The following is a 72,089-nucleotide window of genomic DNA, read 5'->3' on the forward strand; positions in this document are numbered from 1 at the left end:
TTTTTTTTTTTAATTTTAATACCTTTAACGCCACCCTTATGGCAGAAAGTGAAGAGGAACTCAAAAGTCTCTTGATGAAAGTGAAAGTGGAGAGTGAAAAAGTTGGTTTAAAGCTCAACATTCAGAAAATGAAGATCATGGCATCTGGTCCCATCACTTCATGGGAAATAGATGGGGAAACAGTGGAAACAGTGTCAGACTTTATTTTTTGGGCTCCAAAATCACTATAGATGGTGACTGCAGCCATGAAATTAAAAGACGCTTACTCCTTGGAAGGAAAGTTATGACCAACCTAGATAGCATATTCAAAAGCAGAGACATTACTTTGTCAACAAAGGTCCATCTAGTCAAGGCTATGGTTTTTCCAGTGGTCATGTATGGATGTGAGAGTTGGACTGTGAAGAAGGCTGAGCGCCGAAGAATTGATGCTTTTGAACTGGGGTGTTGGAGAAGACTCTTGAGAGTCCCTTGGACTGCAAGGAGATCCAACCAGTCCATTCTGAAGGAGATCAGCCCTGGGATTTCTTTGGAGGGAATGATGCTGAAGCTGAAACTCCAGTACTTTGGCCACCTCATGCAACGAGTTGACTCATTGGAAAAGACTCTGATGCTGGGAGGGATTGGGGGCAGAAGGAGAAGGGGACGACAGAGGATGAGATGGCTGGATGGCATCACTGACTTGATGGACATTGAGTCTGGGTGAACTCCGGGAGTTGGTGATGGACAGGGAGGCCTGGTGTGCTGCGATTCATGGGGTTGCAAAGAGTCAGACACGACTGATCAACTGAACTGAACTGAACTGAACAATTAGTTGACTAGTCGTGGCTCCTTATAAACTCTAAACAATGGCAAGCGTCTAATTTTCCTCATACAAATCTTGATTCCAGGTGATTCAAATTAATTTAGTATAGATTATCTTCCACATGATTCTCATATTACCAGAAGCTTAGGACTCTGAATTGAAAGAGTCCAAACCCTTGGCAACTTTTCTATTAAAATTATAAACACATATTTGTTCCAAGTTCATTCCTTTCCCTTGCTACAATCACTATCACAGACAATTGATCTCTTCCAAGGCTGGACCCTTTGCTTTGACATGGTTTGGAATTGTGTCACATCAGTAATCAGACTCCAATCATCCCAGCTCTTTGATGCTCTTGCTATTAGTGCATGTGCTCTTTGATCACAACATCAATCAGTTCTCTCAATTCATCAGCCAACTTCTGACCTTCCTTCCTTCTTCTCTAGAGTCAGGATTCTGTGATGCATTATCTAGTCCCGCGTACTCAAATGCTCTGTGGCCAGCAGCATGGGCATTTTCTGGGAGCTTGTTAGACATGCAGACTCTGAGGGCTCACCAGACTGGCATTTTAGAATCATCTTAACAAGATTCCTAATGATTTGTATGCAGATAAGGTGGGATTCCCTGGTGATTTAGATGGTAAAGAATGTGCCTGCAATGTAGGAGACCCAGGTTGGATCCCTGGATCTGGAGGGTCCCCTGGAGAAGAAAATGGCTACCTACTCCAGTATTCTTCCCTGGAGAATCCCATAGACAGAGGAGCCTGGCAGGCTGCAGTCCATGGGGTCACAAAGATTTAGCGACTAAAAATAACAACTCTCTGAATTCAGTACTCCTAGTACTGAACTCAGTTATCTACAAATACAGATAGAAACCATAGGTCATAGGAGAAACTTGGACACGCTTGAAATTTGTGGAATAAGGGAAAGACTAGTTGGAAGGTGAACAGGAATATTTAAAAATGTTTCCTTGTAATCAGTTGTCTCTTCCCCCATCTTCTTCACCAGACTGAGTTGTCAGGGTGGGGATGTGTGTCTCATGCACACAGAATCCTCCACCAGGCATCTTGCTTATAACATACATGCTTAATGAATTTGGGGAATAGAATGGTTTTAAAGCATTTCTCAGGTATGATTAAATAAAATGGCAGTCTGAAGCATATGAATTTTGCCAGCAGTTCAGATTATACCAGCAAGGGGGTGATGTTAATACCTGAATGCCAGATACTCAATCAAAATTAACCATCAACTTTCACCATGAGCTGTTATCAGTCTTTCTCTGGTTACAGATATCTTTCTTAATACCCCAGCTCCATTAGAGAAGAGAAATTATGCAACTACTTTATAAACTGACTTATCAAGAGTCCCGCTTTTCTTTGCATAATGACTAAGTGCCTTACAAATACTTTGCTGCTTACTTGTAGAGTGATAGAACATTAGCTGCAGATTTAATGTCACCATGGTTGTGATTTGCATGTGGATGAAAAGTTAACATAATGTAGAACTGTGAAATTAAACTGGTCGACTATGAGCAGCAGTCCTGCTAAGATCCATTCATCTATCCTCATTATTTCACCTCATGGCTTATTGTGTTTGCTGCTTTCTTCCATTACTCACAAAACTGTCAAATAAGTCCCAGAGGATTCACTGGCACATGGCTTCTTCTGGAAAACAGTGTTTGCAAAGCTTACATAATGGAACCAATGAAGCCAACATGTGAAAAAGACCAGTGTTCTCTTGCCTTGTTAACTGACCCTCGGCTTCAGAAGGAAGAGGGTGAATCTGGATAGGAAACAGAATGAGAAAGCAAATTATCAGGGGACTGACTTGTACTTTTTTCTTACTTTAAATGATGCCTGTAAGAGTCGAGAATACATGAGACTTTATGACACAGTCCACAGTGGGAACTATCTTGGGGAAAAAGAAATGACACAAAACTGATTATTCTATTCAGAGAGTATGGGAAGCAGGGGGTCAAAGGCTTTTTCGAATGCAAAGTGTAGGAAAAAATAAACCACTGTGCGTAAGTTGCAGGAGATGAATTACGTCTTCAAGTTCTGTTTGCTCATGAGATTACAACTGAGGTGCAACTGAAAGCACCTGTCATTGTTTTTCTTCTGAAGATGAGCCAGGAAATGGTAAACCAGAGAACAGAGCCAGCTGCCTTACCAACTGAAGTGTGATCCTGTGAAGAGGCAGGGGGAATGCTCCACACATCATTTTGGAGTCTCTGGGTGGCCTCTGCAAAGCACTGTCCTCTCCACAGCCCTGTACCCACATCTCAAGATGGGGTGCCCTCATCTCTACCTTCATTTGATCAAAGGAGCAAAATGAAAATAACTAAATTTAGCCTTAGTAATATAAGTCATTCAAACGATAGACAAGGGGAATGAAGGGCATTTTAATCAGAGGTACAGGGAACAAAATATAACTTGGGGATGGAAAAAAGTATTTTATAATTTGGCAAATTCTGGTGTGCTAAGTGACACTAAATGGCTGAGTCATGAAAGGAAGTAGTACAGTCATGCCAGGTGACTGAGCAGAACTCCTTTCCAACCTCTGTACACACATTTTATAATTACGCCTCATTTAATCTCCCCCTCTTTTCAAAGTACCCTTCAGAACTGGTCAGCACGGAAATCAATTTCTAGAATGAGACTTTTATTAACCACAGGGTGGATTCTCATACGTATGGGATCGTTAATATACTGCCCTGCTTGACGCCTAGTAGATTCTTCTTAATTCTATTAATGATCAGATTTTAAAATGTTTTCCTCTTTATATTTCCTCTTTATATTCATAAAGTACTTCAAATCTTGTTTGACTCAACAATGAAGGAAAAGTCAGCAGCAAGTCCTAGGGAATGAGTATAAAGAAAAAGCCATCATTTACCACTGAAAGAAAATATTTGTTAAGTTTAAACCAGAGTAAACAAGAAGCACATGACAATGTATGGTCATAATAAGATTTTATTGAGAAGCAGTACGATAAATCCTTTATAGAACATAGAAATACATACAATTCCAGCCCTTTCCAATAAATGGCAATGTAACATTGGCGTAGGATTCCTGAATATCCCAAACGCTTTGTTTTGTACCTGTAGGAGAGAAGCAGTTCTTCTACAGCTTAACAACACAGAAGTGGGGTGCTCTGACCTATTTAGGGTGGGCAGCACTGGAGACAGAACTCGGCATGAATAAAGGAGGACTACATATGAGTTCAAGTGGCTGAAAGAGTAGATAAATAAATGTTCACTTTCTCATCGTGTATTTCAAACTCAGTCAAGAGAAGGCAAGGCATTATAAAATCAGACACAAATTAACTTGAGGACATAAGAGCAAAGCATATCTCTCAATTAAGTTATACAGGGACGCTGTAATAAAAGATAGAAAATGGCCACTTTTACCTAAAACTCTACCTACCGTGAAGGCTTTTGATGCCAAGTAATTGGAACTGACATCAAAGATGAAAAGGGAGTCAAATGACTCTAAGGATTAAAGACTGACTTCTTGATGGGACCACAGATCAATAGGATTGATGTAAATAATTGATGTGACACTCACAGAAACACACGAGAGGATAAATGAATACTGCCTGACACAGTTTTAAGGTTTTACTACTTAGTTTTTACATAGAGATAAAAGATACTACTGAGTTTTCTGGAAAGCAATTTTCAGAAGTTTTTCATTTTGTTTTGCTTTTTTAACAAGGAGAAAAATATCTGAGGGAAAAATGATATAACAGAAACAGAATCGAAATGATGCCTCTTCCTTTCAAAACTAAGAAAACTAGTATAAAATTTCAGTTTCTTCCATGGTGTTAGGTTATTAGTCTGAGTTTGATACCCTTTGCCTGAGTTTAAAATCCTATCAAACTTTCTGCGCTCGTAAACATAAATGAAACAAACAATGGCACAAGTATAAAATCTTGCCTGTTTAATAACTGGTAACTTAATCATGTCAATATTGATAAATTTGCTAATGGATGACAGTAGCTAAACTGCAACCCAAATACACATAAGAATCTCATTCAAAACGTTCTACTCCCTGCCTCGATGTCTTCCTGGAGTTAAACTAATTAAGATGCTTGGTGAAGCACTGTGATCATGTCCTCTGGTTAGTAGAGAGAGTTTTTTGTTCTTTTTCCCTTGGTTAGTACATACAGTAGTTAAAAGGGCAGGTAGAGTATAGTAAGACATTTAACTAAACCATACGGGCTCTATTCTTTCAAGTTGGACACCCAGCCAAAGGCAAATCAGCTTTACGGTGAATGCTGACCCCTTTGATCTGAAATGCTCATGCTCACGAGAAAGGCAGAGCTGGCACACAGCTTACCAGCAGCACTTCAAAATCTGAGAAGCACAAGGTTGTCCTGACTAACACAAGTCACAGAATAAGCTAATCCTGGGAACTGAGCCAGTGGACTGTGTCTTAGATCCCACTGTCATTAGCCTTTAAAGTCAGGCAGTTTCCAACAGTATTAGCTATTTTGGTGCTACATGGAAAATAATAGGGGATTTCTACTCACAGGAATCAACATACACTCAGTGGGAATTTGGTTCAAAGTTCCAGTTAAAAACGGCATATTTTTGTGACTGAGAGAGCTGTGAAATAGGCACGTTTAAAATTCTTAGACCCTGTTTTTTAAAGTGGCGAAATGTTTCAAAATCAGTGGATATACATAGAAAAGATGAAACAAGCCTGGGAAAATCAGCAATGGAAGGAGGAGGAATGGGAGCTGATAAGTCAAAACACTGGTATGGAATTTAAAGCACCAGGAATTCTTCACCTACCATATAAATAACCAATCCTGAGGGCTCAGAAATTGATGAGTGTTAAAGCCTAGAGTATGCAAAGAGACAAAAGCTATTTGTTCTAAGAACGATCACTGGGTAATACTGTCTCAATAAACAGCATTTCTATCAAAAGCTTAGCGATTCTGCCATACAGCATCCCCTCCTCCCTCTTTAAACAAGTAGAATGCTCTACTATTTAGTGAAAAGACCAACATCTGGATAGATAGGAAGGAAAATATCTTATGGCTTGTACCAAGCAGGCAACACTTTACAAAGCATAGTCTTTGCAAGATAAGTAGAACACAAGTTAAAGTTCAGAAGGTCAGTCAGAAAGGGTGGACTCAAATCCTGGGTCATAATATATTCACACATAGAAATCTCATTTCCTGATCTTACTAATTCCAAAGAAGGAACACATTTATATTAAGTAATTCCAAAACATATTAGCTTATCTGGAAAAAAAAAACTTTTTGTTAGTTTATCTTGAAATAACCATCGAATCATAATTTTCATGTAACGACCATCCCATTTTAGAATTTTTTGATAAAGGCGTTGGATTATAGAGCCTGAATGCTCTCCTAAAAGGGGCAAATTTGAAAGTATGTTTAGGTAAAGATTGTGAATTTGACAAATGGTGCTTAGGTCCATAGCCCAGTTGACAACTTTTCCAAATTTTGTCCCCTTTCATAATCAACCACTTAGAGAAAAGCAAAGTCATAAAACTGTTATTAAAATACTAAAGAGAAGAGGTGGAGGGCAATATCAAACAAGAAGCATGTCTTTATCTACATTTAGTTTCTTTTAAATATTTTTAGAACAGTAACAGATGATTATATTCATAAGCTTAAGTAAGAATACAATTGCCCCTAAGTTCTGAAATATATACAAATATGCCCTCAAAATACTATACATATCACCTTCCCTTCCCTTTAGAAGAAACTGAAGTTACTTAAGATTTCCTTGGATATTTTAAAATAAAAGTAAATAACAAAAAGGAACTGAACTAAAGACATATTCTGAAAAAACAGTCAACTAAATTACATACAGAGCTTGACTCTACTGTTGCTTTAGCCAAGGTTTGATAACAGAGGTTCATGCAGTGAGGCGCAGAGGGGGAGCTTTCCTTTTACAGTTCAAATGCAGGGAACCTGGCTTTTGTGGGCACTAGGAGGTCAGCCAAGAAATATATTGTTCCAGCCATTCCTGAAGGAAAAGAAAGAGTCAAAAGTTATTACACCAAAAGATGATATTTTTTATAGAGTGGCTTCATTTTGTACCATAAACAACATGACGATATAATTTATATGATTTGAATGAAGTAGGTGTCTGTTTTTATATGTTGCAGCTCATTAGAGGGGATCACTAGTAAGGTGCCCAGCCTCTTTATGCAGGTAGAAGACAGGAGGGAGAGTGGAGCCAGACTGGTTTAAGGCACGGCCCTACCATCTACCATATGTGAGCTCCGTCATCATGGCCTGACTTCCCTGTTTGAGCCTCAGAGATCTCATCTCTGACATGAGGATAATAATACATATTTCTGATGAGATTATTTATGATGACATCTACAAAATGCCTAGCATGTGCCTGGCTCCATAAACAGCAGTCGTCATAATTACTACTATTGGATCCACAGTGGTCTGGGTGCTAATGGATTTTTAATACTGAGTTATCATATTAGGAAATAAAGAAGTAGTTTAAGAAATAACTATAAAATTAACTTGTTAAAATGCAACATATTACTAAGGAGAGAAGTGGATGCTGATATTATAAGTCAAATAAGTAATGTGTGGAAAATACCTTCAAAGAGGGAGAAGGGGGTGTCTGGTGTCCGGCATCCGTGTTCTCCATAATCTAAGCACCATTCAGCAAACTAAAAACGAGACCAAGTTATATTATTGAAATGACTTCTTCTAGAGACTCCTAAAAGTTGACAGAGGTTGTCTCTAAGATTTACTCTGAAAAGTCAAAAACTATTCTCAAGGCAGGGAAAGGGTTTAACCCAGAGAAATGGATGGTCTAAAAAGAAACTACAAAGCATGGGAGGAATTTAATGAGCTTCTGAGTCACGTCTCCAGGGCTATCAAAGAAGAAAGGAACAAAACTACCTTACAGCTCCCAGCAACACAACACCCCCCGCCAATGCTGTTGAGTAGAATTATATCCTTTAAAAAAAACAAAAACAAACACCTAATTCAATTGAATGGTTTTTCTTAAACTGTGTTTGTTCTATAGACTTATGGTTTAAAAAAATAAATGAATTAAATCAGATTAACCAGAGCCATTTCTATAACCTCCTGGGCAAAGGTGTGCTCTGTTTGGTGGTCCTGAATCCTACCTTACAGGCCCTGTACAGGTACTTCGCATCCTGCGTGAGGCTGTACAGCGACAGGAAGGCGTAGGCATTCCCTGCAGTGCCGTGGCACAGCCCATACCCCTTCTTCAGCAAGCCGTACTGCCAGATCACGTCTGCACACTGATAGGCATCATTGAGATACCGTTCTTCTTTGAACACCTGCAGAGTCAAGGGACAGAGTTTATTATAAGGGATATAAAAGACACTTCTATTGACCTTCCTTCCTGATAGGAGAGAAAAGGAGATGGGAAAAGGGAGGAAGAGAAAGGGAGGTGGCTTAGTAAGAAAGGGTAAAGAATTTAGAGACACAGAGATATGTTATATTGGTGGGGAAAAATTACAATAATTCATTACCATTTTTTTTTTGTTTCTAAATACATAACTGGACATGATCTTGTCCATACGATCTAAGTTTTATATGCATGTGTGTTTGTGTTGTTGCTGTTTTTTAGTTGCTAAGTCTTTTCAGACTCTATGTGACCCCATGGACTGCAGCCCACCAGGATCCTCTGTCCATGGGATTTCCCACATAAGAATGCTGGAGTGGGTTGCCATTTCCTTTTCCAGGGGATCTTCCCAACCCAGGGATCAAACCCATGTCTTCTGCATTGGCAGGTGGATTCTTTATCATGGAGCCATGGTGTTTGTATAAATGAATGTTACTAGTGAAGTAGCCTTATTTACTTGCAACTTGCTATTATCCTTAGTCACTCTGCAAAGGATAAACACTATTTTCTCTGTAACAATGATGCTCTTCACTATTAGAAAGTTTCTTTATACCCTGGAGAAGAAACTGTTTATAAAATTGATTATAAAACACTATACTTCGTCAGAAAAATAGAGATACATCTTTACAATCTTTGTGACCTCCTAACTCGTGATTAAAGATGTGAAAAATATATGTGTGTGTGTTTGTGTGTGTATTTTTTTCCCATGCCATGTAGCTTGTGGGATCTTAGTTTCCCAACCAGGGACTGAACCCATATCCTCTGCAATAGGACACAGTCCCAACCACTGGACTGCCAGGGAATTCCTGAGAAATATTTTCTGAGTAGATATTTTTAATATCTCATCACAGTATAAAAGTAGAGCAAGACTGTTTAAAAATTTTTTTGTATTATATTTGACTTTCTGAAGGCAAAATCTGAGGGCTTATTCAGACCATAAGATGCCAGAAACTATTTAGAGTCTATAAAACTGTAATTTGTAGAACACGTACCAATGAACATCAATATCTTGGTGTACTTCCATTTTTTCCCCCCCTCAAATGAAAACCTTTGCTTCTTTGATTATGGCTCTGTCATAAAATACTTTTTTAGAAGTGATACTTGCATTTTAAAAATTATGGTGAAATATATGTATGAAAGTTACCATTTTATAAAGTGGACAATTCAATGGCATTAATTACATCCCCTGTGTTGTTTCAAGATGGTTTAAGAATAGGATGGGCAGACCACTTTCTCCCCCACAAATTCATCAAAAGATCATTTGAATGCTGAGCAACTTCCACAAAACAACTTCTGAACACTGGCGGAGGACAACAGGCACCCAGAAAGGCAGCCCATTCTCTTCGAAAGGAGGTAGGACAAAATATAAAAGACAAAAGGAGAGACAAAAGAGCTAGGGATGGAGACCTGTCTTGGGGAGGGAGTCGTGAGGGAGAAGTTTCCATACAGTAGGAAATGCTCTCACAGGCGGGTCTGTGGGGAGTTTTGGAATCTCAGAAAGCAACATAACAGGGAGAAAAGAAAAAAACAAACAAATCACAGAAAACATGCCTAACTGCAACTGCGGAAAAGAACTATCCCATGAAAGGCTCCAAGTGAAAGTGAAAGTGAAGTCGCTCAGTTGTGTCCGACTGTTTGCGACCTCATGGACTGCAGCCCACCAGGCTCCTCCGTCCATGGGATTCTCCAGGCCAGAATACTGGAGTGGGTTGCCATTTCCCTCTCCAGGGGATCTTCCCGACCCAGGGTCAAACCCAGGTCTCCCACATTGCAGGCAGATGCTTTAACATCTGAGCCACCAGGGAAGCCCAACCTAACCCCTAATGCACAGTCTGGCCTGCTCACAGAACAAAGGATTGAGGGAATACCAAAGTACAGCTAGCCCCCTGCACACTGGCCCCTTCCTGCCCAGAGGCAGAGAGGCAGGCTTGAGCCAGAGGCAAGGGCCTGCTGCAACCTCAGCCACAGAGATGGCATCTTCCACCAAACTGTGAGCAGGCTCCCAGCTGCTAACCAAATCTTCCTGAGATTCTGGATGGTTGACACCTGCCAGGAGGGTCACAGCCTGAGATCAGGTCTACAGAGGAGACATACAGCACATCTGAGATGGTGTTCTTATGGCACACCTGGGAAACCAAGAGGCTGGGACCAGGGAGGTGATTAAGACGCATGGCCCACCTTGGACAGCGCACTCACCGAGAACCTGGTCATCTGAGCTGCCCAGATCTGGGAAAGGGCACAAAACGCATGCCCAACCCACAGAGACTGAGCCAGAACTGTGTCTGAGTGTCTCCTGAGGAGGTATGGGTCAGCAGCGGCCTGCTGCAGGGACAGGGGCTCTGGGTGCAGCAGACCTGGATATGGCAGAACTCTAGGAGGAGGCTGCCAGTAACCCCACCCATAGAACTACCAGAACTTACACAGGATTGGGGAAAGAGATTCTTGAAGGGCACAAATAAAATCTTGTGCACACCAGGACCCAGGAGAAAGGAGCAGTGACCCCGTAAGAAACTGACCCAGACATGCCCATGAGTGTCCAGGAGTCTCTGGCAGAGGCGGGGGTCGGTGGTGGCCTGTGGCAAGGTTGGGGGCACTGAGTGCAGCAGTGACTGCATCGGACCTTTTGAAGGAGATCACCATTATCTTCAAAAGCTCCACCATAGTTTGGTTTCAGGTCAAGCAACAGAGAGGGAACACAGCCCAGCCCACCAACAAAAACTGGATTAAAGATTTATTGAACATGGCCCCACACATCAGGACAAGACCCAGTTTCCCCCACAGCCAGTCTCTCCCATCAGGAAGCTTTCATAAGCCTCTTATCCTTATCCATCAGAGGACAGACAGAATGAAAACCACAGTCACAGTAAACTAACCAATCTGATCACACGGACCACAGCCTGGTCTAGCTCAATGAAACTATGAGCCAGCCTGTAGGGCCACCCAAGATGGACGGGTCATGGTGGAGAGTTCTGACAAAGTGTGGTCCACTGAAGAAGGGAATGCAAACCACTTCAGTATTCTTGCCTTGAGAACCCCATGAACAGTATGAAAAGGCAAAAAGATAGGACAGTGATAGATGAACTCCCCAGGGCGGTAGATGCCCGATATGCTACTGGAGAAGAATGGAGAAATAACTCCAGAAACAATGAAGAAATGGAGCCAAAACAAACACAACACCCAGTTGTGGATGTGAAGGGTGATGGAAGCAAGGTCCGATGCTGTAAAGAGCAATATTGCATAGGAACGTTGAATGTTAGGTCTATGAATCAAGGCAAATTGGAAGTGGTCAAACAGGAGATGGCAAGAGTGAACATCGACATTTTAGGAATCAATGAACTAAAATGAACTGGAATGGGTGATTAACTCAGATGACCATTATATCTACTACAGCGGGCAAGAATCCCTTAGAAGAAATGGAGTAGCCATCACAGTCAACAAAAAGAGTCCAGAATGCAGTACTTGCTTGTAATCTCAAAAACGAGAGAATGATCTCTGTTCGTTTCCAAGGCAAACCATGCAATATAACGGTAATCCAAGTCTACGCCCTGACCAATAATGCTGAAGAAGCTGAAGTTGAATGGTTCTATGAATACCTATTAGACCTTCTAGAACTAACACCAAAAAAAATGTCCTCTTCATTATAGGGTCTGGAATGCAAAAATTGGAAGTCAAGAACTACCTAGAATAACAGGCAAATTTGGCTGTGGAATACAAATAAACAGGTCAAAGGCTAACAGAGTTTTGGCAAGGGAATGCACTGGTCATAGCAAACACCCTTTCCAACAATACAAGAGAAGACTCTACACATGGACATCACCAGATGGTCCACACTGAAATCAGATTGATTATATTCTTTGTAGCCAAAGATGGAGAAGCTGTATACAGTCAGCAAAAACAAGACTGGGAGCTGACTGTGGCTCAGATCATGAACACCTATTTGTCAAATTCAGACTGAAATTGAACAAAGTAGGGAAAACCACTAGACCATTCAGGTATGACCTAAATCAAATCCCTTACGATTATACAGTGAAAGTGACAAATAGATTCAAGGGATTAGAACTGACAGACAGAGTGCCTGAAGAACTATGGACAGAGGTTTGTGACATTGTACTGGAGGCAGTGATCAAGACCATCCCCAAGAAAAAGAAATGCAAAAAGGCAAAATGGCTGTCTGAGGAGGCATTACAAATAGCTGAGAAAAGAAGAGAAGCTAAAGGCAAAGGAGAAAAGGAAAGATATACCCATTTGAATGCAGAGTTCCAAAGCAAATAGCAAGGAGAGATAAGAAAGAATTCCTCAGTGATCAATGGAAAGAAACAGAGGAAAACAATAGAATGGGAAAGACTAGAGATCTCTTCAAGAAAATTAGAGATACCAAGGGAACATTTCATGCAAAGTTGAGCACAATAAAGGACAGAAATGGTACAGACCTAACAGAAGCAGAAGATATTAACAATAGGTGGCAAGAATACACAGAAGAACTATACAAAAAAGATCTTCATGACCCAGAAACCATGATGGTGTGATCACTCACCTAGAGCCAGACATCCTGGAATGCGAAGTCAAGTGGGCCTTAGGAAGCATCACTATGAACAAAGCTAGTGGAAATGATAGCGTTCCAGCTGAGCGATTTCAAATCCTAAAAGATGATGCTGTGAAAGTGCTGCACTCAGTATGCCAGCAAATTTTGCATATTGAGTCTTCCAATCCCAAAGAAAGGCAATGCCGAAGAATGTTCAAACTACCGCACAAATACACTCATCTCACACACTAGCAAAGTAATGCTCAAAATTCTCCAAGCCAGGCTTCAACAGTATGTGAACAGTGAACTTCCAGATGTTCATGCTGGTATTAGAAAAGGCATAGGAACCAGAGATTAAATTGCCAACATCTGTTGGATCATCAAAAAAGCAAGAGAGTTCCAAAAAAACATCTACTTTTGCTTTACTGACTATGCCAAAGTCTTTGACTGTGTGGATCACAACAAGCTGGAAAATTCTTAAAGAGATGGGAATACTAGACCACCTGACCTGCTTCCTGAGAAATCTGTATGCAAGTCAAGAAGCAACAGTTAGAACTGGACATGGAGCAACAGACTGGGAACAACAGACTGGTTCCAAATAGGGAAAGGAGTACGTCAAGGCTGTATACTGTTACTCTGCTTATTTAACTTCTATGCAGAGTACATCATGTGAAATGCTGGGCTGGATGAATTCCAAGCTGGAATCAAGATTGCTGGGAGAAACATCAATAACCTCAGATATGCAGATGACACCACCCTTATGGCAGAAAGTGAAGAACTAAAGAGCGTCTTGATTAAAGTCAAAGAGGAGAGTGAAAAAGTTGGCTTAAAACTCAACATTCAGAAAACTAAGATCATGGCATCTTAGTTCACGAAGTGATGGTCCCATCACTTCATGGCAAATAGACGGGGAAGCAATGGAAACACTGAGAGACTTTATTTTTGGGGGCTCCAAAATCACTGCAGGTGATGACTGCAGCCAAGAAATTAAAAGATGCCTGCCCCTTGGAAGAAAAGTTATGACCAACCTAGACAGCATATTAGAAAGCAGAGACATTACTTTGCCAACAAAGGTTCGTCTAGTCAAGGCTATGGTTTTTCCAGTAGTCATGTATGGATGTGAGAGTTGGACTGTGAAGAAGGCTGAGAGCCGAAGAATTGATGCTTTTGAACTGTGGTGTTGGAGAAGACTCTTGAGAGTCCCTTGGACTGCAAGGAGATCCAACCAGTCCATCCTAAAGGAAATCAGTCCTGAATATTCACTGGAAGGACTGATGCTGAAGCAGAAACTCCAATACTTTGGCCCCCTGATGTCAAGAACCAACTCACTGGAAAAGACCCTGATGCTGGGAAAGATTGAAGGCAGGAGGAGAAGGGGACGACAGAGGATGAGATGGTTGGATGGCATCACTGACACGATGGACATGAGTTTGAGTAGGCTCCAGGAGTTGGTTATGGACAAGGAAAACTGGCGTGCTGTAATCCATGGGTTTGCAGTCAGACATGACTAACCGACTGAACTGAACTGATGTTGTATTAATACAACCATCACCATTATCTATTTGTAAAACCTTTTCAACATCCCAAACAGAAACTCTGTACCCATGAAGTAATCGTTCTCAGCCTCCTAGCCTTTGGTAACTTTTATGCTACTCTCTCACTATGAATATGTCTATTTTATATATCTCACATTAACCATCATAGCACGTAAGTGGAGTCATACTGGATCTGCCCTTTTGTTTCTGGCGTATTTCACTTGGCATCATGTTTTCAACGTTCATGTATGTTGCAGTATGGATCAGAAGTTAATTCTTTTTTAGGGATAAATCATATTCTGTTGCATGTAGACACCGTATTTTGCGCAACCATTTATCTGCTGATGGACACTTGGATTGTTTCCACTTTTTGGCTACTGTGAACAATGCTGCTAGGGAATGCTGGTGTACAGATATCTGTTTGAAACCTCATTTTCACTTCTTTTGGGTATATACCAAGGAGTGGAATTGCTTGAGCATATGTTTAATCCTGTGTTTAATTTTTTGATGAACTTTCAAACTGCTTTTTATAGTAGCTGTACCATTTTATATTGCCACCAGCAATGTCCAGGGAGAATCCTTTCTATTTTTAATTGAGCTCCTGGGATATTTATCTTGTCTTTGCCACTAATACTATAGATCTTAGTTACTCTACCCATCAAGTGAAGTGGTTCCTTGTTCTGTGAAATAATGTGTGCTATGGTATAAAAGGGTACTGTGAGAATAAATTATAACTCATATAGCCAAATGAGTTTAGGTCCAACAAATGGTTTGTCTATGTATCCTTGAAGAATTATACAGAAAACTAATTAAGGTGATAGAATCTTATATTCTGTTTTCTAACGTATTTCTAAAAATGAGAAAATTCATATTACCTTATAGGCCTGAATGAGCATGTAGATTACCCCGGGAGCACCGTGGCACCAGTGGACCAGCAGATCACGACTGTCGTCCACACAAGGAGGGTAATTGCCTGAAGGGAATTTCAGTTGGCAGACATAGTCTACACTGGGCTTGACCAAATTATGTAGCTTCGCATGGCTCACTTGAAGGCTGGGCTAGAAACAAAAATGAGAATTATTAGTTTTGCTGAAACAAACAGTCCTTTTTAACGCTCCAAGTCAAAGAGTTAGTCACTCAGTCCTGTCAGGGATGGGTTTAAAAAGAGAGGAAAAGATGACCAAAATGAATTGGAAGTCATTAAATGGTTTTGGATTCCAGCCAATTTTTTCACCTACTGGCACAAACCAAAATTAGGCTATCAGTTTATATCTGCAACCTTATATACATATTATTTTCAATATTTATTTTTATCTAGATACATATAAAAATGTCCAAAGCCAATGCTTAAGAATGTGAGCTAAGAGAAGTTTCCTAAGGTCTTAGTACCTTAAGCACACTTTAAGGACCACAAAGAGATGCATTAGATAAATCAGGTACAACTTTCATCTAAAGTAGTAGCAGTGATAGTTGAGTTGCTAAATCGTGTCCAACTCTTCGAGACCCCATGGACTGTAGCCCATCAGGCCCCTCTGTCCATGGGATTTCCCAGGCAAGAATACTGGAGTGGGTTGTCATTTCCTTCTGCAGGGAATATTCCCGACCCAGGTCCTGAACCTGGGTCTCCTGCATTATAGGCAGATTCTTCACTGACTGAGCCACCAGTGAAGCCCATTTAGAGTAATGGTGGGTGATATTTCCAACAGAAGATGCTAACAAGTTGGGAGACCTAGGATCTAAATCCCCAATTGGTATGACTCTAGATTAAGTCTTTCTGCAAAAGATTTGGAACTGATACTTATGAAGGCTTATTTAGATACAATAATGAACAGAATTACAGGATTTGGTGCCATATGGCATATGAGCCTCTACTTTTGATATAATTTTTAGTTTTGGTCCTGGTCCTAATTCAGTGTACCTCATACTCCTTTTAAACAACAAATGCAGTGCTGTCTTTGCCAGGCGGGGCTGGGCATTTGGGGTGGGAGGGAGGCAGCGCTGTGAAGTCAGGCAGGAGGCAGTGGCGGCAGGGAATGAGACGACGCCAACCATAAGGCTTCCGTGGACACTGAACACGCACTAAGTTCTGCAGACACACTCAGGTTCCACTTTATGCAAGAACAGTGTTCAAGCGCAGCTTAAAATGTGAAAGCTGAATGGCTGGATTCTCCTCAAACTTGCAGAAGTTCTCAATATGGCCTAAAAACTACATTTCATGTTGATACTTATGCACCTATCAGAATGGACTTTGAGGATTAAAAATTAAATCATTTCAAATAGATAATAATGTACAAATGGAAAATGCAATACTTGGGTTTCCAGATTTCTTATTATAACCAAATGCATGGAAGCAGAGGGTAAGACACCTCCTGATGATCTGCTTCGAAGAAAGGTCATGAAGCCATTGTCACTGACACGTATGACTCTAACTCACCTTGGCACATCGAAGTTGTTCTTCTTTCCTAAAAACTTTGAAGAATCTGTATTTACTTCTGGAAATAGAGAGTCAGTGAGGAAAGTGTGCCAGAAAAAAGAATTTAAGCTTAAAATGTCAAAACCCCTAATTATATAACTCTGATTTGAGAAGTGCAGAATAAACGTCACCGCTGGTCTCTTACTGCCAGTAACACTCCAAGTATGGTTATGCATTGAAGAGCAATAATAAGCTTTTATTTTTCAGCTCTGCTGTTCTTGTTTAGTTACAGGGAAATGACAGGTGTGAGGTTGATTTGGCATTATTACAGCTGCTCAACCAGCTATGGGCATTTATATCCAAGCTCTCTTGTTGAATGTATTAATGAAACATTTTTCGTTATGTTACACTGTAGTTTGGGAAATTGAGGGGGGGCACCTTTACCATCATTAAAAATCAGTATTCTTTTGCCATGAATTCTTATTCTTAAGCACAAGTGCTGATATCTCCTTCAGCAGAGCTAGACAAGCCCCTGGAAATGATGCTCTCATGAGGAGCCCTCTTCTGACCTTCCCTTCCAGGTTATGCTTGCTGTAATACTCTATTTGCCCTCGGTCTTTCTGGCTTTGGCTGATGTCTCCCAACAGTATTAGCACCAAAGAACTGTTGAACATGGCATGTGCTGTGCTTAGTCGCTCAGTCACGTCCAATTCTTCACAACCCCTTGGACTACAGCCTGCCAGGCTCCTCTGTCCATGGGGATTCTCCAGGCAAGAATACTGGAGTGGGTTGCCATGCCCTCCTCCAGCGGATCTTCCCAAACCAGGGATCCAACCCAGGTCTCCCACATTGCAGGCAGATTCTTTACCATCTGAGCCACCAGGGAAACCCAAAAATACTAGAGCAGGTAGCCTATCCCTTCTCCAGAGGATCTTCCTGACCCAGAAATTGAACTGGGATCTCCTGCATTGCAGGAAGATTCTTTACCAGTTAAGCTACCAGGGAAACCCCAGAACATGGCATGTTCAGATATTTTTCAGGTAAATTACACAAAATCCACTGAAAAGGCTCCTTAGTTTTGCTCTCTAACTGCACTTTAGGCAGCAGATCCTTCCTTGTTTTCTACTGATTTTGTTCTTACTCCTGCAACTTCTTTCAATGGGTTGTACCTTATAATGAGGAGCAGTATTAATTCAAGGCATCTGCTGAAAGAGCAGAGCAGAGGGCACTTCATATAGAAGAATAGGTCAAAACACTTACTCTGCACAAGTGGCATGAGGTGGGCAAGTATGGTCACCTACAAATCAAACATCATCTCAAAGCACAGTGCCTTTTACGTTAATACACTTCAAATACACTTTGGCAAGTGCTGTTGTTATTAAGTCATTGCATTGTGTCCGACTCTTTGCAACCCCATGGACTGTAGCCTGCCAGGCTCCTCTGTCCATGGGATTTCCCAGGCAAGAAACTACAGTGGGTTGTGATTTCCTTCTCCAGGGGATCTTCTTGACCCAGGGATCGAACCTGTATCTCCTGCATTGGCAGGCAGGTTCTTTACCATTGAGGCACCAGGGAAGCCCTTGGCAGGCACTACTCTTGTTTATCTAGGCCAGGTAATTACCAGAAGAGTGATGAAGCAGTTGACAGAATGAAAAAACTGAGCTGGAGCACCTGTCTTCTCACCCTAGATAGTACCGTAGGAACCACATTCTAGTTTCATCATCACCACCTCTTACCTGCATCAGGTAGTAATAAATTCCTGCCAGGCCATGAGCAGCCCCCACATAATATTCTTGGTACCATTCATACATCAGTGGAGTCTTTCCTGTGAACCTTCTCTTTCTAGCTAGATCTTCTCCAGAAGTTAAGACTGTTTCACAAATCTACAGAGAGAAACCCAACCAGAATAAGGAAAGAATTAGAATGGAGACAAGGGATTTTTGCTAACAGGTACTGGGGAACATGACAAGTTAGACATCACCTTATGGCCATGAATGGGCAGTTTGACTCTGTACTCAGAGAAGCACATGAGATTATTCTGGCCCTTATCTTCCTCTGAATGGCCCCTGAACTCTCAAATGGAGCAGCTGGACTTCTTACTCTGAGTCACTCCCTTCAGTGTCCCACAGCACCCCATGTGAAGCTGGTGGTGCTGGGATCATGCCTGACCTTCAGAGGTCAAGATACACCTTCCCGGCCAGCTACCTGGGATGTGCCAACAGGGAAACCAACAGTTTAGGCAGACAGGAAGTGGGATCGTAAAAAGACGCCAGAAAGTACAAACGTGGTACCTGCTGAATATGGCTCTGAGGAATCTTTTCCTCTCCAAAGTTCTTATTCACAAACAGGAGAGCACTGATGTAGCCCATTCGTCCATAGAGCATCTCACTTGGAGCATGGGGATCAATCTTATTTAAGTGAATTAGCCTGGGAATAAAAATACATGCCTAAGACAATGTGAAAGGGATTGGACAGAGATAGTTACTTAAAAATGGTACAATTAAAACACACACATACAAATATATACAGAGAGTTATATATATACACACATATGTGGGATTATTATTTATATTAAATATATAAAATATAATATTTAAATATATTTACATAAAATATAATACTTAAATATATTTACATATAACTTATAATAGTATACTCTAAATATTAAGTAGGCTGGGCCAGACCATAAATGGGTAATCAGGGGTCAGTGATTAATCATCAACTACATTTCTTTTCTTCAGTTCACTGACAAACAAGAAATTCAAAGAATGAAGAACACATGATTATGGCTGGGACCACCTACAGTTTCCCTAGCCCCTCATGGCAGTATACCCGGAGACCAGTAATTGATATCCGAGAAGTCAAGAACTACTGGCTATTATAACATTCAGTCTGAGGAAATGACAAAAGTCAACACTCAAAGGGAAACATCCGTTTCCATAAAATGCAATGCCTGCTGCACTTCCCTGGTTTACTTCTGAAATGTGTCATATGGCCTGGCTGAAGTGTTTGTACAGCAGCCTGATCCACCACTATCAGTTACACATACAAACAGCACAAAGGGATCAGTCAGGCTCCCTGTTTCCTGGGTCTCCCAGCATCTAGTCCTTCCTTTCAGAAATAACCCTGGTTACCAATTTCTTGTATATTCCGAGAATTATTTTATGCACAGATAAGAATACATAAACTTATTTACAAACATATTTCCCCAAATGTTTCATGACTCTACTTAACAATTCATCTTGACAATCATTCCTGATCAGCACACACAGAGTAATCTTCTTTGTCATAGGTGCATAGTATTCCACTGAATGATTATAATTTATTAGTTCCCTATTGATAGACTCAGTTCAGCTTCCCCCCAAAAAAAGTTAATTTTGGTTCTTGTCCCAGGCGAGATGGAGTAAGCACATACCATCCTGCCTCTCAGAGCACATGTAGGTCCAGAACCTACAGAAAATGTGTGAAGCTATTTGAAAACCCTGAAAAATAAGCAGTAGCCGGCAGAATGGGGATGACCAGAACTTGCAGTACTGCCAAACCAGTGGTGAGTTTACCACATTTTCCCCTCTGGTATTTCCCTGGCATGAACTCAGTGCCACTTGAAGCCTGGAAGTGGGCATCAGTGGGCTGAAAGAGTCCTGGAAGAAGCCCTTCAGTTGTCTCAGAAAAGAAGAGGAAAGGGAACTCTTAATAGCAGAGAGTGGTAAAACACTTCATTTTTCTGTTCACTCCCCAGGCCACAAGCAATCTCATGCTGGCAGCAGAAGTGAAGGCAGCTGGAGCCCACAGGGGCCAAAACTCTGAGAGAGGGACCTGTCCACACAGCCTGGAGAGGCTGTAGTCCCAGGAGTGTTGAGGGGGCAGGAGGCCCTTTGCCTCGCTTCTCTTTCCAGCCTCCCATCACTTGAACCTCCAGATGCAGGCACAAGTGTGTGGCTGAGTAGGGTAACCAAAGCCTCATTTCTTTCTGGAGAATCAAAAAAGGAAGCTCCAGGGAACCAGAAAGCAGGTGGAGTTCACAGAGGGATAAGAGCTAAGAGAAGCAGCTATACTTGTCTGAACTCTGACAATGAACATTTTTTTTCTTTTTCTCTTTTGGTGAGGGGCAAGAAATATGACAGCGAGGGAAAATGTCCATGCTATTTTACATTTTTCATCAGATGAAATTTTGAAAGCACATCTCAATTATCCCTAAATTATCCTACAAATTCAATGTGAGATCATTTTAATTATTAAAATGATTTAGGTTTTGATGAAACTTGACAAAATGATTTTAGTATACTAAAAAAGCATGGAGGGAGAGAGTCAGGGGACTTCTGGAAAAGAGGAGTAATTAGAGGACATCAGTCTTACCAAAAAAAAAAAAAAAAAAGATCTTGTCATCAGGTAGCTTATGATACTAAAGATGCTATTTAATCTCTATACTTTAAATTTCTCAACTATAAAATGAATGATGCCTTCCAATTTAAACATTTATTTTTAAAGCAGTGAAGTATAAATAATGTCTGCATACATATTATCTAACTTTAGTCTACATACTAAAATGTTTAATAAGCATTTGAAGTAACAAAAAAATCATACCCCTAGAGTGATTGGTTATATCTCAACTATTTTATAAAGAAAGCTGAGCGCCAAAAAATTTGATGCATTTGAACTGTGGTGTGGGAGAAGACTTGAGAGTCCCTTGGACTGCAAGGAGATCAAACCAGTCCATCCTAAAGGAAATGAGTCCTGAATATTCATCAGAAGGACTGACGCTAAAGCTGAAGCTCCAATATTTTGGCCACCTGATGCAAAGAACTGACTCACTGGAAAAGACCCTGATGTTGGGAAAGATTGAAGGAGGGAGGAGACAGGGATGACAGAGCATGAGATGGTTGGATGGCATCACTGACTCAATGGACATGAGTTTGAGTAAGCTCTGGGAGTTACTGATGGACAGGAAAGCCTGGAGTGCTGCAGTCCATGGGGTCACAAAGAGTTGGACACGAGTGAGTGAGTGAACTGAAGTATTCTAGTAAGGAATCAACATTCAGATACCTGGCACTTCAAATAACTTTATCAAAATTTACACCAGAGGATTTGATAACATGGGCAGTAAAGAACGTTAGGAAATATTGGTGGAGTGAGTGGTGAAGATGGGTGGGATGTTTGGGAGATGGTACAGGCTCTAGCCACTGTTTGATGAGTAAGATCCAAGAAGGATCAGAGAAGGATGTGGCTTTATCTGAGCCACAAGAACAGGGCAGAGGACTAACTGTGTGTGTGTCTTCTTCCTAATAAATGTTTGTACATTTGGTAGAGTTTGCTTAACTGCTTGTGCCTTCATTTACTCAGTGGTAAAATGAAGGTCATAGCTGAGAGGGTGCACAGCCCCCTACCTCTGATTTCTGGAGGCCACCAATATCTACAAACAACAAAAACAAACAGTAAAACAAGAATCTAACAATTGCTACCACCAGGCTATACATCAGTAGATAGTCCTAGCTCTGAAAGGAAGGTACTTGTGAAAGAGAAAACAACTCTCCTCTCCTGAACCCTCCCCAACCACTTCCACAAGACTGTGGTGGGAGGGGAACTCTTAGGATTAAAAATGAAGAAGACACACTTTAATAAGCAGAATGAATTGATTTTTTTGTTGCTGTTTACAGCAGTTTTATTCACAATTACCCAAACTCAGAATCAACCAAGTTGTCCATCAGTAGGTGATGTGGATAAGCGAACTGTGGCACATCCAGAGGAATGAGATGATTTTAGTGAGTAAAAAGGGCTGACAGTTATGAAACAATAACTGAGAAAAAGTTAGGAAAGGATCCTTAAGGATCCTCTCCCCTATAGGAAAGAGAGGTTTGCAAGAGCTTGGCTGGTTGCAGTTACTGACAGAGTTAGATGTTTCCATATTTATACCTCAACAAATGGAGTCATCTCAATCAAATTGGTTAAACATGCAAATGCTGGCTCATGCATTTCTTTCTATTACAAACACAGGCATTAAACTCTCAGTGGAATAATGGCTATCAGTAATAGGGACACAGTGGTCAGAGGTTACTTTCAATTTTCTTGTAATACCTTGCTTGATTTTTTCCCTCTCTAATGCCAACAGGGTTATCTGGTCTATAACCACAGGGTGGTTTTTTTCTACTTTAATACTCTCCCTCATCCCCACAAATCACTAATATTTTTAAATAATTTAAAAACATTTATTAAGAAAAATTCTATTTTTTTTCTCACTCCAGAACTGGAAGCTCAGTAATGTTGAGAACTTAATAAATAAAATCTGTTAACTAGATACAAACTCAACTGTTGCAGTAAACAGAATAAACATCCCAGAGTTTTCATAAGAATTTATTATAAAGTATTAATATAAAGGCATCAAACTGCATAGAATTTAGAGATAGAGAAGCACTTTTGATTTTTGTAAAGGGTATTATTGAAAGAACTATTCAAAGAGTGAAATCACTAGCAATTTTTTAAATAAACACTGCTCTATGGAAGTTACTAAAAACAATTACTACATATTGCATTAACTCCAATGATGTTCTCATCTAAATAAAATGTGTTTGAACCAGTGAATTAGAAAATACCATTCTTTACTTACCATTGTCATGACCTGCATCACCACTAGGTGTGTGCTTAGTCTCTCAGTCATGTCCGACTCTTTGTGACGCCATGGACTGTAGCCCACCAGGCTCCTCTGTCCATGGGGATTCTCCAGGCAAGAATACTGGAGTGGCTTGCCAGGCCCTTCTGCAGGGGACCTTCGCAACCCAGGGATCCAACCCAGGTCTCCCACATTGCCAGCAGATTCTTTATTGTTTGAGCCACGAGGAAAGCCCGGTAGCTTCCATAAGGCACCACTAGGTGGCGATATATAATTAGCAAACCAATTATTTTGCAACCAAACATTTGGTTGTTCAAAGGAGATGGCAAGTACTTATTTTCAAATACTTGAAAATGAAAGTACTGGTCAGTGCATCTCATTATAATGAGTACTTAAGGAAGCAGCTCATTTTTTAATGGATTTCAATTCATTAAAACTCACTGCTGCTGCTGCTGTTGCTGAGTTACTTCAGTCGAGTCCGACTCTGTGCGACACCATAGACAGCAGCCCACTAGGCTCCCCCGTCCCTGAGATTCTCTAGGCAGGAACACTGGAGTGGGTTGCCATTTCCTTCTCCATAAAACTCACTAGTTGCATTTATCTAACTGTGAAGAAAGCTGAGCACTGAAGAATTGATGCTTTTGAACTGTGGTGTTGGAGAAGACTCTTGAGAGTCCCTTGAACTGCAAGGAGATCCAACCAGTCCATCCTAAAGGAGATCAGTCTTGCGTGTTCTTTGGAAGGAATGATGCTAAAGCTGAAACTCCAGTACTTTGGCCACCTCATGCGAAGAGTTGACTCATTGGAAAAGACTCTGATGCTGGGAGGGATTGGGGGCAGGAGGAGAATGGGACAACAGAGGATGAGATGGCTGGATGGCATCACTGACTCGATGGACATGAGTCTGAGTGAACTCCGGGAGTTGGTGATGGACAGGGAGGCCTGGCGTGCTGCGACTCATGGGGTCGCAAAGAGTTGGACACGACTGAGCGACTGAACTGAACTGAACTGAACACAGTGTTCATAGAGCACTATTTACAATAGCCAAGACATGGAAGCCACCTGAGAGTCCAGGCATAGATGAATGGATAAAGAAGATGTAGTACATATATACAATGGAATATTACTCGGTCATAAAAAGGATGAAATAATGCCATCTGCAGCAACATGGGTGGACCTAGAGATTACCATACTAAATGAAGTAAGTTGGGCAGAGAAAGACAAATATTATATGATATCCCTTATATGTGGAATCTAAAAAATGATATAAACGAATTTATTTACAAAACAGAAACAGTCTCACAAACACAGTTAACAAACATATGGTTACCAAAGGGGAAAGGGTCAGGGAGGAATTAATTAGGAGTTTGGGGTTAAAATATAAACACTACTATAGATAAAACAGACAATCAACAAGGATATACTATGTAGCACAGGGAACTCATATACATATACATATATATATATATATATATATTTGTTTAATCACTAAGTCGTGTCTGACTCTTTTGTAACCCCACAGACTGTAGCCCACCAGGTTCCTCTGTCCATGGGATTTCCCAGGTAAGAATACTGGAGTAGGTTGTCATTTCCTTCTCTAGGGGATCTTTCTGATCCAGAGATTGAACCTGTGTCTCCTGCTTAGCAGGCAGATTCTTTACCACTGAGCCACCTGGGAAGCCCATATGTATATAAAATCAAGTATATGTCAATAAGTGCTTCCCTGAAGGCTCAGACAATAAGAATCTGCCTGCAATGCTGCAGACCCAGCATTGATCCCTGGGTCAGGAAGATCCTCTGGAGAAGGGAATGGCTACCCACTCCAATATCCTTGCCTGGAAAATTCCATGGACAGAGGAGCCTGGTGGGCTGTAGTCCATGGGGTCGCAAAGAGTCAGACACAACTGAGTGACTAACACACGCTATACTTCAATAAAAATTAAAAACAAAGTCAGAAAGAGACTAAAACAATTACTAAAATTAGGACTTTTAACATCATGCTTTAGATGCTATATTATTAAGACAAAATGAAGAAATGATAGCATTTATCGATCATAATGGTTACTTTATGTGTTTTCAGAAACTCTCAAACCCAGAAGCACATCATTGCAGCTCCATGTATTTGTTTTGCTATGTGGATATTAATAGCAACTGATCTCTAGAAGAGAAAAGTCATTGAAATGTCACTGAAGCAAGAATAAAGACATAAAAACAGGCTAATTCTGTTCCACTCCTAGCAGTATTTCCCCAGAGTGTTACTGGGAAGAGTTTTTGCCTTTTATCATCAAAAGGTTTGTAACTTTTAAAAAAGAATTCCTTTTCTTATTCACTGCTACAAAAGAGAAAGGGTATACATCTTCTGACCAGAAATCCAAAGTTCTTCGTCACTCTAAGTACTAGCTTGAAAGCATGCTGTGTGTGAGGGTAAGTCACTTAACTGGGCACAAAACAGGCAACGCTCTTTATTCGTGTAGTAGCACCAACTATCTCTGTGTAGAAGGGAGGGAGAAAACAGTATAAATCAAGCAGTAGAAGAACCAGCACTATTTGCTATCTTCCTCTCCACTTGCCTCAGCCAACTGCCGGGCAGTTTTGAACAAGCACACACACGTGCACACACATTCCTTTTGGGGAGTCACAGACCCCTCCAAGAAAAGTATAAATGTTCTCTACATACTGAATATAATTAAGGAGTTTTCTATATACCCCTGGAAGCCCTAAGTTTCTCAAGATCCCAAAGCTAAGAAGTTCTACCTTAGGGAAACACTGATTTCTTTGGATTTCAATTCGTCTAAGGATTAATCCCAAAGTCCCTTTGGTTTCTAAAACTCAAGATCATGGTTCTGGAAGGCTGCTATATTAAGAAAATACAGGAATGGTAAGCTGAAACACAACGCTGGCAGTGGAGTACATGGATGGCACATGGAGCATATGAATGTCTCTGGAAACAAAAGGACTGTGTGAGGAGAGGAAGAAGGTTAGGCACAAAGTGAAATAAGTAAGTGGTGGTGGTGGTTTAGTCACCAGGTCGTGTCCAACTCTTGAGACCCCATGGACTGTAGCCCACCAGGCTCCTCTGTCCATAGGATTTACCAGGCAAGAATGCTGGAGTGGGTTGCCATTTCCATCTCCAGGGGATCTTCCTGATCAGGAGTCAAACGCAGGTGTCCTGCACTGCAGGCAGATTCTTTACTGACTGAGCTACCAAGGAAGCCTCCAAGTTTAATAAACAAGTGAGCAGGTTTATTAAATAACTGATGTCATGTCATCAAGTAATTTTGGATTTCCTGAAGTTAAACTGAAAAGACTTTGACATTTTTCCCTTAAAAGGGAGGAGATGTGAAAGTAATTTATAAATAATTCTGTTTCTTTTTGGTCTGCGATGAACTTCAGGAATCTAAAAAATCAAACCTGAGGCCCAAAAGAGGTATTTTCCTATCATACGCCTGCATTCTATATTTTTAACCTTAAGTCTATAAATAAAATATTGCTGAAATGTCATAAAACAAAAAATGATATAAATAACACTTTTAATGCCAAAGTATCAAGAAAAAAGAAATTTTATTGTTTTATAATAAGCCAATATTAATAAATGGTATTATTCCCCAAAGAGTGTTTCTTAGAACAATAGACCCTAAGATGTCCTAAGGTGGCCTAAAAGACAACTGTGGCAAATTGTGCTCCCTAGAGTCACCTGAGTTTCCCCTGTGTTTAAAAGCTACTAAAGACTCTCAGCAGCCAGTAAATGCATGTAACTTTAATTAGTATTTCCACACTGCATCTGAATACACAAATCTTGTTTTCATTTAATACCTCATAACATTCGTCACTTATGAAACTATTACTATTTGGCTGTACATATTTTGAGAGAGGTTGACGTTTTATGTAGAATTTCAGTTCAGTTGCTTAGTCGTGTCCAACTCTTTGTGACCCCATGGACTGCAGCACGCCAGGCCTCCCTGTCCATCACCAACTCCTGGAGGTTACTCAAACTCATGTCCATTGAGTTGGTGATGCCATCCAACCATCTCAACCTCTGTTGTCCCCTTTTCCTCCTGCCTTCAATCTTTGCCAGCATCAGGGTCTTTTCTAATTAGTCAGTTCTTCGCATCAGGTGGCCGAAGTATTAGGGCTTCAGCTTCAGCATCAGTCCTTCCAATGAGTATTCAGGACTGATTTCCTTTAGGATGGACTGGTTGGATCTCCTTGCAGTCCAAGGGACTCTCAAGAGTCTTTTCCAACACCACAGTTCAAAAGCATTAATTCTTCAGTGCTCAGCTTCTTTATAGTCCAACTCTCACATCCATACATGACTACTGGAAAAACCATCGCTTTGACTAGATGGACCTTTGTTGGCAAAGTAATGTCTCTGCTTTTGAATATGCTGTCTAGGTTGGTCATAACTTTTCTTCCAAGGAGCAGGTGTCTTTTAATTTCATGGCTGCATTCACTGTTTTCACTGATTTTGGAGCCCCCCAAAATAAAGTCTGTCACTGTTTCCATTGTTTCCCCATCTATTTGCCATGAAGTGATGGGATCAGATGCCATGATCTTAGTTTTCTAACTTTTTCACTCTCCTCTTTCACTTTCATCAAGAGGCTCTTTAGCTCCTTTGCTGTCTGCCATAAGGATGGTGTCATCTGCATATCTGAGGTTATTGATATTTCTCCTGGCAATCTGATTCCAGCTTGTGCTTCATCCAGCCCAGCATTTCTCATGATGTACTCTGCATATAAGTTAAATAAGCAGGCTGACAATATACAGCCTTGACGTACTCCTTTCCTGATTTGGAACCAGTCTGTTGTTCTACGTCCAGTTCTAACTGTTGCTTCTTGACCTGCATACAGATTTCTCAGGAGGCAGGTCGGGTGCTCTGGTATTTCCATCTGTTTAAGAATTTTCCACAGTTTGTTGTGATCCACACAGTTAAAGGCTTTGGCATAGTCAATAAAGCAGAAGTAGATGTTCTTCTGCAACTCTCTTGCTTTTTCGATGATCCAACAGACATTGGCAAATTTGATCTCTTGTTCCTCTGCCTTTTCTAAATCCAGCTTGAACATCTGGAAGTTCATGGTTCACATAATGTTGAAGCCTGGGCTGGAGAATTTTGAGCATTACTTTCCTTCGTGTGAGATGAGTCCAATTGTGAGGTAGTTTGAGCATTATTTGGCATTGCTTTTTTTTGGGATTGGAATGAAAACTGACCTTTTCCAGTCCTATGGCCACTGCTGAGTTTTCAAGGCTACTACAATTTATTTTTATGAAACTTAAGAATGATTTATTGAATGAGACTTTCTTGCGAACCTCTAAAGCAGAGGGATCCTCAGCAAATAAAACCAGAAATACTAATGCTATTCTAACAGTAATTTATAGGAATGAAGAGTGGGAATCAAAACCCACGGTCAATTTGGAGATGATCACTCATTAAAATCTTGGATCCACTTGAAAAATGGGCTAAACCTTTACCAAAGAAGATATACAAATGGTGCACTGGGATGACCCTGAGGGATGGGATGGGGAGGGACGTGGGAAGGGGCTTCAGGATGGGGGACACATGTATACCCATGGCTGATTCATGTCAGTGTTTGGCAAAAACCACTACAATACTGTAAAGTAATTAGCCTCCAATTTAAAATTATTAAAAAAATGGCATGTAAGTATATGAAAAGATGCCGCTCAACATATGTCATCACAGAAATGCAAATTAAGACAATGAGATACCAATACACATCTATTTAAATGGCCAAAATCTGGAACACTGACAATACCAAATGCTGACAAAGATGGTGGGAATGCAAAATGGTACAGCCGCTCTGGAAGACAGTTTAAGTTTTTTCCAAAATGAAACATAGTCTTATCATCAGTTCAGTTCAGTCGCTCAGTTGTGTCTGACTCCCTGCGACCCCATGAATCACAGCATGCCAGGCCTCTCTGTCCATCACCAACTCCCGGAGTTCACCCAGACTCACGTCCATCGAGTCAGTGATGCCATATAGCCATCTCATCCTCTGTCATCCCCTTCTCCTTCTGCCCCCAATCCCTCCCAGCATCAGAGTCTTTTCCAATGAGTCAACTCTTCGCATGAGGTGGCCAAAGTACTGGAGTTTCAGCTTTAGCATCATTCCTTCCAAAGAAATTCCAGGGTTGATCTCCTTCAGAATGGACAGGTTGGATCTCCTTGCGGCCCAAGGGACTCTCAAGAGTCTTCTCCAACACCACAGTTCAAAAGCATCAATTCTCTGGCGCTCAGCTTTCTTCACAGTCCAGCTCTCACATCCATACATGACCACTGGAAAAACCATAGCCTTGACTATAGACGGACCTTTGTTGTACAATCCAGCAATTATGATCCTTGGTATTTTACTTCAAAGAGCTGGAAATATACGTCCACACAAAAACTTGACTATGGATGTTTTTCACAGCTTTGTTTATAGCTGGTAAAACTTGAAAGAAACCAAAGTGTTCTTCAATAGGTGAATGAATACATAAACTATGGTACCTTTAGACAATGGAATATTATTCAGTGCTACAAATAAGAGCTATCAAGCCATGAACAGACATGGAGAAGTCTAAATGCATACTACTAATGAAAGGAGCCAATCTGAAAACGCTATATACTATACGATTCCAACTCTATGACATTCTGGAAAAGGCAAAACCATGGAGATGGTAAAAAGAACAATAGGAAGAAGGGAGGAGAAGTTAATAGGCACAGCACAGAGGATTTCAAGGGCAGTGAAAGTACTCTGTATGATACTGTAATGATGTATACATGTCATTATACACTTATCCAATCCCATAAAACGTACAAAGCCAAGAGTAAACTACACTTTGGGTGATACGGTATGTCAACACAGGTTCATCAGCTGTAGCTAGTGTGCTCTGTGGAGGATGTCGATAATGGTGGGGGGTGCGGTGGTGCTATGCATGTACAGAGCAGAGGATGTATGGGAAGTTTCTGTACCTTCCTCTCAGTTTTGCTGTGAACAGAAAACTGCTCTGAAAAGTCAGGTCTGTTAAATGTACTTTTGTTTTTTTTAAACAACAAAACAAAACAAAAACCTTTGCTGGAATTGCAGCCCTCTGTGTGTTAGAATATTTAGGGGGAGCCTTGGGCTTCCCTGGTAGCTCAGCTGGTAAAGAATCTGCCTGCAACGCAGGAGATCCTGGTTCGATTCCTGGGTTGGGAAGAGCCCTGGAGACGGGATAGGCTACCCACGCCAGTATTCTTGGGCTTCCCTGGTGGCTCAGCTGGTAAAGAATCCGCCTGCAATGTGGGAGACCTGGGTTCGATCCCTGGGTTGGGAAGATCCCTTGGAGAAGGGAGAGGCTACCCACTCCAGTATTCTGGCCTGGAGAATTCCATGGACTACAGTCCATGGGGTCTCAAAGAGTCAGACATGACTGAGCAACTTTCACTTTAACAGTATGGCATGCAGAGTTGTATGGCAGACAGACTTCTTAGTAGAATTCTGAAAGCGTTCAATAAACTTTACTAAAGCAAAAACTGTAGTTTTTTGGTATAAAAGTTTCATAATTCTTCATTATTCAAAAGCTTCTCAGGGCTGCCCTGATTTACACTAAAATGAAACTGGATTTGCAAGTCGTTATTTCTGTAAGAAGAGCCATTTTGGCTCTGTGATCCCTTGGGAGGCCTCTCCCAGCCCACTACAGCACATGCACCACATTTCTTCCAATTACTGATCCTGGATAGCACCCTGGACTAGTAATCACATGACTAGGCTTTTGATCTCATTTATGTTAAGGAACTGATGTTTGATCTGGAACATGTCAGTGTCATTACATCTTGCAATAAATAAGGATTACAAAGATTGTTTCTTAACTACAATTCAGGAATAATGTGAGAATTGATCAAATGACAGCAGTAAGATTTACTGCTGAGAGAAAAGTACATTCAATAAAATGTTTTTCTGCTAACACACACAGAGTTACGGCAAAACGTCTAGATAGTAGTTCTCAAAAAGAAACCTGATTACCGGGCGATGCAGTCTTCCGCCTGCTTCTCGTTGTTCATCTTGTGATGCACCACAGCAGCCACGGCCAGGGGGCCCCCGTCCCCGCAGAGGAAGGTCATGGAATGCTTGCTCAGAGAGTTCAGACTTTGCTTTACGTAGCCATGTGCCATCCGTAGGTAGTTAGGGTCCCCGAACACATCGTAGAGGTGTAAGTAAAGCACAGCAATACCTGAAGAGCAAAAAGAAGATCATGTACAGATAAGGAAAGAGCAGCTGACTGTATTATTATATATATATATATATTTTATATATATATAATATTATTATTATATATATAATATAATATTATTATATTATACTCACAGGATATTGTCTACTCAGCAGTGTTGATTTTTGATAAGCTAACAGCAAATATATAAATTATCTGGAAATTCAGATGACCTTAGTTCTAGACTCAACTTTATTACTAAGCAGCTCTAAGAACAGTAGGAAAATACTCACCTTTTCTCAGTTTCCTCATCAATTCAAAATTAAAATAGGAACTCTAAACCCAAGTTTACTATGAATCCTTGTTACACTCCAGCTATTGTGTTCGTTTCTTGAGAGTCCTCCTATTCTATTTATTAATTTTTGGCTGTCATGGGTCTTCACTGCCGCATGGGCTTTTCTCTAGTTGCGGCGAGCGGGGGCTGCTCTCTAGTTGCAGTGCGCTGGCTTCTCACGGTGGTGGCTCTTGTGCTGTGGAGCATGGACTTCAGGGCACTTGAGTTTCAGTAGTTGCGGCACATGGGCTCAGTAGCTGTGGCTCCCAGGCTCTGGAGCACAGGCTCAAGAGTTGTGGTGCATGGGCTTAGTTGCCCTATGGCACGTGGGATCTTCCCAGATCAGGGTTGAAACTTGTGTCTCCTGCATTGGCAGGTGGATTCTTTAATACTGAGTCACCAGGGAAGCCCCTGATGTATTGTTTTTGATAGCAAAAATTATACGTCACCAAGTTTTGGTATAATAAATCATCACCTATCTATTTTACAAATAATAATTTCCTTAATAATAAACAAGAAATGTTTGTTCTTATGAGCTGAAAAAATTCAAAGACTGGGGAATGAAAAACTCAATTTTTCTTTGTATAGAAGATCATTTTTTGCATGAGAAGGTAGGTAGAGTAATAACCAAATCCTCCATCCCAGTACCGTTCCAGGCAGCGATTATATGAAAACTATTAAGTTATTTGAGATCTAAGAAAATAAATTCTGTTTCTCAATTTTTTTTTTTTTAACCCTGTTGAAGACCCAGCCACTTTAGGAACTATACTAGAAAAGCTGCCAATAACTTTTGCTTTGGGCTTTGATTTGCTTCTTATCCTGCTCTTGAAGGCTGCTATATGTAACTGAGGCCTTGTGTGCATGTCCTCATTCCAAATGCCTGTCACAGTAGATAGAGCCTTTTCTCGGAAGCCGACTGGTCTCAGGGCAGACTCAGAGAGGTGGGGTAGAGAACCTGCCTGCCTGCAGCATTTCGAGAAACTCATTTCTTCCCTTAAAGTACATTTTCCATCTCATTTACCATTTTTAGACGATAGAGAGCCTCTGTTTAAATCTAAATTAATAGAGCCAATCTTTTCATGGATTTTGGGGCTGTAAAAATGCAGTCTGCAAAATTACTTTTCACTGTACTGAGGATAATTTTAAATTTAGATAGTTTTCTCATTTTGCATGGGTAACCTCCAAAGCTTTGTGCTACAGACAATTCAATTTCGCATGTATATTAAGGCCAAATTTTCATTTCCTGCCAAAGTTAATAACCTTGTCTGCTCTTTCAAAGTGGCCTGGTGTTAGTAATTCCACAAGCTGCTGATCAGACATACCAATACTTAAGGTTTGTAGACATAAGTGTACAAAACCATGCATGTGGGTTAGAAAAAAAAAAATTCTCCTTTTCACAAATGATCAACGTCAAGAGCTCCTTCTAGAATTAGGTTCTTAATAGGCTTCATCTCCATCCATACCAGGTGTCTGCAGACAATCTGTTTAAACTGTTACTCTTTGATTTTGCCCTCCTGTTCCCATCACTGCCTGAACTCCCCTAATTAAGTTATGCAGGCACCAAAGCCAGATAATGACATGACTGAGATCTGAGAAAATAAAAAATGATTAAATACAAGCCCAGTGATTGTTTTCCTTTTCAGACCTTTGTCTCTCATCAACAATTCCTTTTGGACTGAACATTTAACAAACAAAACTCATTAAAGGTATGTTCAATTTTAAAATCTGATGCATTTCTTGTGAAAAAACGTAATCATTTACAAGTCTCATGATACTTCACTTAGATGGAAATTTTTTTTATTTCTTTTTGATCAGCAGAAAATTAGCTTTCCACAGCTTCAGCTTCTATTTCTGTGTTTTCATTCTGGGCCTCTGTGTCCACATATTTTGATTAACCTATCTTCTGCAGGTTTGTAGTTTACACTACCTACCTTCTTCCCTGCTATGAGACACTCAAGGTGAAAAGGCTTTTGAGTAAGGAGTGCTACTGCCAATTAGAAGAATCTACCTGGGCAAGCTTATTATAAATCAGTCTGTGTGTGTGTGGGAGTCATCAGTCGTGTCAGACTCTTTGAGACCCCGTGGACTGTAGCTCACCAGGCTCCTCTGTCCATGGGCACTCTCCAGGAAAGAATACTGAGTGGACTGCTATTTCCTTCTTCAGGGGATCTTCCCTGACCCAGGGATCAAACCCAGGTCTCCTACATTGCAGGCAGATTCCTTACCATCTGAGTTACCAGAGAAGCATAAATCAGTCTAGGTCAGGAAAATAAGGCACGATGCATTAAATCAAAGACATTTAATGTCCCATCAATATTTTATACCCCAGGGAGCCTAATAATAGAAAAAATGAGGGAATTGTCTGTGACCAAACATCTTGAACTTGATTATGATCTTGTAACCTTTGACAATAGTCATGCATACAACATCATCTTTGCATAATACTGAAGGCTGACTGATAACTGGCAAGGTGGGAAATAAAAGATACAACCTCAATGCTCTCAGAGTAAACTCAAGTCCTTACATTTCCTCACAATCCTGGCCTCAATCCAGGCTTTTAAACTCTCTTTTCAAATGGAATTCTTAAATAAAAATAAATGTGTTCTTCATGGAAAAAGTCAAACAGTACTGCAACGCTTAATATACATTTGCAGTCTCTTGCCCTACTTCTATTCCTGCCTCCCAGAAGCAACCACTTTCAATAATTTTAGTTATTTCCTGTAGTATCTGTCTCCATATTTCCGTTAATATGCTATGTGCTTTCTCTTGATTTTTCTTCATCAAATACTTCTGATTCACACTCCAGAAAATAAGGATTTAACTCTTGCAATAGAGACAGCTAAGTGGAACTCCGAAATTTATCTCCCTTTTCTATAAACAATAATGCCTTGGATTTTAGCTAGGCACACGGTTACCCAGAACAATCTGGGTAAGAACGTGTGCATGGGTAAGTTCTGACCAATGAGACAGAGTACAAATAATAGAGTAACTTCAGAAAATGTTCTTGAAGGGAGCAGACCAGCTGTTTCTTTTTTCCTGGTTGGAATGTAGAGGTGATGGTGTACCTAGAGCAGCCATTTCAGACCATGAAGTGGTAGTTCTGTGATGAGGATAGTAAAACATCAAGATCAAAGAAGTTTAGAACCCAGAGGGCTGGGAAGGTGCCACACCATGACTATCTTACACAAGACAGAAATTCTGTTGTGTTAAAGCCACTGTTATTTTAGGTGTACTCCCTTTATGCAAGCAAGCCTAATCCTAAAGAACATAGTTCTCTTCAAAGCTCAGGAGGTAGGCAGAAGGTAGAACACATAGGGTCTTGTAAACCAGTTAAGGATTTGGGGTTTTATTTGAAAAGCACCATTTAAGAGCACAACTAAATTTGCATTTTTTATATTTCATTGCAGAGGGAGATGGGAAGATGTTCAAGTGGGAGAGACATGGGTAAACCTATGGCTGATGCATGTTGATGTTTGGTAGAAACCAATGTAATACTATAAAGCAATTATCCTTCAGTTAAAAATAAAAAAATATTTTATACAAAAAAAAAATTCACTGCAATTGCACTGTAAGATTTGGAAAAGAATATATGGAACAGTGGATGCAGGAGGAGCAGTTAGGAGGATCGCTGAGGAGTACAAGTGAGAGGCAGAGTAGCTGTAGTGGAGATAAAGTAAGACTGAATGGCAAAGATACCTGTCTGGAAGGTACAAGTCAACAGAACCTGTTGGGGAATGACTGAGAGGGAAATATCAAGATGACTCCCAGATGCCTAACTTCAGTGGCTGGATGGGCGATGGTGCGAGGGGAGGGCCACTTAGGAGGGAGGACTACAGCTATATCCATTCATAAACTCACCCCCAAATATGATTCCAATTCCTATCGGACATTTAATGTAATGAGAAAAAATGTTTTTTAGTGGTTTCTAGGATAACACCCATCAGAACTGGTCATGAGGCTCAATGCAGGATGATATATGGAGTTTAAACTTTTTAATGTTTTCATCAATCACAGAATATGTTACATAATCAAGAATATCTTTGGGTTCAAATTTGAGCAGCAGATAAAATGTCCTTCTCTACTGTTTGGTAAGCAAATGGTAGAATAATCAAGATTTCCTTCCTTTTTCTACCCTTTCACCGAAAAGGTAGAATTTTCTAGAAGAAAATTCTAGACCAGAAAAGACTGAAATGAGATTTAAAATTTGTTTGCAGTTAATTGTAAAAATATGCTCCGGATTGCTTTAGACTTTAGAATTATGTTTTTAAGAAAAAGGAAAGACTGCCCCACCTTTTATGAATCTGGATAAAGTTTTCATTGATATAAAATTTAAGTTAAAATATTCTTCTATTATTTTAGTTGGTCCACTCCATGATAACCACTGTCACTAAACTATGAAAACTAATGCTTTTTGGTCTTAATTTGACTATCTGGTTAGGAAACATAATGACCTATTTTAAAAGAGAAAATAATCCACATGAAACTATACACTAAGATTATTAGTAAAGCAAAATCGAATCCATTATTTTCCCATTAATCTTCAAGTCATTAAAGGTGACTTTATAAAAAGTATTGGGGATAATATTCTAATTCTGTTAAGCAATGAGCACTTTTCTTCAGGAACAAGAGACCATTCCTACTCTGGATGGTGTCTTTATTTCCCAAAGAGTACAGGAAAGTTGTTATTGGGCTGCCAACTCTAGTTTACATGTAATATCAGACACATTTAAGTAGTATCAGTAAAAATGAATCAATAAAGTGTCCTTTAGAATCAAGCATGGTTAAGTCAGTAATTGTTTTAGAAATTGCATGTTAATTCTGTAGTTATTCATAGCCTCGGATGCTGACTTGGTGGAGAAGGAACAGACAGGTGGACACAGTACCCTCTTCTACCCCAGAGATAAAAAATCATCATCAGGAAGTAGGTATGGGCAGAGTGTGGACTGAAAGGGAAGCTTCATTTGTGGGAAGCCTGAAACAGAGCAAATGCAGAGAGTGCTCCCAGCATGTGGAATCATCTAAACAATCCACGTGGACAAGATTAGGGGATGACCTGGCTAGTAAGACTGGACTCCTTGGGGGTTCAAATTGTTAAAAACTAGACACAGAAATTTAGATTTAATGCTAATTTATGTGAAGGAGTATTCAAAAACAGTATTTTTCAAAGATAAATTTAGCTATACGTGTTAGTCTAGGCCCTGCAAGATGGGATTGAACATATAGGACTTCACTAGGGACATACATAACATGAAGGGTACTGCAGGGCATCATGCCAGCAATTGCATGCTGCTTCCATGTGCAGCCCCTGGACCACAAGAGGTGGTCTCACCTAAGTAGAAAGAAGTTGAGAGGTCTAACCCTCCTGGAAACCAAGAAGGAGAGGGACAACCAAATATGAATGAGCACTAGAAGTGTCTGACACAGGGCCTGGTGGGGAAGTGGCAGAAAGAGGAAGCCAAATCTTGGACAGGTCAGTTCTGAGATGTTCATTAGACATCTCAGTGGAGATATAAAGTAGGCAGCAGGATGCATGGGTCTGAGTTTAGGGAAGAGAGGTTGCACAAATGTCCTCCAGAAAATAAAAAAAAAGAACCTACATTATCTCCTGTGATCTCAGAGGCCAGCAGAAACCCAGATATCCATTACTTTGATCTAATAACTTGTGGAATCTGTCTGGTTGCTCAAAACTACAGTGTTCACTATGACAGACTGCAACCATAAGTATCTACAGAAACCTAAGTTAGTTAAAATTAACAAATTTAAAATTCAGTTTCCCAGTCACACTGGCCACATTTCCAACACTTGGAAATGTAATTAACATATGGCTAGTGTAATTAACATATGGCTAGTGGCTGCTGAATGGACAGCAAAGAAACAGATTCATCACTGCAGAAAGGTTCAAGGACATTAATGCGTTAGGGACAGATGTCCTTCTTTATATAAAAAGTTCAGATGTCTGGCACTCCTCACAGATCATCCCAGGAATCTCTTGGCTTTAAACTGTTGAAAACTAATTTACTTGAAAGACAAAAAACAAATAAAACTTTGCTATAATAGAATCCATCCTGGCTTTCAGTATAGATGCTCTGAACCAGATTTTTTTCTGTCTCCTTCTGTAGCTACAACTCTGGCAAGGGAGGGTGAATTGTTTAGGGACACTTCTAAATCTGCAATTTCCTTACTCAGCTACTTATCCCCAGCAGTACTATAAATATAGCCAGCTGTTGAGAGGTAATTAATAGGAAGCCTTTGAATTTCTGAGGGATCATTAGTCCTATTCATCTTGACCAATCAAGACCTTGATGCATCTCAAATGTCTATGGAGATGATAAAAATCTCCACAGATGTGTGAAGCTCTCAAAGCACTTCTCTGTAATTCTGCATTTGAGATTATTCCTTAACATTATTTATTTATTTTACAACCAGCCTACACTGATATAAAAACCTCTTCCATGGTACTTCAGTTCTGCAAGTTATTTCCTTATAGGTTAGGTTCTTTTGAAGACTCTTCTTCATGTATGCTCTGGTGGGAAAAATCACGTTCAGATTATGGATACTGCTGCAACCACTGGAGATGTTCTGTCAACGGCCAAGAATGGGTCTTAATAGTTTTGAGTGATACAGAGACAAGGACTTCCTAAAGGAGGGGGGATGGGTTGCTTCACCCTAAGTTTCAAACAAACTGTTCCCTAGTTGAAATTTTTAAAGCTCATCAATTTTTTCATTCAGATTAATGGAAATATGAGAAATGAAAGTTTTCTCTAAATAACCCCATATAGTATGTTCACCTGCTTTCTAAGCAGGCTGGTATTTTCTAATGCAGTATTTTTAATAATTATCTTAACCTTGTGTGTGTTTTGCGTGTGTGTGTTTCCATTTCCTCAACAAAATGACAATGTCTTTAGTGCAGGGTTCCCAGTCCCTGAAGTTATCTCCACAAAGCCTGGATGTGAACACTGCACTGACTAGTACATCCAGTCTGTCTTCAGATTAAAGCTGGGCGTAGTGCTGGCTTTCCAAATACTCCAGTACTTTTAATACAGGTAATCTGAGGAGGAAACTAGTTGTGACTTTAAATCCTTAATTTAAAAATACTGACCCAAATAAAGAGGTGGAATTGTAAATAAAAAAAGGCAAATGAGCACGCTGAAGAGGTGTCTTCTTTTCTCCATTATCTATTCCCAGAGCTAAACAGGAAAAGGGATTAAAATTTTTAAAAAGGGGGATATTATACTTTCCTCCTTCCTTCCCTTAGTGCCCTGCAGTGTACTGCTTCCTAACTGTCAAATTAGGAAGTGCTCCTCTTCTGTTATTCAGACTACCATGCAAAGTGAAAGTGTTAGTCACTCAGTTGTGTCCGACTCTCTGTGACCCCATGCACTGCAGCCCGCTAGGCTCCTCTATCCACGGGATTCTCCAGGCAAGAATACTGGGGTGGGTTGCCATTCCCTTCTCCAGGGGGTCTTCCTGACCCAGGGATAGAATGGGGTCTCCCACATGGCAGGAAGATTCTTTACCGTTTGAGCCACCCAGTAGGCCTTAGACTACAGTGCGTGTGTGTGTGTGTTAGTTGCTCAGTCGTGTCCGACTCCTTGCAACCCCAGAGACGGCAGCCCACCAGGCCCCTCTGCCCATGGGATTCTCCAGGTAAGAACACTGGAGTGGGTTGCCATTTCCTTCTCCAAAAGGAGCTATAGAAAGAAAGTAAAGTTGCTCAGTCATGTCCGACTCTTTGCAACCCCATGGACTGTATGTAGCCTACCAGGCTCCTCCATCCATGGAATTTTCCAGGCAATAGGTGATAAATCCTTTAACACAATAGTTATTAAGAGTAACTTAATTCAGGTTCATGAATCAGTGCTTGAGATTGAAGCCTATCTATGCTACTTCCTAGCTGTGTGATCTTACCCACTTACTAAACCTCTCTGTGCCTGGGCATCTTTATATATTAAATAACAGTAGCTACTCCATATATGTGTGTGTGCGTGCTAAGTCGCTTCAGTCATGTCTGACTCTTTGTGATCCCATGGACTATAGTCTGCCAGGCTCCTCTGTCCATGGGATTCTCCATGCAAGAATACTAGAGTGGGTTGCTATGCCTCCTCCAGGGGATCTTCCAGACCCAGGGATTGAACCTGTGTCTCTTATGTCTCCTGCATTGGCAGGCAGGTTCTTTAACACTAGCACCATCTGGGAAGCCCAGCTACTCCCTAGTTACTGTAAATCACTCTAATCAGTACAACAGTGTCCAGCACCCAGTAACTACTCAATAAATGCCCAACCCCCATTAGTCTGTGATTCTGAGTGCTGAATGAGTTGCTTTGTCTCATCACTGATGCCTGATCTAAAGGGACATAAATACAGAGGGAACCATATTCTTCTTCCTCCTATCTCCTGCCCCTCTCCTCTCTCACTGGCTCCTCTGAGGAGGGTTAGCAAAGTGTTCCCTGCACATGTTCTGAAAATCTTCCCCACATCAGGCCGTCTCTTCTCCTCAATTCTGTTTTCATGTTGTCATCCACTCTTTGGCTGTCCAGAGGCTCTTTAAGTCTAGGGAGTTCTCAGCTGGCATGGTGGTAAAGAATCCACCTGACAAGCAGGAGATGCAGGTGACTTGGGTTTTGATCCCTGGGTCAGGAAGATCCTCTGGAGCAGGAAATGGCAACACACTCCAGTATTCTTGCCTGGAGAACCCCTTGGTCAGAGGAGCTAGGTGGGCTATAGTCCACTGGGTCACAAAGAACTGGACACAACTGAGCACGCATGCACACGAGAGCAGTTAAGTGTAAACTGGGGGCAAGAAGGAGGAAGCCCACCTCATGGCCAGGTCTAAATGATACGCTCTATATCCAACTCTGCCACGTATAAAGTGAATATTATGTATGAGCCCTGTCTCACTGCTGAGTGCACTTCTCAACTGCATCAGAGATTGAATGTGATTAACTCTTTTACATCCTTGAGACATGAAATGAGTTGGAGTCTCACACTTTCCCCATTCTGCCTAGTTTTGTTATTGTTTTTAGTTTACACAGATGGTAGCTAGAGTAGTAAAAGACAGGTTATTTCCCTTTCATTCATCTATTCATTCATTCAACAAATATTTATTGAGCACCAACTATGGACCTGGCATTGTGTTAACTGCTAAAGTTAATGGAATGAAATTGACAAGACATGCCACCTGGTATTGTGGGTAAAAATCAAATGCTTAGATATATGTCTTCTTTCTTTACCTGCTGTCAGTTCTTCTGATCTACCTACAAACACTTACATCCTGCTCTGTGTTTCACCCAAGTACACTGGTAATATCTAAACCCTACAGCTGTTTCAAGCCTGGGTGTCAGCCATTTATTAATAAGATCACTGACAGCACAATGACATCAGCACCTTATAAGTTGTAGGCAAAAAGAAAGCAGGCAACATTCATAGGGCATTCATCTATCTAGTGATCACTGTGAAGGGCCCTCACAGACCCAGTGGAGATCCACACCACTGATTCCTTCCATTTGTCCTAACAGTGCTGGGTGGGAGGCACAGATGCCTCTCATGATGGCGAAGGACACTTGGTCAAGGCTCAAATTAGACACTGAAATGCTGGCTCTGATGAAGAGCTAGTTAGAAGAATATCAAATTGCAAAGAAAAGACACCTGGCCAGAGCAATTCCTTTCAAATATCTGGCATCAGCAGAAACTAAGACCCACATGCTAAAACTGTAGCTCAGAGGCCATACATTTGGCAGATCAGAGGAACAGCATCTTGAAACACTTTAATAACTTGCATTTAGAGTGTGAGTTAATATTACTCTAGGGATTATGCTGCACATCCTCTTATTTAAAATGTTATCTAATACTTGAAAAGAGGAAATATATGCCAATCTTAGCTTCATTAACTTTGTGAGTTGGTACAGAAGATTGGGTCATGTCTTTTAGAACTAAAGCTGCTAGAGTCCTGTGTGTATTTTTTAAGTGTGAGTCGATCATTATTTTCCTTGGGAATTATCAGAGTTAAGAGTGGCAAAAAATGAAATTAAATGAGGGCTAGCACTTTTCCTCATTCCCTCTTAAAGACACTAGTGAGATCAGCCATCCCTTGGGTTTACTTTTCTTACTTTGTTATCTGCAAGGGAAGCAATCTTTCCTACTAAATGCTAATTTCTAACACGAGAAAACTTTATCTGCTCACTTAATCCTTTATAATAACAGTACCTCACCAGTGCTTCATGTTTTCCATTTTATAAAGCACTTTACAATCTTCTCCCTCCTAGAACAAATCTACTTGGAGCAAAACCCAGATGGCAGGGGGAGTCATGTCCTCTGGTGAGTCCCCATAGATTCCTGGACATCACCGGTGTGCATACATGCTCAGTCCTGTATGACTCTTTGGGACCCTATGGACTGTAGCCCAGCAGGTTCCCCTGTCCATGGGATTTCCCAGGCAAGAGTACTGGAGTGGGTTGCCATTTCCTTCTCCAGGGGATCTTCCTGACCCAGGGATTGAACCCGTGTCTCCTGCATCTCCTGCAGTGGCAGGCAAATTCTTCACTACTGAGACACATGGGAAGCCCACTGTCAAGGAAGTCCCTATTCAATTTTAAAATGCGAGCAAATTATTAGATGAGTTTTTTTTAACTTAACTCATTTACCCATAATTTACTTAAAAGTTATTGATACCTTGAGTTCTGTTAGTGCTTCAGGATAGTTCAAAAAACAAGCTACTGGACAGAAATAGATTAACCCTTGCTGGGTCTTTGATCTGGAGTTATCTCCTAAAAATAACCTTTGAAAACAATCTCAATTTGTGATTAAGTATATTTACTAGTATAGGAATTTCCTGGCGGTCCAGTGGTTAGGATCCCATGATTCCACTGCAGAGGGCATGGGTTCAGTCCCTGGCAGGGGCATCACCTACCATCACTTACTAGCTGGACTTCAGATTTGACCTTAAGGGGTTTCCATGCCTGCTATTTTTCTACACTGTCTGCTGTGTGCATGGGCACACTGAAAGGTTCTTGACGGGGCACCTAAAGATCTAAATGGCTTCCCTTGCCTCCCAAGCTGGGAGTGTACAGCAAAGAACTCTTGAAACTCTACTGGGTAAGGAATAAAGCTAAAAATGAACAACTCAGTGCTTACTGCTGGTGTATGTCATACATCAATATCATGATGCACTGTACTTCAGTGTATTCGATTTTACAGAGGAGGATTTCAGTGAAAAGAACAGAGGCTGTTCATTTCAAATATCGCTTATTAACAGTTGCAGGAGCTACTGATTGCTTTCAGACTATGGGTAATGTTTTACACAAGAGGATCCTCAACAAGCCTTTTCAAATACAGGCAATTATAAGGAAAAGCTTCTGTTTTGGCCCAGTTAATTTTCTATCCTGAAGCCATGCTCTGAATATATTAATTTAGGATTAGAAAGGGGAAGAACGCTCTAAGGAACAAAGCCGAAGATTACACATTTCTAGCTGCAAATGCCCATAAATCTTTCTAGGGTTTTTACTCTATGTCCAGTCTCAAATAACTTTTTTCTATAGACATTTTAATAGTAGTTATTCTTGCCTTTCTAACAAGCCATGATTCCCTCAATCTTTCCAAATTCCTGTCATGTTTTTGAAGGGCTTATTCTGATTTTTTCTAAAACACTTATAACTGACTAGTCATTAGCCATTTCTAAAATGTTGGTATGGTTCACATTACTTCAATTCCTAGCTTATGTGTTGGTGGTCTTCACTTTTTTACCTATCAAATGTATGGAGTAAACCCAAATGTAGGAGTGGAGAGTAAACTCCAACCCCCCCCCTGCCTCCCGCCACCACACACACACACACACACTCTCAGGGACTAAAGAGCAGGGCTCTATCTTTGTCACTAACTAGCTGTGTAACCTTGAACAAGGTACTCAGCCTTGCTTTGATTCAGTTTTCTCATCTGCAAAATCAGGGTATGAATAGTATGCATGCCACGGAGTTGTTTTGAGATGTAGATGCGTTATTTAATGCAAAGCACTTGCGTGGAGACTGGCATATAACATCAGTGACTGGCATACGTGCACACACACACACCAGCTCCTGTCATTCAAATGTAAATCCTATTAGCATTTTATTAACAAGAATCAAATTTTAATTTTTCCTCTTATCTTTCCACAGTCAAATAATCATGAAATTACATACTGATGATCCTCATTCCTTTAGGAGCCAAAATTCATTCAATCAATGTATTTTATTATTGAAGTACTGAATTGTTTTTTGGACATTAATGTATAGTAATAATGTGTTAACTCTCAATTACTGACTGAAAAAATTGATTATTCATAACACTTCATTCCTGAATAAGCAAAAAAGAGACCAGAGGGATTTGTGGTAAAAATTGCTTCATTTGCCAGTAAGAGATAGTTATGGGATTTTAAAATTATTCTTTCTTTCCTACTTAAGGATCAAAGCATATTACCTCTCTGTGGTGTATAAAAAAAGATAAACACCAAAGAATACAGCTTGTAAAACTGCACTATGACAACCCACAGGGATAAATAAAGGCTTCAGAAATGATATCTGAATCCTATTAAAAGTTTATGTTAATCACTCGCATCACCATATTATATCCTCTGCTTTTATTTAAAAATAAAAGCCAAGACAATTTTAGCTGTAAAAGTTTGTAAAGTGTATGTTAAGTACTTTCTAAAGCAATGATCTGCTTCTTTTGAGTGTCAATTTAAATTTGTATATGTCACCCTTACCAGTAAAGCAGTATCGTGTTTTCTAAAGCACATACAACACACAGAGGTACTCTAGCAGAAAAGTAATCTATCACTATTAGTCTCAATTTTTGTTGGAAAATTAAAAAATGATGCGAATCCCGTTTTTCAGTTTTAAGTTCATATGTAACATTAAAAACATATGGGTGCTTTTTCTCTTCACTGAAACTCTTTCAAGATCAAGCTGAACAACTGAGACAAATCTAGGCATAGCATGAATGAAGTATCATGAAGTTGGGCAGCCTAGCCCTGTGGTTGTCTTTGGAGTCATGAACCAGAAACACAGATACATGACTACAGGGTGTACTGTGGATTGATAAATGTTACAAACAAATTAAGGACTTCATAACCCTGTGACAAGCCAGTGAGACTTTGAGAGGAAGTGGAAAGGAGAGGCAGAGAGCTGTCTACTCAGGCTGAGAAACCACTAATGTTTCAGTGTTTAGAGCCTGCTGGAGCCCCATTTCTAAGTTTAAGCTACACTTGGCTCTAGAAAAATGATTTATGATTTGGCATTTCTAGAATACTTCCTTTCTATGGCAGGCTTTATGAAGAGACTATTACTTACAGAAATTAAGGAACTTAATTTGTGAGTAAGAAATTTTCGATCAAAATCCAAGTATTAATCTCCCTAGAAATACAGAGTAGGCAAAATATTGCTTAGCATATTTCAAACATTTATCAGTTCAGTTCAGAAGTTCAGTCTGAGAAAGAGTCGGACTCTTCGTGACTCCATGGACTGCAGCATGCCAGGCTTCCCTGTCCATTGCCAACCCTCAGAGCTTACTCAAACTCATGTTAATGATAAATTTATCCTTATAAAAATTCTCCCAAATTAGACAGCCAGGTTAGAGAGCCTTTTGCAGATAGAAAAATTGTGTCTTACTGTCTACATGCCTTGTGCAAACATAGGAACAAAAAAGGATCCTTTTTCATGTTGTACAGAACTTATAGGAGAGATTGCTAGGTCTTACCCCAAATCCACGCTCCTCTTTCCTTCAGTAACAGATCCCAGCTTAGACTCATTCACCATCCTTCCTTGTTAAGGGGTATGACCATGTGACTAAGTTCTACCCAATGCAAAGAACGTAGAATTGAAATGCTGAGTAGGACTTCCTGGAAGTCTTATTTTAAAGGAAAGAAATACATTTTTTCTTTGCCTTTTTCCTCCCTGCAGCCTTGAAAAGCTGATATAATGGCTGGATATTCAGTTGCTATTTGGTCAAAGGAGAGAAGCTAGGGATGTTGTAGCTATTGCTGAGTCACTAAGTGGTGTCTGACTCTCTGAAATCCAAAAAAGGGCCATGCCAAAGGATTGGCTGAGGGATGATGGAAAGAAAGAAATGAGCCTGGGTTCCTTTTGACATCCTGAGGCCATCACCATAGCTCTGGACCACCTCCCTCTGGCTTTCTCTTACATCTTTTTTGTTTTGTTCAGTTGCTAAGTCGTGTCTGACTCTTTGCTACCCCATAGACTGCAGCATGCCAGGCTTCCCTGTCCTTCACTATCTTCCTGAGTTTGCTCAAACTCATGTCCATTGAGTCGGTGATGCTATCTAACCATCTCAACCTTTACTTCCCTCTTCTCCTCTTGCCCTCCATCTTTCCCAGAATCAGGGTCTTTTCCAATGAGTTGGCTCTTCGCATCAGGTGGCCAAAGTATTAGAGCTTCAGCATCAGTCCTTTCAATGAATATTCAGGGTTGATTTCCTTTAAGATTGATTGGTTTGATCTACTTGCAGTCCAAGGGACTCTCAAGAGTCTTCTCCAGCACCACAGCTCAAAAGCATCAATTCTTTGGCACTCAGCTTTCTTTATGATGCAACTCTCACATCCACATTTGACTACTGGAAAAACCATAGCTTTGACTACACAGACCTTTCTCAGCAAAGCGATGACTCTGCTCTTATGTCAGAGAAAAAAAATGTTACCGTGTTTGAGCCACTGTAATTTTGATTATTTTGGGTATATGAAACTGAACCCAATCCTATTCCAAAAACAATCCTATCCAAATCAGCACAGAAAGCAGACCGTATTTCTACTGGGGAATGAAACTTAACAAAATAAGATAGAAATTTAAGGTTCTAATTTTAACAATCATATTACAATCATAGTTTCTCAAGTAAACTACATATTATATGAAAAGAGTTTCACTGTATGTGATAATAAATATTTAATAGATATGAATGCTGAAGAAGGAAATAAAGTTTTTAAAAATTTCTATAATTCGTGTTTCCCAAAGGAATGTTATTTTGGAAAAATTAGTAAGAAGTGCAAATAATAATGTTTATAGAAATACGACCCTAAATTTGGTGAACAAAGTTAAAAATATATAATCCTCTTTTCCTCAAAAGAGTTACTTTCTGAAAGAAAATGAGGCACAAAAGTAACATACAAAGCCACCCATTATTATGTAAACACTGCTTTGAGACAGAACACAAAGTGTTTTTATTGTGTTAAGATGGTCATGAATGTATTTTTGCTAATAAAATTGCAATTATGAATAGATGATATTGATAAGACATAATATGATATTATGATATGCTGTGGTTGAATCAGCTTTAGTTTCTCCCCCAACAAATTTTATGTTGTTCAGATGGAACATTTGCATAGGAAAGCATTTTACTTAGGAAAACACTGGAGGAGACAATCCATTCTATGTGGGAACAATGGCTTTATAACAGTGCTTGATCAGGAGGCATTAGGAACCTTGCCTTGAAAGCCATTATCAAATTTATCTAGAAAACTTTATGCTATATCATAAAATAACCAGCAACTGAAGAAATCCTTAACTGTTTACTATGCCAATTTGCCCCTGCCTTCAGGAGACAGCAATGAATATCAGATACTGAAGGATAAAAGAGGTGAAAGACACAGGCAATTCAAAGAAAATGATGCCAAAAACTCCATATTGCCAGAAAAATTTTAAACAAACTTGCATTCTACTTTGGAGTAACTTTTTCTTTTTCCTATTTCCAAGGAAATTTTAATTTCCTTTGATTCTCAACCAGCTCTGCTAATAGTGAAGATTTTCCTTATGTTGTCAAACGATCAATTCAAACTTGAAATCAACCACCAGTTCTTTTGCTCCTAAAGCAAGGTACCTTATGATATATAATTATATAAGCTCACCTGAAGGAGGTGAGTTACAGATTTATGTCATTCTTTTAACAATCAGTTATGGAATGAAATCCAACCATCTGTCTCAGTTGTCCTGTTCTGTTCAAATCTTCATAATTTTAAATAAAGAAGAGTAATGCTAATCAATAAGATTCATTTACCAATGACTACACTCCTGGAACACAGTATAGCTACTCGATAAATGACAGCTGTTGCTATAATGTCTCTCTTGAAACAAAATACTTTCATTTTATTCTCATCTTAACATTTCTTGTGTTAAGCTTCTAAATCCACAAAAATTATAACACTATACTATAAAAGGGAGGGTCCAACATGTAGCTCAGATAGTAAAGAATCTGCCTGCGATGCAGGAGACCCAGGTTCGACCTCTGGTTTGGGAAGATCCTCTGGAGAAGGGAATGGTAATTCCTCCAGTATTCTTGCCTGGAAAATCCTATGGACAGAGGAGCCTGGCAGGCCATAGTCTATGGGGTCTCAAAGAGTCAGACATAACTGAGCAACTAATAATAACACTATCTAGACCACTCCTTTTGTTTTATAAAATACTGACTTTAAATGTCCCCGAGAGATTAAAATTTTACTGATTTTCTCTGCCTTCTCATACTCAAGAGAAGGAACAGAATCACTTGCCATAACAGAGGATTACTAAGAGACTGCTATTGTTAACAGTAAATTCCTCTCCTAGAAAAGCTCTCAAAATGTGCTCTGAGAAAGACCATCACCGTCTGCATCAGGACCATGGAGGCTTGTAAACTGCAGATTCCTGGGTCCTGCTCAAGACTACTGAAGCAGAATCTTGCTGTGAGGCCTAAGAACCTGCATTTTTATGATAAGCACCATTGCCTTAAAATCAAATCCAAACTCCTTAAGCTAAAAACCTATTCCTCCTTATTATCCTCTTTTCAGAATAACTGGGAAACACTAAGTCTCCAAGCTGTGTTTCCTTCAAGATTAGAAAGCTGTCTTCCCGCTCTCTGCATTTGTAAGCTAGCTGCAGTTCAGCTCTGCTTCTTTGGTTTCCCTCTTTCTCACTTTTTTGACATCTATGTACAGTTTCCTCCCAAACTTTCTCAACCTCTCAATGACCAGCCAAACAGTGAATGTACATCAATGAGCAATGACTATATTGGAGGATTAGTTCATGGAATCTATACTCTACCCTGAGTTCCTGTATAGACACCTGTTCCATGGTAACTTAAAAAAAAAAAATGACAATTTTGGACATGTTTTAGTTTCCATGGGTAAATTCTGTTTCATGCACTGCATTTTGGGAATCTTCCCAACTCTTCTCAGTGAAATTCCGTTTCTGAATTAACTATGTAACACTGAACATCAATTTTTCACCCAAGTACGAAAGACATCCAAATTTGTGTCAGGCATGAATTCTAGGAATATGCTTACTCTGCTCTAAATTCTGGACACCGTTAAAGATCCAGAAGATACCAGGTTAGGCTGAGAGCACAGCATTCTCCCCAGAAGCAATCACTCCTTAATTCTCAACCAGCAGATGCAGGAAGCACTTAAGGGTGTACCATTAAGCCAGGCAGCTCTCCTCTCCTATGCTTGTGCCAGCACCCAGTCAGCACTTCATACCTGCCCAGCCAGTGTAAACAGTGCTATCCCGAGGGTCTGCTGACTTCAGGCCTCTCTCCATTTGCTGAAGAAGCTCTCGAATCTTATTGTTCAAGCGTTGTGAAAACTCAGGAGTCAGCTGTAGATAGTAAAGGGAAAACAAGTATCAAAAAATATATGCCACTTGGTGTCCTAGACTATAGACTGTTAGAAATAGGAGGGTGCTTCATTTCCTTTCAAGCTGCAGTTTTTTAGCCTGCGAGAACGGGACAATTACTTTATTCTTAAACAACAAGGATGAATTAACAAAATGTAAAAGTACTTCTGTATTTTCTTACTCAAGTGAGGAAATATTTTTGATGTAACTTAAATGTTTTACATAAAAATTTTAATCAAATATTATACTGCCAGTGATAAACAGGATCACAGTAATTTCCATTTACTAGGAATCATCTATGATTTAAATCAGTATTTCTTTTTATAATAAAAACCATTTTATTAAACTAAGCATAAAACAGAAGATATTTGCTGTTTTCAAGCAATTGGATTTTCAGTATTCAGATGCAATGTTAATTCCCTAAAGAAATACTAATTGCTTCTGTTGTTTAAAAAATGATGATGATTATTTATAAAAAAAATCCATTTAGAAAAAAATGTATAAACATTAAAAAAAAAACTGTAGAAGTAGCATAAGAAAAGCTAAATAAATTCACAGATATTAGGAGCCTTCAGCAGAGTGGAAAGAACATTGGATCAAGACACAAAAACCCATGCCCAGCACAGTGCCTGGCAGGCTACGGGCCTCACAAATATTGCTCAATGAATGAGCCAGGCCACATCCTTGTCTGCTATTAGCTGAGTGACCATGCTCAACCTGTAACTTCTTTATGCTTCAGCTGCCTTGTAAAGTCAAGATAATAATACCTGACTACCAATGTCAAAGGTGCACTGAGGACCAAATGAGATCGTGGGTCTCATACCCTTCGCATTCAGGGATTTAAATGCTGACATTTTTACTATTTTAAGCAATCCAATGGTCTATAAAAATATTTTGGATATAGACTGAAAACACACTAAGACTGGGGTGTGGGGTTGGTGATATCCATATAAAGGACCATAGGTGAAGGGCAAATGGTGAGGGTTACCAAAAAGTTATGTTATTTGTTCTAATAACTGGAAAACATTTAGAAAGTTCTGGATACATTGAATCATGAAGTGTCTTAAAAGGTCAGTTTAATATATACCTCTATTTTTAGTAATCTGCTCTGATTCTCAGACTTGGATTTCACCAAGCAGTAAAATAGTGAAATAATGTTGGGGAACATTACAAAGGTACAAACATTCATCACATAAGGACGGTAAAAACATATGTAACAATGACCTGCAGGCATCATAACCTCATTTTTTTAAAAAAGGGCATTTTTAAAAAATGTAGGAAGGCAGTAGGAAAAAAATGTAGGAAAGGCAGTATCAGAATTATTAGTGGTAATAAAAGACATTAAATTTTAGTGATAACTTAAGAGTAGCTCTGATAAGGCAAATCAGATGATCAACCATATCTGGGTTATTTATTCTAAAGCATCACTATGATCCCTTATTTCACACTCTGAAGAAGAAACCACATTGTTCGGCAGACGCACTCCCATCATTTAACAATGTCTGCCAAGACGTTAAGATTTCAACAAGCCTTAAAAATACATTTAGTAAGATAAAATATACTTCAGTATTAATATAAAAGGCCTATAAATCTTAACTAGATAGAAGAGTGCATCTACATAAGAACATGTCATATTCTGTTCGTAGATCATGGATAATTTATCATCTTGCCTGACCTTACTGTAAGCGACCAAGAATAATGAGAATGCCTCAGCCTCAAGAAGGGACATTACCTTCTATTTGGCACATAATTGCATTTAATAAAAGCGACCTGCCTAAGAATATTGATTGCTTGTGGCAGACCAAAAAATTATTCAAATCTAGCAATAATATGAAGAGTTTCTAAAAGCTCTTTTTCAATAGATGCCAGAAAACAGAGCACTTTCTTATTGAAATATTCGCATTAACAAGTTAAGGAGGACAGATCTCCAGGGTCTGTTCCTTAGTGTTCAACATTAAACAATTTTAGAAGTGGGAGGAGGATTGTCCAAAAACCATGTGTCAGGCAATAAATTACACTATTATTTTGGGGCCAGAGTTCAAATTTATGAGTATTGTTATTTTTCTTTCTTAGATACAGACTTAAATTTGTAATTTACTTTAGCATTTAATTTATAAACATCCTAAACAGCGAGCTACGTTCCATTGAAGGGTTCTGTCATTAGGATCCAAACTCAACTGTTCCGTTTGCCAAGAAACATGAAGCTTCAGATCTTCCTCCAAAAAGACAAGACAAGAAAAGACAAGACAAGACAAATGGTTCAGCTTCAAGATCTGCAGAGCTAGTCAGAACACAGGTCCAAAAAGCCAAAAGGAAGCCATCTGGCTTCAAGGTAATGATTAGAAGCTTTGTTTCAGCAGTTAATTCTGGTCTTAAAAGAATCATATTGATTCCAGCTCCATATACACTTAGGCAGCCCTCTATCTTACAACTCTCTGCCATCTCTTTCATTCCTCCTACTTGCACTACTCAAGTTAAACTACAATGCTAAGGAAAGAATCAACAGAATTACTGAAAGTTCATTGGGCCGATATGGAATCTCCAAGGCCCTTCAATCACAAGCAAAATGCTTTTTGTATGGCTCATGAGCCTAGAAGAAATTAGCTGGTAAAATCTGAAAATGTGTGCACATTTAAAGAGATCACTCTTCCCACTTAAGATTTCTCGAGTAGGTGTATACCCTCTTAACAATTATGTTCACAGGCATGAGAAAACACAGGCCTCTGGAATCTCAAGCCCAGGTTCTCTTTGTAAGCTTACAGTGACTTGTGAGGTGCCCATCAGTTTAACTGACCACTTTCATGTATTCATTTATTTATTTATTTTCCAGTTGTGGGGTTGAGTGGAAATGGGACAAAGATTTCAGGCCTCTGTCCCAAACCTCTCTTAGCAGCTGCAGTTTAAAGATGTCTTCATTGCATTCTGGTTTACTCTCGTCCTCATCCTGCCGGTACTCCAGTTCAATCATAAAACAGTAACACTGCGCATGTGAAAAGCCAGCAGGATTTCTCACCTCTCTTAAAAAACAAACCAAAAATGATAAAAAAAAAAAAAAAAAAAGGCAAGATCACACAGTAAATTGCAGAGCTGCCAATTTTTATAATTTAAGTATCAATGACTGAAGTTATTTCAATGATCAATTTCTATTACAAATATTATCAACAACTTCTTATATAAGTTCAACATGTTAGAGCTCTATTTTCATATGTACTTTATATATTTAAAGTATTTTATATGTTTATACTGAAATTATGTATTTTTTAAAAAGGGATGGTCATCCCTTTCTTTCAGGCAAAATCGAACTTCTTTCCAAACACTGGGGTTTGGAGATAGGGATGGAGGCAGATATTTCCCAAACTCACCCTCCCAGCAGAATCAAAGTAGCCTTCAGCCAGAGATTTGTTATAATCAGCATAAGGATTCGGGAAGGCCCTTTGCGCCATGATGCCAGAAACGAGCCTGCAGAACAGGGGAAAAAGAGAATCTACGTTGAGATACGGGCCAAGGCCGCGTTGCGAAGGCGGAGGCCAGCGCCCGAGGAACACCTTCTTTCCAGTCCCTCGGCCACTGCGCGGTCCTGGCGGTTCGAGTGGACCCCTGGCCCCCAGCGGCCCAGCCGTCAGGGTGTGGCACCTCCGCAAAAGGGCTGCCAGGGCTCCCAACCCACCGCGACGAAGGGGTTCCGTTTTGCACCCCACGTTCGCACTCGGGATTTCAAGCAAGTGCCCGTGCAAGGTCCCAAAGCCCTGTACGGCCTCTCCACTCACCCCGCCGCCTCCGGACAAAAACTGAAGCGACGCTTTCACTGCCCACTTCCTGCCAGCTGGACCAATCAGAGCCTTCGCCAATCCGGAGGCCCGCCCCCTTCTCATTTTCAGTTTATTAAAGAGACAGAAGTGTTGTTTCTAAAGGGTGGGGCTAGTGATTTAATTCCCGGAGAGCTGGAGAGGGAACATATCTTAGAGTAATGTGCAACTGTGGGCAATGTTTCCTACCCTTATTCTCCTTTAAATTAAAAAAAGAAAATCAAGTAAACTAATTCAAGTCCAGATGATTCGCAAGAATTCTTTTTTTTTCTTTTTTTTTTTTTTAATTTAGAGAAGATAACTGAGTTCTGAACACATTCATAGTCCTACTGCTAGGACTGAAGGACTGAATAAAATTGAGGAGGATTATGTCTCTCCAGAGATTTGCCAAGCTTTTTTTTTTTTCTTAAACAAACAAAAAATGTAATAAAACACCATCATCACTCTTAATGACAAAGATCTTTGGAGATAATTTATAATAATTTAACCTCAAAGGCACTCAGTCAATGTGAGTGGCCAATGGCAAGGTGTCACATGGCAGCTGCTAAAACTTCAAGGAAAATAACATGAAAGCACAAATCACAACTCTTAAGAACTTTAATCTGCTCCTTTAGTTTAAATTAGACCATAATACTGTATACCCAAGCCCTTTAAAAAGATAACAATGTCTGATAGAGCAAGACATAACATTCAATTCATAACATTCAATTTCAATGTTTAACAGTCTCTAGTATTTGAAAAATTTTGCTTTCATTTAAATTTAAATCCCACCTGGTACACATTAGGTCTATTCTGTTGCTCAGAGAATTTTAAATTTCAGTTAAATGATCAAAAATAGTCATTTTCTCTTCTCTTTCCTTCCTTATGTTTCAATGAAGTTCCCTAGCCCCAAACCTCTTATGGAAGCTCAATCCCCAGCGCACCCCCACCTTGGCCTAAGCTTGTTCCTCTGTGGCTGTCATCCCAAAGTCTCCTTCTGCCCTTGCTCTGGCTCAGTTTGTTCTTTTGAACCACTGCCCTACTAGGACACTTGTTAGCTCCTTCATCAAATTCATGAAAATTTAGTAGAAGCCCTCAGTGAATCTTAAATTGGAACTATTCTTATTATAATAGATGAATATGTGGAGGAGCAACTCGTAAGAGGAAAGAAATGGAATGAGAGCCATTTTCAGTTGTTTTTCTTTAATTATTTAAGGCTTACTATCAGTTTATCCTATTCACAGTCTTTGAGCGATTAAAATCAGAGTGATATTTATGTATACTCATGACTACTAGAGGAGTCAGGCTTCCCAGGTGGCTCAGTGGTAAAGAATCCACCTGCCAATGCAGGAGACTAGGAATCTATCTCTGGGTTGGGAAGAGTCCCGTGGAGAAGGAAATGGCAACCCACAAGTATTCTTGCCTGGGAAGTCCCATGGACAGAGGAGCCTCGTGAGCCCCAGTGCATGGGGTTGCAAAAGAGTCAGACACAACTTAGCTGCTGAGAAGAAGGAAGGCATCATAAAACAGTACATTGTGCTTGAGCAGAAATGAAAGAAGAGTGGAAGGAGGATGCAGGGAGAGAAAGTAGAAGAGGAAGGTGGAAAAGAAGAAAGAAACATTTTAGTCAGCTTGAAAGGTAGCCTCTCAACCAAAGAAAGGAGTAGATAATGTGGTGAGACAGTGTAGGGGCCCTCATGCTCACATTATTGACATTTTGGAAGGGATGACTCTTTGCTGTGGAAGCTATCCTGTTCACTGTAGTGTACTTAGCAGCATCCCTGTCCCCTGCCCATTAGACGACAGTAGTACCTTGTCACTGAGTGGTGATATTAACAATGCTTTCAGACTTTGCCAAATGCCAAGTATCCCTGGGGAAAGGGAAGTACAAAATTGACTCTGATTGTAAACCACTGAAACTCATGAAAGATGATATTCTATTTCAATTTTTCCCTTAATTCCCTTTTCTCACTCATTTTTCTCCTTCAGGAGGCAATCACAACATTATATTTACTTTAGATAATATTTGGAAAATATGTCATAGGTTGTGTAGGTATGCATTTTTAATAAGTGGGGTAGTGCTATAAATAACAACTTGTATTTTATATCTATTCATGTTGCTCTATGTATACTTGGTTGTTTTAGATACTTGAATCAGTTCAGTTCAGTCATTCAGTCCTGTCCGACTCTTTGCGACCCCATGAACTGCAGCACGCCAGGCCTCCCTGTCCATCACCAACTCCCGGAGTTCACTCAAAATCACGTCCATCGAGTCGATGATGCCATCCAGGCATCTCATCCTGTCGTCCCCTTCTCCTCCTGCCCCCAATCCCTCCCAGCATCAGAGTCTTTTCCAATGACTCAACTCTTCACATGAGGTGGCCAAAGTATTGGAGTTTCAGCTTTAGCATCAGTCCTTCCAAAGAACACCCAGGACTGATCTCCTTTAGAATGGACTGGTTGGATCTCCTTGCAGTCCAAGGGACTCTCAAGAGTCTTCTCCAACACCACAGTTCAAAAGCATCAATTCTTCGGCACTCAGCTTTCTTCACAGTACAACTTACACATCCATACATGACCACTGGAAAAACCATAGCCTTGACTAGATAGACCTTTGTTGGCAAAGTAATGTCTCTGCTTTTGAATATGCCGTCTAGGTTGGTCATAACTTTCCTTCCAAGGAGTAAGCATCTATTAATTTCATGGCTGCAATCGCCATCTGCAGTGATTTTGGAGCCCCCCAAAATAAAGTCTGACACTGTTTTCACTGTTTCCCCATCTATTTGCCATGAAGTGATGGGACCAGATGCCATGATCTTTGTTTTCTGAATGTTGAGCTTTAAAGCCAACTTTTTCACTCTCCTCTTTCACTTTCATCAAGAGGCTTTTTAGTTCCTCTTCACTTTCTGCCATAAGGGTGGTGTCATCTGCATATCTGAGGTTATTGATATTTCTCCCAGCAATCTTGATTCCAGCTTGTGCTTCTTCCAGCCCAGCATTTCTCATGATGTTCTCTGCATATAAGTTAAACAAGCAGGGTGACAATATACAGCCTTGACATACTCCTTTCCCTATTTGGAACCAGTCTGTTGTTCCATGTCCAGTTCTAACTGTTGCTTCCTGACCTGCATACAGGTTTTTTATGACATGTCTCCAACTCATCTTACTTATCCTTTCCCTCAAGGATAAGCATTGATTCTAACTTCTGTATCACAAATAACACAGCCAGGAATATCCAAGTACTTGTGCTTAAAAGGATCTGGTTGTGATTTTTTTCTGAGATATGTACCATAAATGGATTTCTAGATCATAGGATCTCTTCATACTTAACTTTCCCAGTACTAGTTCCCAGAACTAATGGACAAGTTTATATTCCCTCCAACAGTATCTAATAGCATCTGACATTCCCATGTCCTCTCCAAGACTTGATATTATCTAGTATTCTGTTTTTTGCAATTCCAATGGGCAATGTGGAATCTCATTGATTGTTAAACTTTCAGGATTTTTATTGCTAATAGCGTTGAGTTCTTTGTATACTTGTTAGACAAGCTGACCTTTCCCTAAGATTTACCTACTTACATATTTTACCCATTTTTCTTTGGGCATTGTATTATTTTCTTGTTGATTTACAGCAGTTGTTTTTTGTTTTTTTTTTTTTTTTTTTTTTTTTGGATGGAGGGAGAGTTTATTCCAGTTATTAATCTCCTTTGGCTTTAGATGTTACAGATATCTTCTCATCTGTTAACTTTTTCTAAGATTTTCTCCTTGAACCAGAATTCTTCATTTGAATGAAGGTAAACCAATTCAACTTTAACACTGTAATTTCAGGATTAACTTCATGCTCAAAAAGTCTTTATCCATTCCTAAGTTTCAAAGGTGACTTACATTTTATTTTATTAGCTTTTTACTTTTTTTTTTTTTTTAGTTTTTTAGTTTTATGTTTAGGTCTTTAATCTCTCTGGAGTTAAGTTATGAATATAGTGTAAAGCCTGGATCCAAAATTATTTTGGAAGGGTATAGAATTGTTTTGAAAGTTCAGATATAGTCAAAGCAGGACAAGTCCTCTCTTTGTTAATCAGAAAAAAAAAAAGATTCCAAAGATTGGAATGACTAGAAATCAAATAGAACTCATTTGTCTTGTTTTAGAAGCAACTCAAAGAATTTCTCCTTGATTCTGACTCAGAAGAAAAGTGATTGACACTGACATACTTGTATAAGCTTTCTGGGGTGGCCATAACAGAGTACAATCAGACAAGTTGGTTTAAACAACAGAAATTATCATCTCAGAGTTCTGAGACTGGAAATCCAAGATAACATTCCAGCAGGCTTGCTCTCTCTGAATCCTCTCTCCTTCCTTGCACATGGTTGTTTTCTCCTGTGTCTTAACATGGTCTTCTCTCTGTAAGTGTCTGCGAACTAATCTTCTCTTGTTATAAGAACACCAGTCATATTGGATTAGGACCCACCCCATGACCTCATTTCACCTTAATTATCTCCTTGAAAAGCCTATATCTCCAAATTTAGCCATGTGCTTAGGTACTGGGAGTCAGGAATTCAACAAATGAATTTGGGGGAACACAATTCAACCCATAATAGTGCTTATGTTTTCATATATGGCAATGGTGTCTGCTCACACGGACCACAGCCTTGTCTAACTCAGTGAAACTAAGCCATGCCGTGTGGGGCCACCCAAGACGGGCGGGTCATGGTGGAGAGGTCTGACAGAATGTGGTCCACTGGAGAAGGGAATGGCAAACCACTTCAGTATTCTTGCCTTGAGAACCCCATGAACAGTATGAAAAGGCAAAATGATAGGATACTGAAAGAAGAAATCCCCAGGTTGGTAGGTGCCCAATATGCTACTGGAGATCAGTGGAGGAATAACTCCAGAAAGAATGAAGGGATGAAGTCAAAGCGAAAACAATACCCAGTTGTGCATGTGACTGATGATAGAAGCAAGGTCTGATGCTGTAAAGAGCAATATTGCATAGGAACCTGGAATGTCAGGTCCATGAATCAAGGCAAATTGGAAGTGGTCAAACAGGAGATGGCAAGAGTGAACGTCAACATTCTAGGAATCAGCGGACTAAAATGGACTGGAATGGGTGAATTTAACTCAGATGACCATTATATATACTACTGTGGGCAGAACTCCCTTAGAAGAAATGGAGTAGCCATCATGGTCAACAAAAGAGTCCGAAATGCAGTATTTGGATGCAATCTCAAAAATGACAGAATGATCTCTGTTTGTTTCCAAGGCAAACCATTCAATATTACAGTAATCCAAGTCTATGCCCCAACCAGTAACGCTGAAGAAGCTGAAGTTGAATGGTTCTATGAAGACCTACAAGACCTTTTAGAACTAACACCCAAAAAAGATGTCCTTTTTATTATAGGGGACTGAAATGTAAAAGTAGGAAGTCAAGAAACACCTGGAGTAACAGGCAAATTTGGCCTTGGAATACAGAATGAAGCAGGGCAAAGGCTAATAGAGTTTTGCCAAGAAAACACACTGGTCATAGGAAACACCTTCTTCCAACAACACAAGAGAAGACTCTACACATGGACATCACCAGATGGTCAACACCGAAATCAGATTGATTATATTCTTTGCAGCCAAAGATGGAGAAGCTCTATACAGTCAACAAAAACAAGACCGGGAGCTGACTGTGGCTCAGATCATGAACTCCTTATTGCCAAATTCAGACTTAAATTGAAGAAAGTAGGGAAAACCATTAGACCATTCAGGTATGACTAAATCAAATCCCTTATGATTATACAGTGGAAGTGAGAAATAGATTTAAAGGACTAGATCTGATAGAGAGAGTGCCTGATGAACTATGGACTGAGGTTTATGACACTGTACAGGAGACAGGGATCAAGACCATCCCCATGGAAAAGAAATGCAAAAAAGCAAAATGACTGTCTGGGCAGGCCTTAAAACTAGCTGTGAAAAGAAGAGAAGTGAAAAGCAAAGGAGAATAGGAAAGATATAAGCATCTGAATGCAGAGTTCCAAGGAGTAGCAAGGAGAGATAAGAAAGCCTTCCTCAGCGATCAATGCAAAGAAATAGAGGAAAACAACAGAATGAGAAAGACTAGAGATGTCTTCAAGAAAATTAGAGATACCAGGAGAACATTTCATGCAAAGATGGGCTCGATAAAGGACAGAAATGGTATGGACCTAACAGAAGTAGAAGATATTAAGAAGAGGTGGCAAGAATACACAGAAGAACTGTACAAAAAAGATCTTCACGACCAAGATAATCACAAATGTGTGATCATTCACCTAGAGCCAGACATCCTGGAATGTGAAGTCAAGTGGACCTTAGGAAGCATCACTAGGAACAAAGCTAGTAGAGGTGATGGAATTCCAGTTGAGCTATTTCAAATCCTGAAAGATGATGCTGTGAAAGTGCTGCACTCAATATGTCAGCAAATTTGGAAAACTCAGCAGTGGCCACAGGACTGGAAAAGGTCAGTTTTCATTCCAATCCCAAAGAAAGGCAATGCCAAAGAAGGCTCAAACTACCGCACAATTGCACTCATCTCACATGCTAGTAGAGTAATGCTTAAAATTCTCCAAGCCAGGCATCAGCAATATGTGAACTGTGAACTTCCAGATGTTCAAGCTGGTTTTAGAAAAGGCAGAGGAACCAGAGATCAAATTGCCAACATCTGCTGGATCATGGAACAAGCAAGAGAGTTCCAGAAAAACATCTATTTCTGCTTTATTGACTATGCCAAAGCCTTTGACTGTGTGGATCACAATAAACTGGAAAATTCTGAAGGAGATGGGAATACCAGACCACCTGACCTGCCTCTTGAGAAACCTATATGCAGGTCAGGAAGCAACGGTTAGAACTGGACATGGAACAACAGACTGGTTCCAACTAGGAAAAGGAGTACGTCAAGGCTGTATATTGTCACCCTGCTTATTTAACTTATATGCAGAGAACATCATGAGAAATGCTGGGCTGGAAGAAGCACAAGCTGGAATCAAGATTGCTGGGAGAAATATCAATAACCTCAGATATGCAGATGACATCACCTTATGGCAGAAAGTGAAGAGGAACTAAAGAGCCTCTTGATGAAAGTGAAAGAGGAGAGTGAAAAATTTGGCTTTAAAGCTCAACATTCAAAAAATGAAGATCATGGTGTCTGGTGCCATCATTTCATGGGAAATAGATGGGGAAACAGTGGAAACAGTGTCAGACTTTATTTTTGAGGGCTCCAAAATCACTGCAGATGGTGATTGCAGCATGAAAGTAAAAGACGCTTACTCCTTGGAAGGAAAGTTATGACCAACCTAGATGGCATATTCAAAAGCAAAGACATTACTTTACCAACAAAGGTCTATCTAGTCAAGGCTATGGTTTTTCCTGTGGTCACGTATGGATGTAAGAGTTGGACTGTGAAAAAAGCTGAGCGCAGAAGAATTGATGCTTTTGAACTGTAGTGTTGGAAAAGACTCTTGAGAGTCCCTTGGACTGCAAGGAGATCCAACTAGTCCAAGGAAATCAGTCCTGGGTGTTCTTTGGAAGGACTGATGCTAAAGCTGAAGCTCCAATACTTTGGCCACCTCATGTTAAGAGTTGACTCATTGAAAAAGACCTTGATGCTGGGAGGGATTGGGGGCAGGAGGACAAGGGGATGACAGAGGATGAGATGGCTGGATGGCATCACCGACTCGATGGACATGAGTTTGGGTAAACTGCGGGAGTTGGTGATGGACAGGGAGGTCTGGCGTGCTGCAATTCATGGGTTTGCAAATAGTTGGACATGACTGAGCTACTGAACTGAACTGACTGAATGGTGTCTGCATACATCTGTGGTTAATACTGGATTGATTGTTGATTATTTTTCAAGGACCATTCACTTTTGATAAATTTGGATTTAAAAAAAAATCATTATAGTGTTCTTTGTCTTAATTTGTGAATCTGTTGTGTGGACCCTTAGGGAACAGTTATTGTATTATTTATATCCTTTAAAAAAGAATACCTCTGGAAATCTGGGAAGTTATATTAAACTTCCTTGAGAAAACATGTATCATCAGTCAGCTCCTTAGTTGTCTTCTAAGATCTTAATTTCAAAGTTCTATGATGTGTACTAGGGTGAACACTAAGTTACAGGTATAAAGAAGCTCAAAAACACAATCACTGACATAAATAGAAATTTATTTTTCTCTTACATGAGCGTAGCTTAGCTCAGTGTAGCCATTTATCATCTTAGGTTCCTTGTTTTTTCCACCATTAATGAGCTATCCTCATCTGCAGGATCCATGCTGGCCATAGGCATGTGTCTTCCAGGTTGTGGGAGGGTCAGGAAAACAGAGAAGTACCCATCCGATGCCTTCACCCTCAGCAGGAAGTGGAACCAATCACTTCCCACAGTATTCCATCTGTGAGAATCCAGGCACATGGCTACCTCCAGCTGCCTGGGTGGTTGTGGGATGAAGTCCTTTGCTGAGCTGCTTAATGCCCACCTAGAATAAAAGAAAGGGAAGACTCACTGTGGTGGACAGTTGATCTCCAACGCAGAATGGGAATTCTAGTTATTGATACTCTGTGTCTCCCATCAAAGGGGCAACATGCTTAAATTTCTGTGGTGTTCCCTTTCCCTCTGACCTCCTAGCAACCACATCATCTGTGTTTCCTCCTGCATATTCCCTTGAACTTTCTGGGTCATTGACTGGGTCACTGACTTATGATAGAAGACAAATTGTAAGACTCCGTATCTTTTTTTTTTTCTAGAAGATTCTCCCCTCTCAAAACAAAACAGGTTGAAACATATGCACAAAACCAGGCAAATGGCTATGATTTTTTTTTTTTTTTTTTACTTTTCTTGTAAGTATCATCTCTTCTGTGGAGAGTACCCTATTTTCATTTCAGCTCAAAGAAGTATAAAGCAAGCATTATCTAAGTTTGAGTTTAATATCACTATGCTCTTGGTTTAACATCCATCTGGGACTGTGTAATAATAAAACAATTTTCTATTTTATTTACAGTACAGAATTCATGGGTTGACAGGAACTATATTGCCAGAGGAGGAAACAAGAACATAAACAGTCATACACCACATGCGCTACAGTACACTTTTAATTTCCCAGAGATAGTATTTCCTAAGGTAGCATTTCCTCCCTCCTTTGTCAGGAGTGTTGTTAGTGTGCTGTCAGATTCCTTTCTCTAAATGTACCTGCTGAGTGAGAACTGCTATTTTGTGAGACAGGTGTGCTGGGGTTTCCTTGCGAGATTAAAGACTATGTACAGAAAGTTGATAAAAAAGTACAACCATTTAAACTGTCTTTTCCTCTCTACACCTCACATTTGAGAAGGGATCTTGATCAACAGTGTTAGTTCATGTCTTTACAAGCAAAATAAAAAGAGGTTTTCTTTGTTATTGTTGAACCCCTACTGGTTGTTAAAATTATGCAGATCTCCAATTTTCGATATGCTTAATATGCATAAGGAAGGTAGAAATGAGCAGCCTTCTGATGACAATGAATCATTAATCAGGCGGTTTATATTTGCTTCCATCCCCACTCAAGCATGTAAAACTCACCTATGGAATGAAATGATTTATTACCAAAGCCTTGGAAAATGTTGTCCCATTTCAAGGCGTTCTTTTGGCATCTCTGGCAGTCCTGCTTCCCAACAGAGAGACACTCTGGTTCATACAGTCCTTCATTTTAAGCTCCAGAATTGCCTCACAGCGGGTACTTTTCAATCATTTGAAAGAGAAACTTCAAAATTTCCCGACTTGCCTGGTAGCCACGTTACTTGTACTTCATCTTTCCTTTGTATTTGCCATAAGAGGTGACAGTTCAGATGGATCGGGGAGTAACTATGTGAGTAGATTAGTTTATAAAAAGAGATGGGAGAAACTGCTACTTCAGGGTCTATGAACTTTGCTGTACAACTTACAGATTTAGAAGGAAACTTCAAGAATTCAGCGGGGTGCACCTGAAACTATCACAACATTGTTAATCAGCTATAATCCAATATAAAATAAAAAGTAAACAACAATTCAGCTGATTTGCCCTGCCACTGCCACGTGGGGTTATCTGGAACTGACCACATTGCTGGTCAACCAGTGGCTTTGGTCCAGAGAAGAGCTGCAGTCTAGGGATGGGCTGGCTCCTTCACCACTGTCCAACATCTGGGTTGAACCTTGAAGCCTAGATCCAAAGCTGCTCTTTGGAAGTGGCTGAGAAAGCCAGGGGCAAATTCTCAGGCAGGTTTCCTGACCCCTGAGGGACAGGACTTGGAGCCTAAGGAGTTACTTTTGCCCCAGGTAATTGCAAGTTCTAGAGCAATTGATACAATTATGTCACCTTGCTGCTGCTGCTGCTGCTAAGTCGCTTCAGTTGTGTCTGACTCTGGAACTTATTAAAAATGCAGCTTTTCTCACTTCACTGCCAGAGACTGATTCAGGAGTTTGGGGTTGAATCTGCATTTTTAAAAAATGAGTTCTTGATAGATTCTCTTGCAGACTAAAATTTGAAAAATGCTGGAAAGAAAGAGGGAGGAAGAATAGAAAAACTATGGTTCTAAATGGTAACAATTAGACTGAAATTTTGTGTTATCATATTCTCTAATTTACATTCGATATATCATAACACTAAAGTATTTCCTGAGGCTATTGTTAAAAAATAGAAAAGCAACCCCCACTAACCCCCTTAGAAAATAAAATAGAAAGGAAAAAGAAATGTCCGTTCATTCTAACCTAATACAAACTGCACTTAGAGGGAGCTATTTCACCCTAGAACCTTCCAGATCATAACTTCATTTGACAGCCAATTAGGATTTTAAACATCTTTGATGGTGTTAGTGGTAAAGAATCTTCCTGCTAATGCAGTAGACACAGGTTTGTTCCCTGGGTCAAGATGATTCCCTGGAGGAGGAAATGGCAACCCACTCCAGTATTCTTGCCTGGAGGATCCCATGGATAGAGGAGCCTGGTGGGCTATAGTCCATGGGGTCACAAAGAATCAGATATAACTGAGCAACTGAGTACACACACATATTTCCAGGAGTTCTTTCTTAGATCTAACCTACATATTTCTCAACCAGAAGTTTAAACATGTTTTGAGCAAGATGGAGAACAACTTGTCAGGACAAGTCTTTTTGAAACTTCAGCTTGTTTTTCTTCAGGCAGCGTTTTACATAATTGCATTTTACACCTTTTCATACTGGGGCTAACTAAGAGCTCTTTAATAAAGCCCTGACTCATCAAGCTGAGAACCAGGCAGATAGTGCTGAAGGGAGCAGGAGGTTGCTGCCACTCATAAACCTGCTGGAGCATTTGGTGTTGCTGATAGGGCTATAAACAGGCCAAGGAAGAGAGACTGGTCCACAGTCCCATTCTAATAATAATATCTACTGTATACAAAGCCTTTATACTGTGTGCTGGGAACTTTACTGGGCTTCCCTGGCAGCTCAGAAGGTAAAGTATCTGCCTGCAATGCGGGAGACCTGGCTTTGATCCCTGGATAAGGAAGATACCCTGGAGAAAGGAATGGCGACCTGGTATTCTTGGGGCTTCCCTTGAGTTTCCTTTGATACTTGGAACAGTCTTGTGAGTTGTCACTACTATTAATGTCCCGCTTTTGCAGACGAGGGAGGTGAAACTTACAAAGTGAAGACACTTTCCCAAGGCCACCATGGAGCAAGGGGTGGCCCTAGACCTTTCAAATGGAGAACCAGTATGCTCCCACATGATCCCTGTCCTTGGACTCGGGCAGCTCTAGCCCTCAGCGCTTCCACCCTTGCCCTCCACTGACATTAGGGCTTCAGTGCTGCCCCTCAGCTACTCACTATCCCTGCCATTCCTTAAAAATTCCTATTTATTCTTCCTCCTCCAAATCTGTATTTCTCTTGCTTTGAATTTGTTGTTCAGTTGCTCAGTCATGTCTGACTCTTTGTGACCCCATGGATTGTAGCATGCCAGGCTTCCCTCTCCTTTACCATCTCCTGGAGCTTGCTCAAACTCATGTCCACTGGGTTCATGATGCCATCCAACCATCTCATCCTCTGTCATCCCCTTCTCCTCCTGCCTTCTATCTTTCCCAGCATCAGGGTCTTTTCTAATGAGCTAGCTTTTCATATCAGGTGGCCAAAGTATTGGTGCTTCAGCTTCAGTATCAGTCCTTCCAATGAATATTCAGGGTTGATTTCCTTTAGGATTGACTGGTTGGATCGCCTTGCTGTCCAAGGGATTCAAGTCTTCTCCAATACCACAGTTAGAAAGCATCAATTCTTTGGCACTCAGCCTTTTTTATGTTCCAACTCTCACATCCATACATGGCTATTGGAAAAACCTACTGCTTTTTAATATGTGGTCTAGGTTTGTCACAGCTTTACTTTCAAGGAGCAAATGTCTTAATTTCCTGGCTGCAGTCACCATCTGCAGTGGTTTTGGAGCCCAAGAAACTAAAGTCTGTCACTGTTTCCATTGTTCCCCCATCTATTTGCCATGAAGTGATGGGACCGGATGCCATGATCTTTGTTTTTTGAATGTTGAGTTTCAAACCAGTTTTTTCACTCTCCTCTTTCACCTTCTTTAAGAGGCTCTTTAGTTCCTCTTTGCTTTATGCCATAAGGGTGGTATTACCTGCATATCTGAGGTTATTGATATTTCCCCTGTCAATCTTGATTCCAACTCATGCTACATCCAGCCTGGCATTTCACATGATGTACTCTGCATATAAGTTAAATAAGCAGGGTGACAATATACAACCTTGATGTACTCCTTTCCCAATTTTGAACCAGTCTGCTGTTCATGTTCTGTTCTAACTGTTGCTTCTTGACCTGCATACAGGTTTCTTAGGAGGAAGGTAAGGTGCTTTGAATATTCGAGTTCAAATAAACTGATGCAGATGTATGTGGCAGGAGGTAAAATTTTACACTTGCCTGCAAAAATCACATTTTATCTGTTTCCGTGTAGTTGATTTGTACTCAGATTTAGCCCTGCCTGTGGGTAGGGGGTGGGGACTGGTAAAGGGCTGGACCTCTATAATGCTTCCAAATTATATTCTCGGATACATTTGGGTTGGTTCTTTTGTTTATTCATTCATCTCTTTACTTTTCAAATAGGTGTTTCAAGTAGATGTTTTTGGAACATCTATTGTTTCCTAGGTTTTGGGAATAGAAAACTAACTGATGTGGTGTTTTACCTAAAGTATCAGTCTAGTAAGGAGATGAACAAGTAAAGAGATGAGTGCAATCTGCATATAGGTTATCCTGTAAGATGTGCAGGCACCTATGGGAACTCATAGGAGAGGCACCTAACCCCACCTGGGGCAGCCTGGGAGGTTTCCTGGCAGGTGATACATGAACTGAGTCTGGAAGGAAATGTAACAATGAGTTAAATAAAAATCAGCAGGGGTGATCATTTCAGTCTAGAATGGTTGCATTTCCTATACTATATACATATGTAATTGTATCATATGTACTCTGCCTTTTTTTTCACCCAAAATAATTGTTTTAAGATTTATCCACATTGAAAATATCAACATCTTTTTTTTTATGTTCAGTTTTATTCTATTCTGTGGATATACCACAATTTGCTTCTTCATTCACCTCGTCATTTCAGTTCAGTTCAGTTGCTCAGTTGTGTCCGACTTTTTGCGACCCCATGAACCCCAGCATGCCAGGCCTCCCTGTCCATCACCAACTCCTGGAGCCCATCCAAATCCATGTCCATTGAATTGGTGATGCCATCCAACCATCTCATCCTCTGTCATCCCCTTCTCCTCCTGCCCTCCATCCTTCCCAGCATCAGGGTCTTTTCCAATGAGTCAGGTGGCCAAAGTATTGAAGATTCAGCTTCAACATCAGTCCTTCCAATGAACATCCAGGACTGATCTCCTTTGGGATGGACTGGTTGGATCTCCTAGCAGTCCAAGGGACTCTCAAGAGTCTTCTCCAACACCACAGTTCAAAAGCATCAATTCTTTGGCACTCAGCTTTCTTTATAGTCCAACTCTCACATCCATACATGACTACTGGAAAAACCATAGCCTTGACTAGACGGACCTTTGTTGGCAAAGTAATGTCTCTGCTTTTCAATGTGCTATCTAGGTTGGTCATAACTTTCCTTCCAAGGAGTAAGCGTTTTTTTAATTTCATGCTGCAATCACCATCTATAGTGATTTTGGAGCCCAGAAAAATAAAGTCTGACACTGTTTCCACTGTTTCCCCATCTATTTGCCATGAAGTGATGGGACCAGATGCCATGATCTTAATTTTCTCTGAGCTTTAAGCCAACTTTTTAACTCTCCTCTTTCACTTTCATCAAGAGGCTCTTTAGTTCTTCTTCACTTTCTGCCATAAGGGTGGTGTCATCTGCATATCTGAGGTTATCAATATTTCTCCCAGCAACCTTCATTCCAGCTTGTGCTTCTTCCAGCCCAGCGTTTCTCATGATGTACTCTGCATATAAGCCTTGACGCACTCCTTTTCCAATTGGAACCAGTCAGTTGTTCCATGTCCAGTTTTAACTGTTGCTTCCTGACTTGCATACAGGTTTCTCAAGAGGCAGGTCAGGTGGTTTGGTATTCCCATCTCTTTAAGAATCTTCCACAGTTTATTGTGATCCACACAGTCAAAGGCTTTGGCATAGTCAATAAAGCAGAAGTAGATGTTTTTCTGCAACTCTCTTGCTTTTTTGATGATCCAACAGACATTGGCAAGTTTGATCTCTGTTTCCTCTGCCTTTTCTAAAACCAGCTTGAACATCTGGAAGTTCACGGTTCATGTATTGCTGAAGCCTGGCTTGTAGAATTTTAAGCATTACTTTACTAGAGTGTGAGATGAGAGTAATTCTTTATGAACATTTATTTGGGCTATTTCCAGTTATTTGCTATTTACAAATGAAGGTTCTAGGGGCATGTACAAGTCTTTATAAGGGTACACTCTTTTTGTTTCTCTTGGCTTAAAACTTAAGAATGGAATGACGGGGTAGAATGTAAGTGAAAGTGAAAGTTGCTCAGTCGTGTCCAACTCTTTGTGACCCCATGGACTATATAGTCCATGGAATTTTCCAGGCCAGAATACTGGAGTGGTAGCCTTCCCCTGGAGAAGGGAATCTTCCAAACCCAGGGACTGAACCCAGGTCTTCCACATTGCAGGTGGATTCTTTAGCAGCTGAGCCACAAGGGAAGCTGAAGAATCCTGGAGTGGGTAGCTTATCCCTTCTCCAGCAGATCTTCCTGACCAAGAATTGAACCAAGGTCTCCTGCATTGCAGGCAGATTCTTTTCCAACTGAGCTATCAGGGAAGCCCAGTATGTGTTTGATGTTTAGAAATGAATTAACTGTTTACGAAAATGACTGTACCATTTCACATTGCCACCATCTGTGTATGAGCGTTCCAGTTCCTCCACATATTCACTGACACAGAGTGTGTTCAGTCCCTTTAGTTTTAGCTGTCCTAGTGGGTTTGTAGTAGTTTCTCATTATTGTTTTAATTTTCATTCCTCTAGTTACTAACACTCTTGAACATCTTTTCATATGCTTTTCTGCAAACCATGTACCTTTTTTTGATGATGTGTCTATTCAAATCCTTTGCCCCTCTTTTTATTAGGGTGTTTATTTTCTTAGTAGTTTTGAGACTTCTTTATATATTCTGGACACATGTCCTTTATCAGATATGTGATTTGCAAATGTTTTCTCCAAAGCTGTGACTTGTCTTTTCTTTTTCTTAACAGTGTCTTTGAAGAACATCTAATGACTGGTTATTTGCATGCATGCATGCATGCTAAATTGATTCAGTCATGTCCTATTCTTTGCGATTCTGTGGCTTTTAGCTGGCCAGGCTCCTCTGTTCATGGAATTCTCCAGGCAAGAATACTGGAGTGGGTTGGCTTACTTTTCTCTAGGTGATCTCTCCAACCCAGGGATTGAACCTGTGTATCTTCCATCTCCTGCATTGGCAGGCAGGTTCTTTACCACTTGTGATACCTGAAAAGCTGACTGGTTATTTGGGGGAGCACAAATGCCCAGAACCCTTGCTTTAATCTGGGATGACTCTGAAGTGACCTCTTAGATCCAGAGCTACCAATGGGATGAGTGGGGGCTTCTATTGTGACTACATTATGGGTCAGCTTCTCCATCTGCTCAATCTGCCTTCTCTCTTCTTCACAGCCCTTATTCCAAAGGATACCTTACAATAACCTCCTACATGCAAGTTTTTCTCTGAGTCAGTTTCCAGGAACCACGCCTAAAGCAGGACCTGTGTCTGCTTTTGCTTGCTATAAATCTTTACTCTGTAATGGAATCCTACCCTTTTGTTGTTGCTCAGTCACTAAGTCATGTCTGACTCTTTGTGTCCCCCTGGACTGCAGCACACCCACAAAAATGTACATTGAAGAACATTTTGGTCCCTAGTTACAATTTCTGGAAATCAAGTCTTACACAAGAATATTCATAACCTTCTCCTACGTTCTTGTTTCCTTAAAGAATCTATGCATTACGTTATCAGAAGGATCTACTGAACCATGTGCCACTCTACTTGCCTCTCATGTGGCTCTAGCTGTAGTGCCCCCTACCTCCAAACCTCCTTCCTGCCAGACTATTGTCACTTTTCTGACCACAGCCATTTAGATCTTCAGTAGTGGGATTTATGTTCTGGTGTCCTACAACTAGCCATGTTGCAAATCATGCATGGATTTTATGATACAACAGATTCAATCTGAGTCATCAGAATTTTGTGGCAGCTCCATAATTCATACATGGGAGTGGCTCAGGAAGCTGTGTGATGTGGTGAAGCACAGAATGAGGTTGTCTGAACCTGCATTTGCAAAACCCTTTACCGAGGAAAGAAAAAGCATCAATTGTTTGTAAGAAGAAATGAGAGATGAGGGAGGTGGTGGAAATTATACTAATGTTCCTCCAAGCCATGTCTTAGCAGGGGCGTTCTTTGAATGACTTGCTCTCTTTATGTTTCTCTTGTGTGTGTGTGTTCAGATGTGTCCAAATGTTTGTGACTCCATGGGCTGTAGCCTGCCAGGCTTCACTGTCCATGGGATTTTTCAAGCAAGAATACCAGACTGGGCTGCCATTACCTACTCCAGGGGATCTTTCCAATCCAGGGATCAAACCTGCATCTCCTGCATTGCAGGGAGATTATTTACCACTGATACCATCAGGGAAGTCAAGTTTATCTTGGATTTTGTTTATTACATTTTGATGCACTGCCCCCACCCTCCCACTCCTTTTATAAAAGCTAAGTTTGGTTTCTGTTTTTTTAGTTTTCTTTCCCCCACAATTTGTATTTCCTTATTCAAGTGTTTGGATAGTAAATTTACCTTTACACATGTCTTTGCTCCCAGCCATATGTATCAATTTGCAAAAAGCCAAATAGAGAATAGTTTAGCATTAATGAAATGTCAAGAATATGCCCCAAAGGCACCAATGCAATACTGGAGTTTCAAGTTTTAAGAATGGAATTAGGCCAGTAAATCAGTTTTCTTGCCTGTGTCAGGGGCCGTAGGGATATGTCCTAGTTCTTTAAAAAAAAAAAAGAAAGAAAGAAAAAGCAACTGAAACTCAGTATAACTCATGGGTCTGTACTGGGGACCTGTGGGAACCTTTGGACTTGAAACTAATTGAATCTACATTGAAATAGCCTTTTTCTTTCTTTATTAAATATCTGATTTGCTCGACAACTTTTTACTTTGGCTTGCTTGCATTATTCTTTTTTTTTGCTGCACAAATTGGCTGTTCTCCAAGGTTGAAAGAGAAGAGAGAAACAGAAAAGAGAAAATCAGGACGGAATCTTACTCTTTGTTAGATCATAGGCAGAACCTTTCCTTTCATGTTGGAGTAAAAGATACACCTCTTCTGGTTTAACTGGGAGATCAACTAGTTGTCAATAGATAGTGGTATAATAATGTCTCTACTGCCATAGTGGAAACAAGAACATTCTTTCTGTTTGAAAAGTGAAGAAGGATGACAAAATATGTCTGGGCCCATCATTCTCATTCAGACCCTTACCATAAAATCCCTGCTTCTCATTGCAGACTGAATTGCTCATGACATTTTTTTTTTTCCAGGGCTTGACAGATTGTGGTTTTTCTAGCAGTCTCATTATTAGCCTGCTGTCTGTTTTGTCTGTACACTTCTCCTGCCCTGATGTGGTCCTGATTGGTTTGTGCCCATTGGTACCATTGCCTTAAATATTAAGGGCACATTGTGAGCAGAAATAAACCAGTGCGTCTGTTAGTGACTGTACAAATTCTACCCACCTTTCAGACAATAACTGAAAGATCTCTCTTGGGAAATTAATGTTTCCTCTGGGAACTGGGGGTTAAAAGCTCATGTTTACATCTGTTCCTACATCCCCTTTCCCACTCAAACCAGTCAATCCTTAAGGACATCAAAAGCTTGAATATTCATTGGAAGGGCTGATGCTGAAGCTGAAGCTCCAATACTTTGGCCACCTGATGCAAAGAACTGACTCATTAGAAAAGACCCTGATGCTGGGAAAGATTGAGGGCAGGAGGAGAAGGTTATGACAGAGGATGAGATGGTTGTGCTAGCAGATAAGTATGGACACGAGTTTGGACATAAGTTTGAGCAAACTCCAAGAGATGGTGAAAAACAGGAAAGCCTGGTGTGCTGCAGTTTGTGGGGTAGCAAAGAGTCAGACATGACTTAGTGACTGAACAACAACAATAGCAACAACATAGTGATTAATTTTTTATTTATAATTGCAATTAATAGCTAGAAAAATAACAGAAATTTTAATTTTCTATGTTCTATAGGGGAAAAAAGTGAATAAATTTGCCCAAGTAGATTTACTGAGATTTTCCTAGCAAACCTGAAAGAAATCTTTGTGGACTACAGATTCATATTTTCATGAATATCCCTCTAATCTTTACTTTCATACAAATCTTTGAAATTAAAGATATAATA

The 72,089-nt window shown here is 40.2% G+C and overlaps 1 protein-coding gene across 4 annotated transcripts; it reads right to left on the reverse strand.

The window, feature by feature from the left end:
• Window positions 1–3,752: 3,752 nt before the first annotated feature.
• On the reverse strand, window positions 3,753–53,211 carry LANCL1 (LanC like 1). Of its 4 annotated transcripts, none has more exons than XM_006050010.4 (10): window positions 53,157–53,211; window positions 52,752–52,848; window positions 49,254–49,371; window positions 31,248–31,455; window positions 18,938–19,073; window positions 18,383–18,529; window positions 15,109–15,291; window positions 7,932–8,108; window positions 7,394–7,466; window positions 3,753–6,799 (listed from the first exon to the last, which is right to left on the reverse strand). In XM_006050010.4, the coding sequence occupies exons 2-10, from the start codon at window positions 52,830–52,832 to the stop codon at window positions 6,723–6,725; spliced, it is 1,200 nt and encodes a 399-aa protein (XP_006050072.1). In that variant the 5' UTR covers window positions 52,833–52,848; window positions 53,157–53,211; the 3' UTR covers window positions 3,753–6,722. The 4 variants fall into 4 exon arrangements, with proteins under 4 accessions (XP_006050072.1, XP_006050070.1, XP_044793695.1 ...); XM_006050008.4 differs by having other exon boundaries at window positions 53,057–53,172; XM_044937760.2 differs by lacking the exon at window positions 53,157–53,211 and adding an exon at window positions 53,023–53,042.
• Between the last annotated feature and the right edge of the window lie 18,878 nt (window positions 53,212–72,089).

This window comes from Bubalus bubalis, chromosome 2 (assembly GCF_019923935.1).
Source record: "Bubalus bubalis isolate 160015118507 breed Murrah chromosome 2, NDDB_SH_1, whole genome shotgun sequence".
In the NCBI taxonomy this organism is placed as follows: Eukaryota; Metazoa; Chordata; class Mammalia; order Artiodactyla; family Bovidae; genus Bubalus; species Bubalus bubalis.

Excerpts from the sequence above, each read along its gene's own strand:
- LANCL1 (XM_006050010.4), bottom strand. The coding sequence starts at position 52,832 with ATGGCGCAAAGGGCCTTCCCGAATCCTTATGCTGATTATAACAAATCT. Across the intron at positions 49,372-52,751 it reads ACTTTGATTCTGCTGGGAGG|CTGACTCCTGAGTTTTCACA; the intron begins GTGAGTTTGGGA and ends TACTATCTACAG. Across the intron at positions 31,456-49,253 it reads TGTTTACACTGGCTGGGCAG|GTATTGCTGTGCTTTACTTA; the intron begins GTATGAAGTGCT and ends TTTGCTCTTCAG.